Source organism: Hibiscus syriacus, unplaced genomic scaffold (genome assembly GCF_006381635.1).
Source record: "Hibiscus syriacus cultivar Baekdansim isolate YM2019G1 unplaced genomic scaffold, ASM638163v2 tig00111662_pilon, whole genome shotgun sequence".
In the NCBI taxonomy this organism is placed as follows: Eukaryota; Viridiplantae; Streptophyta; class Magnoliopsida; order Malvales; family Malvaceae; genus Hibiscus; species Hibiscus syriacus.
In genome coordinates, this window is record NW_024063150.1 from 1,574,781 (window position 1) to 1,646,869 (window position 72,089).

The 72,089-nt window shown below is 32.9% G+C and overlaps 5 protein-coding genes across 5 annotated transcripts; 2 read left to right on the forward strand and 3 right to left on the reverse strand.

Moving 5' to 3' along the window:
* Positions 1–30,520: 30,520 nt before the first annotated feature.
* LOC120167062 (heavy metal-associated isoprenylated plant protein 7-like) lies at positions 30,521–33,085 on the reverse strand. Its single transcript, XM_039176190.1, has 5 exons — positions 32,875–33,085; positions 32,618–32,798; positions 32,332–32,543; positions 32,161–32,242; positions 30,521–31,066 (listed from the first exon to the last, which is right to left on the reverse strand). Exons 1-5 carry the CDS (start codon positions 32,881–32,883, stop codon positions 30,636–30,638), a joined length of 915 nt encoding a protein of 304 aa, XP_039032121.1. The 5' UTR covers positions 32,884–33,085; the 3' UTR covers positions 30,521–30,635.
* Positions 33,086–39,571: 6,486 nt separating this feature from the next.
* LOC120167107 lies at positions 39,572–39,971 on the reverse strand. The gene has a single exon (XM_039176217.1). It carries the CDS (start codon positions 39,835–39,837, stop codon positions 39,625–39,627), a length of 213 nt encoding a protein of 70 aa, XP_039032148.1. The 5' UTR covers positions 39,838–39,971; the 3' UTR covers positions 39,572–39,624.
* A 1,352-nt stretch (positions 39,972–41,323) lies between these two features.
* LOC120167102 lies at positions 41,324–43,913 on the reverse strand. Its single transcript, XM_039176213.1, has 6 exons — positions 43,775–43,913; positions 43,379–43,660; positions 43,080–43,202; positions 42,216–42,710; positions 41,952–42,078; positions 41,324–41,855 (listed from the first exon to the last, which is right to left on the reverse strand). The coding sequence occupies exons 1-6, from the start codon at positions 43,911–43,913 to the stop codon at positions 41,324–41,326; spliced, it is 1,698 nt and encodes a 565-aa protein (XP_039032144.1).
* Positions 43,914–52,498: 8,585 nt separating this feature from the next.
* On the forward strand, positions 52,499–53,771 carry LOC120167103. Its single transcript, XM_039176214.1, has 2 exons — positions 52,499–53,020; positions 53,199–53,771. The coding sequence occupies exons 1-2, from the start codon at positions 52,499–52,501 to the stop codon at positions 53,769–53,771; spliced, it is 1,095 nt and encodes a 364-aa protein (XP_039032145.1).
* A 2,892-nt stretch (positions 53,772–56,663) lies between these two features.
* On the forward strand, positions 56,664–57,889 carry LOC120167116 (glucuronoxylan 4-O-methyltransferase 1-like). Its single transcript, XM_039176222.1, has one exon. It carries the CDS (start codon positions 56,789–56,791, stop codon positions 57,623–57,625), a length of 837 nt encoding a protein of 278 aa, XP_039032153.1. The 5' UTR covers positions 56,664–56,788; the 3' UTR covers positions 57,626–57,889.
* Positions 57,890–72,089: the final 14,200 nt, after the last annotated feature.

Genomic DNA, 72,089 nt, shown 5'->3' on the forward strand with positions numbered 1-72,089 from the left:
TAATTTAACTCGAAAGGGTTGAGTTTAATTGACTTTGAATAGATTCGATTTCCAAAGCACCTTCGATGCAATCCTTCGCTTTCGCCTTTTGTTTTGTACGGGATGCCACCCATTCTTCTCGTACCCCGGCAATCTTTGCTAATTTAACTCGAAAGGGTTGAGTTTTAATTGACTTTGAATAGATTCGATTTTCCAAAGCACCTTCGATATGTAACAAAGTTGTGTATTCTTCAATAGTATGGACCAAGTCCTCCTTATTGAGAGTGAAGCAATTGTACCCTGGATTCCAGAATTGAATTAGGGCTCTGAGTAATTCATCATCAACTTCTACATAGAGCAAATATGGGATGTCTCCGTAATCCCAACTTTCCCAAGTACTTCGCAAATCCGCATATCATTTCTTTTAGCGAAACTGGAGCATAACTGGCCAAGTCAGATACATAATCATCCTGCAGGACTGTCTCCTTCTTGTCTTTGTAAGTCTTCAGCACTGTCTTACTTCTGAGTTTAGAATTACTTGATTTGAACACTTTTTATCCATGGATGAGGCTTTCCAATGAGACAATTAACACAAGGATCAATGCCTTTTATCCTGTATGATGCTATGCAAACAGAAAAATAAAGAACACACAAAAAGAAATGAATTAGTTTACATAATATTAACATTTACCTAAATATATTTTATTTAAACATGCTTTTTCTAAATTTAAATAATTTAAATATACATGTAATTTAATTAGTAACGAAAATAAATAAACAAGAAAGTTAGAATTCATTTCTCCTGTGTGTACACTTATTTTGGACAAAATTTCGGCATGACTTTAGATCGGAAGAGTTTCTAGGTTTTTTTTATATGCAGAGTTCAGGTCTAAGAATAAAGGTACCCGAATTGTCCTGTTAGTGCCCCCTTGGGTTGCTAACCCTCAACCCTAGTCCATTACAGACTAAAGTGGATCGAGTTCAATTCGAGGGGATACATTTCTCTATGCCTGACACGGAGAATAAATTCTCACGAAGACATAGAGCATATGAACCCCGAAAGTTACTTGCTAGGTCTGCACGGAGAATAAATTCTCACGAAGACGTCGCTTTCACTCCCACTTAAAAGGGACAACCCAATTATAGAGTTTTATGTTATGCAATGCAAGTGGTGTGAGGAGAAATGTTCAAACCTTTGACAGAAAAATAATAATGAAATAAAATACTTGTAAATAAAATGAAATATTAATAATATATAAATACTATAAAAATAATATGTATATATATAAAAAATTATAAATTAAATATATGAAATTTTAATTTATAATTAATAGAGACAATTTATAATTGATTTTTAAAAGTTTGACCAGATCCCCAGCAGAGTCGCCAAACTGTCGTAACCTGTTTTCGTCCGGGCACAAATAAATGGTTTTGAAATAATTTGTGAGTCGCCATCGGCCTTTTGGGTCAGGTAGGTCGAATACCTAAAAATTATCTTTTAACAGAGTTTTTTTTTAAAGAAAACATCAATTAAAAAAAATGAACTGATCTGCGTTTATAACCAAAAATTCGTTCTTTTTAATAATAAAAAGGGATTCATTGTCGATTACGTTTAGGGAAGGATTAGCACCCCTACAACGCCCAAAATTGGTACTTTTTAATTATAAATTGTCTCTTATTATTAAAAATTAAAAAATTCAAAATATATTTAATTTATAATCCTATTATTTCAAAATATATAAAAGAAATATTTAAAAAATATCGGAAAAGGACTTCTAGGTGCCTTAAGACAGCTCTTTTCTTTGATATTTAAATTAAATAATATTTTTTATATATATTTTTTAATTTTAAAATACCAGAATAGGACATCCAGTTGTATTAAGACTGTCCTTTTCTTCGATATTGCAAAATAAATATTAAAATAATTTATTAAAAAATAAATTATTATTTATTATATATATATATTTATGAATACATCATAATAAAAATATTTAAAAATATAACAAGTAAAATTAAAACAATAAAAATATAACTAGAATGATATTTAAAAGCAGTTAAAATAAATGAAACATTTAATATAAATGACTAAATTATAGTAAAAGTAAAATTAAAAACCTAATTCATAATTAATCAAAATTATAGGGATTAAACATGCTATTCCTTTATTTTATTTATTTAGTGACTAAAATAAAATTATCTAAAATTCGGATATTAAAACATAAACTAGGGATTAAAATATTATTTATTAAAATTAAGGGATTAAATATGTTATTATCCTAAATATATTTTAATATAAAGGACTAAATAAATAAAACTAAAATTTAAAGATCAAATTAAAAGTATTATAAACTCGATTTAGTGACTAAATGTAAAGTTTACAAATCTTGATGGCTGCGGAAATGATTTAACTTTTATTTAATTCACGAATAGCCCTCCCCAAAACGACGTCGTTTGGGAAGGGCTATTTAATGCCCAAGATAGCCGGCCCTTCGGGCCATCTCTTTCATTTTCCAATTTTCATTCTCTCTCTAACTGAGAGAGAATGAACAAAGCTCTCCCTTCTCTCTAGCTTCCCTCACCGGAGGGAAGCCGGTCACCGGACGGCAACCGTCTGCCGCTGTGACCATCACCGCCGGCTACCGCATCCGGTGGCCGGAAAATTTTATTTTTACCTTAATGGGTAGATCGGACCGTCCTAAGGACGGTTCCGGTGTTATTTTCTCTTAAATATCCCCCGATCGGAGCAAATCTAAAGAAATACCTTCGGTTTTTCGAAGGTTTTGGTGAAGTTTGAAGCGGTCCGGTGGCTTCCTTGGTAAGCTTCTTTCCTTTTTGTTTCTGTTTTGATTTGGCTGTTGGTTGTGGTTTGTTTCTCTCTATTTTCTGTCTCTCTCCGTGGTTCTCTTGGTCTCTGTTTCTCTGTATTTCTCTCTGTCTTTTTCTTTCTTGCAGATGGGGTGATGGCTTTATAGCCATCACCGGTGTGGACATCGGACCGGTCCGAAGAGCGGATTTCGGTGAGTCACCGGACTCCCAGTGGTGACTCACCCCATAGCCATGGCGTGGACGGCTGACGTTGGAGCTTCTGGAGTCTTCGGTTGGGACGTGGCAGCGGTGGAGACGGCGAGAGCAGCTGCGGTGGCCGCGTGGCCCTAGGGTATCATACCCTAGGGTTTGCATCTGGAGGTTCTTGGACCGTTGGATCATGCCAGATCCAACGGTGGATGGATGATGGCAGCTAGGGTTTAGGGTTACACATTTGGGTTAAATGGTTGGGCCAGTGTAATTGGGCCGGTCTATTGGGCTTGTATATATATTTTTTTATTATTATTTATATAGCATTTAATATATTATATAATAATAATAATAATAATAATAATAATAATAATAATAATAATAATAATAATAATAATAATGATAATAAAAATAATAATAATAAATCAATATGGGTAAAAAATTAGTATCTTCACTTCTAAACCTCTATTATCTCTTTTTTATCTATATCTTCTCTTCTTCATTCATTTTTCTTCTCTAATCACACTAGGGTCATAATAAATTAGTAGCTAGAGCCACAACTCTTGGCAAAGCAATGGTTGAATCCTCTGCTCTTTTTGCGATTCAAAAATAGATTGAAGGCTTAACAAAGATGGTGAAACAAGACCAGTACTTGGAGACAAGGAATCCAATGAATAAGGGCTATTTGGAGAATATTTAAGGGACTTGAAAGGAAGAACATATGATCAAGAGCCACAAAGTCCTAAAACTGAGCAGATGTTACTTGTGGCATTATAAGGCACAAATGATGGGTATCAAGTGTTTGATAAAATGACAACAAAAGTTATTAATGCAATGTGATCCATCACTAGTACCATAAAGGTTGATTCAAGGCTGCATCAGAACACCAGTCTCGTTCAATCTATCAAACTGATCTCGGGGAAACATCAACAGTTCTGGAAACAAGTTCCTCCAAATGAACCCTACCATGTTATTCTTGGTGTGTTAGGAATAAGTTGTATCAGACACGTGAAAGGTCTCGTCAAATGATATCTCATGGTATCTCTGACATTTTTTAGGAAGAAATTTTCACCAACATTGACCAGTTTCTGGAACCTCTTGAACTATTTTATAGATCACTTACTCTTGTGGTGACTTGTCAATTACTTATGCAAGTCTTCTTGATTTCTTAAGGCAAGTTTCAACTTTTGGCCTCTCATTTTTCAGACTTGACATTTGTCAAGAGTCTGACCGCCATACAGATGTGTTGGATGCCATTACCCAACACTTGAAAATCGGTTTCTACCATGAGTGGTATGAAGAACAAAGGCAAAATGGCTACTATCTGAACTAAGTGGAAAGAGTATGTTGTTTGGTGTTGATCTTCCTAAAACAGAAGAAATTAATTATGTTTTGGATACATTCAGTGTCTTGGTAGAGCTTCCGGCAGACAACTTTGGAGCATACATCATTTCAATGGCAACTGTCCCTTCGGATATTCTTGTTGTTGAGCTCCTGTAGCATAAATGCCATTTAAAGCAACCATTAATAGTTGTTCCACTGTTTGAGAAGCCATGTTTTCCTATATAAGTTCAAATTGCTACTTTTACGCCCTCCATAGTTGATTTTTCTCTGGGTAACTCAAATAATTCCAACTATCTAGTTTCATCCGCATTTAGAGAAATTTGTTCTAAGATGTTTAGGGATGTTAACAGACATGTTAAAATCTTTGATCTTTTTTTGTTTCGACTTTTGTTGATGAGATGGAAGATTCAATTTGATAGGAGTTTGAGTGTGCCTAAAAGAGAAATTAGTTTATTCTATAGACCAACAATTGTTCTGCTCACTACAAAATTGTGGGTTATATACATAAATGAATTCCTTCATATTATACATATATGGTGGTTTATAAGTTGTTATACTACACATAGCAAGACTAGTTCTTATATGTATAACATACTAAAGCAGATTAAATACAACTCTACTCCTCTCGGTAATGAAACTCAGAGATTGGCTCAAGTCTTTGCGAATGGCCTTGAGGCATGCTTGGATGGTAGTAGAACTGTAATACAAAACTTTTATGTCTCTTAGCTTCCAAGACGACAACAATTGTTGATATGTTTAAGTCTTACAATGGATACCTTAGTGTTTTTCAATTTAAGAAGCTACTAATTATGTATGGAAACAAAATGATTTATCACATGGCTGGGAACACAAGTGCCCTTCATATTATAGATTTTAGTATCCTATATAGTTTTCAGTGGCCTATTTTTATCCAACATCTCTCAAAGAGACCCGGTGGGCCTTATAAGCTATACATAACTGAAATCGTGTTTCTCAATGTGGTTTCCGACCAAAACAAAGGATTGAGGCAATAGGTCATTGCTTAGCAAATTATTGCAAGAACTTTAATGTTCCATTTTAGTACAAGGATATAACAGCTCAAAACTAGAAAACTCTTTGTGTAGAGGACATTAAGATTGATATCAATGAATTTTTTGTTGTAAATTCTCTTTATCAATTCGAGAATCTGCTTGATAAGACTACTGAGGTAGGCTGTCTGAGGAATGTCGTGCTAGAAATAAGGGAAGTAAAAGATGAGGCTAACACCCTGGTTGGATAGTTAGTAGAGGGCCAAGTGACAATTGATTATTGTTAGACTACCAAGACACATATTGAACAAGAGTTGAGGGAAATAAAGGAAGAGGCTAGCATATAGGCTGGAAAGTTAGCAGAGGCTAGCATCCTGGCAGGCAAATTAACAGAGACCCAACCAACTATGAAATTACTTGAAGACTCATTGGCTATTGGAAAGGATGATTTGTCCCAACTTGTAGAAGAGAAAAAGGATATGAAAATTGGTAAAAAAAACAATAATACAAAAATATAGAAAGCAATTAAATAGAGAGATGTATCCCAATGCACGGTTTTTAAGTTGGAGAGTGATGTAGGTGTGTTGGTAGATTCATGCAGAGAAGCAAGATTGAAGATAGAGAAATATCAAGCCAAAGAAGACAGATGGAAAGAAAAGAATACAAAACTTTTATCATCATACAAAAGTTTGTTAATGAAAGAAAAAGAAGAAGCTTAAGACCCTTTTCTGTCAGCATCTCAAATAAGAATTCTATTGAAAAAGTTAAGTGGGATTGAAATTCCTCTTGTGGAGTTTGACAGCCTAGAACCCCATTACTCTATTGATGTTAAGAAATTGTTTTATGTTGTTGGTAGTTTCACTGATTTGCAGAATCAATTAAATTTGCTATCTTCTAAGAAGGATGAACTACATTGTATGATTTCAAGACAAAATTTTGAAATTGAGCATCTTAAAAAAGAAATTGAAACACATGTTACAAATAATCCAAACTTGGAACATGTGAAAACGGAGTTGTTTGAGGTTACATTTGGTTTGGAAAATATTATTGTCGTCTTGAGAGGTAAAGAGTTTATTGAAGGCCAAAATCCTATTGGTACCATAACTCTTTTGGTTGTTTTAGAAAAGAAAGCTAACACCCTATTTTTGGAGGCTAAGAATTCAAAATCTAAGGCAAAGGAACTTGGTACCAAGTTGGCCGGAAGCCAATAGGTTGTGAATATTATAGCATGCGAGGGCCCTTCGAAGGTGCAGAGGCCAGAGACGTACAAACAATGACTAATTAGTTGAGATGGACTTCCTTCTTATACAACTTGGAAGAATTTTGTGGTGTTGCTGTTCCAAATCCAATACTTTGATCTTGGGGACAAGGGTCATCTAAAAGGGGAGGAATTGTCACGGTTGGGGAAGAAGATGAAAAGCACGAAGCGAAGGAGATTGGGGATTCATAAAATGAATTAGGGATTGAGATAGGGATTGCAAATGGGGAATTGAGTAAGATTGGAGCACGGGTTTAGTAAAACAAAAGTTACCGAAGAATTAGAAAATGGGCTGTAGGAAAGCATCATCCCAGCAGAATAGAAGCTTCCACATTTTGTTGCAACGTTAGCTAGCTTTCATCCTGATCAGCACCTAAAAACAAATAAATTATTGTACTGTGAAAAAGACAGATTTTATGAATGAAATGATGAATGTTTTCTCCTTCTAAACCTTTATTATCTCTTCTTCATCTATATCTTCTCTTCTTCATCTATTTTTCTTCTTTAATAGCACTAGGGTCATAACATATATATGTTGATTCTCTCGTGAAACGTAACCCTTACCCCAAAGGGTTTGTCACAAACAACAAATTTTGCAGGTCCTTGCCAAGAAACACTACGTTTGATGAAGGGTAATCGGGTAGCGGTGAAGCCCGGTTGGTATTATCCGTGACGAAACGAGAATGACAGTGACTGATGCAACATAAATCACTTTGAAACACATCGTTTTGATCCCGAGTGGGTTGGCCAAGTCCGGTATCCAATGAGCAACATCGAAAATGATAGCTTGGAGATAATAGACATGACGAGGCTGGTTAATGGTGAGGTTCATGGCAGTGGAGAGAAAATGGATCGACGAAATGGGAATATCGGAAATAGTCTCGGCACTAGGAGGCAGGCCGGTGACCGATGAAATGTTATTATATATCGAAATTCAAGGGTAAAATTAGTAAAAAGTTGAACTGTACAATTCCAATTCCGAATCAAACTATCCATTTAGTATTTGATGATTAAAAGGATAACAAAAAAAAACCAACGATATTATATCTTTTTTGCTTCGATAGTCAATTATTAAGATATAACGAAAATAATGATGTGATATAATAAAGTATTTAATCATAAAAATTTATTTATTTTATCAGTTTATTATTAATTTTAAATAATTCCGAAAATTTAACATTATTTTTTTATAAATTTCTCCAATTTAATCCTCAAATATCTCCATCATCTAATTGCAACAACTTATCCCCAATCTAAACCAAAGGAAAATAATCAAAAACTAAAAACAACATCGTAAACGTTTACTTAGTAAACACCACTAAACCAAACACTCGTTACTTCAAAGCCCTCATCACATTATTGAATCCACTAAAATTAACTCGAACCGAATCTAAAATCAATTTAAAATTTGGTAAATTATATGTTTAGTACTTAAACTATTATTTTTGGCCCATTCTAATACTTTAACTTTCACATTTTTTTCAAAATATACCTAATATTTTTTTTGTTTCGTCCTTGTACCTTGTTGTTAAAAATCTAACGGAAATATTGTACATGTCATTTTTTATTGGTAAACTACATTATTCATTACTCAATTATCTTGTCACTCTTATTTTGGTTAGTGAAGTTTATTTTTTTAATTTTTCAAATTACTCTTAATTTAATCACTCTAACTTTCGAAATTTAATTTTTTTTATTTTAATTGTATATCATTGAAATAATAATAATAATAATTTCATATCAAAAAAATATTAATAAAATAAATTAGAGTGATTAAAATAGAAACAAATTGAAAGTTGAGTAGTTAATTTGAAAAATTTTAAACTTTAGTGACCAAAATATGAGTGAGAAGATAGTTGAGAAATGAATGATTAATTTACCCATAAAAATGTCACGCACAACATTTCCATTAAGTTATTAATGGCGGGTTACCAAAATAAAAAAATAAAATAATATTACGTATGATTTTAAAAAAAATAAAATTTAAATACTAAAATAGAACAAAAGTAATAGTTTAGATACTAAACATGTAATTTGCCCTTTAAAATTTTATTAAAATATAATTCTGTTTGCGTTTTGATTAAAAGGGGTGGATATGGTTTCCATGATTTAATCTGGTTTCTTTCCATTTTAACTTCTACATGTAGCATCATTAATTTTTTTAGGAATAATATAAAAAATATCTAAATTATATCTTAAGGTAATTTTACATGCTTAAAGAATTTTTCATTTAATGTAGGTGTCTAACATTTTCGAGTTATATTTTTAGGTGCCTGGTCCATCACAGTCGTTAAACTCGACCGTTATCTGACACATATCAGGTTTATAAAATTTTATTTAAATATATTTTTTTAAAAAACGAATTTTTCATAAATAAAAAAAATACACCCAAACACTCGAAAAACCCTAATTCCAAACTCCTTTACTCACGTCGGTCGTCGATGATGTTGTCCCGATCGTCGCTTTTTACCATCGAACACTTCATTTAACTGGATTCCAACGCACTACAAGAGGAATCGTCGTACATCATCGAAATCATTTAGTCCTTGTGATCGTCGATTTTTCGCTGCAATCACCTCGTGAAGCATGGGTGTTCGTCTGGTGGGGGTTCGAGCAGTTGCATGCCGGTGGGATTTCGACTGATTAACAGGGTTGGTGGCGGTCGAAAGTGGTAATGGATTAAAATTTTGAGTTTTGGGGATTTTAGGATTTTTTTATAATTTCATATAATATAGTTTTTTAAAATAACAATTTAAGTATTTTTTTACAAAAATTAAAAATTCTGTAAACACATCACATGTCCATTAACAAAGATTTTTAAGGGTTATTACGACATAGACACCTAAAAATGTAACGTTAAATACATTAAACGAAAAATTCTTTAGACACACTAAAGTTAACAAATATTATAGTTTAAGCGCTTAAGCCAATTTTCTATAATTGAATTTTGATAAGTTTTGATATTAAAATATTATTTTAATATTTGGTTTTGAGTTTAATATTATTTAAGATGATAATATTGACTTATTGAAGTGTAATGTCTTGATTATAGTAAGAAAAAGGTCAAATTTAAAGAAAGCATTAGATTTAAACGATTTCAAAATTTTAGGGGTAAAATAATAATTTTCCCAAATTAAGATCAATCCCGAGTTCATTAATGATTTAGGCCCAGAATAATTATTAGACATGATTCTCATATGTCTGGAGGTGTTAAGGATTCATAAGGAATAATTTCAAAATAAGAAAAGTTTAAAGACTAAATTATAAAGTTTCAAAAGTTTAAATTTAGATGATGGAAAAATTCAATCAATTCTAATTTAAAGAAGGCATAATTAAAAAAAACTACTCTTGATGTTTACATAAATGGTCACTTTGGCTCCATTTTTTTTTTGGAGCATTTTATCTCTAACGTTTCAATATTTGGTCAAAATAACATATGTTGAAAGGAACTGTTAGTTGACTTGGTATTTTTATATATGGTTAATTATTGATGTGATATGATACTTATAGTAATGATGTGACATGTGTCAGGTCATCCATAATAATGATATGATATATGTTACGTCACTCAAAACGATGACGCGATAAATGTCATGTTAAAATGATGACATAACATATGTCATATCACATAAAATAATGGTGTGACATGTACCATGTCATTCAAAGTGACGTGTGACATGTAGTTTTGAGATTCTTCCTAAGTGAGTTGTTTTCATGCAAGATAATGATTTTGGTTTAGAAATTCGATTTCCTTCCTTTTTCATACGTAAGAAACAAAAGAAGAAAGAAAGAGTTTTGAGATTTCATAACTTTCTATTTTGGAAGAATAAAATAAAGTTTTTGAAGAAGATTATAAACTCTTTAATTTATTTGTCTAAAAGTTAATTAAATTATGAAAGAGATAAAGACATGAGAAGGAAGAAAATAGAAATAGATTGAAAATTCATGCATACTGTAATTACTACGTATTCATATAAGATTAACAACCACGGCTTAATTATCATATATTTAATTAAGTTTTAAGTTTTGATTCTTTTGTTTATCGGTAGATATACCTCATGCATATGGAGGTAGTGTGATAAGAGACCGTGAAATGCTTTCGAATAATCCTCTGGATATGAAATTTAAGAATCAAAGGTTGGATTCCAAAATTCTATAAATATTTGGCACAATAAAAAAGGAAGTTAACAAATAAAAGAGAAGAAAAAAATGAAAAATTAAATAACTTTATCATAGTGCTCGAATTTAAGATTTCTCCATTAAAATGGGTCCATTAGAAAGGTAATTAAAATAATGAAATCATGTTTTGATCATAGGGTTAAAAGATGTATGGATTGATAAAACTAGGAAGGCTAAAAGTGGGTTTCTCAGCCCAAATAGGCCGGTGTTGAGTACTCACGAGGAGCCCCAAACAAAACCTACACTCTATTTTAACACCCATAGCCAAAACAACCATTTGAAAACGTTCAACTTTAATTTTATATCGGCCAATCATCACATTCATCGTCGTCATTCGCGAGATGATTAACACAAAAATGTTTATGCTTTACTCCCTTTCTCCTCGGTTTAAATTAATTCTCTATAACGACGATGGTGCTTGAGGATTAAATTGATAGAATTTATAAACATAGAATGTTAAAATTGTTAAATTATTTTATATTATAACTAAACTAATATAACTTATAAATTTTAAAGAATAAAAGTGTTATTATACATGAACACATGATCATTTCTATTATCTTTTCAACGGTCAACGACCAAAACATAATTCAAACATAATTAAAATTTTAATTAATAAATAGACGGCTGAATGGATCATTTTTCTTTTCTTGGTAGAATATACATATTCAAACATCTATAACTTTGATCCAAGATGTCAAATTAATCAACATCCCCTAACTTGAGGTCTTCAATTAAAGGTACAAGAAAAGAAGGGAAAATGTTTGATAAATAAAGAGTAGCTTTAGACCTACATACTTGTATGAAGCACCCTCAACCATTGCTTTTGTCTTCTTTGAGACAACTTTAGGTGGCCTAAAAGAAGAGAATAAAAAGACCCAAACTTTCCTCCAAAAGCCATTGATGTGCAATCACAATTCCTTAATTTCAACTAAAAATGAGAATTCCAAGGATCCTTCACCACATAATATCCCTTCAATGAAAGCATATTTTAAATCATTTTATTTGTATTCGCCATTTAAATAATTGAACCTACAATCATAGCTGAAAAGGAATCTTCTCGTCTTCACCGGCAAACTTCCAATCAACCATATAGTATGAGTAGACATGTGACCTAAAATGATTGAGAATTAGACAATCAGTCCCTAATAATTAATTTTATTCATTTTAATGATTAAAACTAATATTCTTTTATTTCAAAAATAAGTTAGTGAGATTAGAAATGGTATATTACTTGAATTCGACTCGTTCTGATTTGATTTTACTTTATAAGGTCGTTTTTCTAAATTGAATTTTGGATTTGGGTTAGATTTTTCTGAAGGGTTAGGCTGATTCGAGTGATGTTCGAGTTTAAGGTGAGAAATCATCCACTCGACTTAAGATGATAGTATAATTTTCCTTTATATATTTAGGGATATAATATTAATCTCTTTATTTTGTATCAAGTTGAATCTCCGAGTCATGTGGTCATAATTATGTCGGGTTGATTTTTTTTATACAAAAAATCATGTCATATTTTGTATCAAGTTGAATCTCATTAGATATGAGTAAAGTTTGGTCGAAAATCCAACCTAACCCGATAGATGGTCACCTCTAGGTGGAATTAACTATTAGTTAATCTAATGAGATGATATATTAAATCACTTGAATAAGGTTAGGGTTTAAATTTTGACAATATAAAAAAAGTTGGAAGAGTCATTCCTATTTTTCTATAATTCAATCTAAATTAATTGGTCTATAGACCAAATATCAATAATTATATTTTAGAAAAAAAAACTTTTGAACACGATAAGGAACATTTGTTTATCAGTTCATATTAATTTATATAATTGGACATACATACTACCACCAAAAAGAACCTCGAGGAATATCTACTTTCCCCACATTCTCAACTAGTTATTAATTCCACTTGTCCAAAAATAGATCCAACCCTTTCCTATTTTAATAATCATAGAAAAAGATTGCTATATATCCTTAAGACACTTTAAGCTACCATATTAATATTTGTATACACCTTTTATATATATTAATTTGAAAATTTTAATTAAAGTACTTTACCGATGAGTATTGATTCAAATGATAATCAACTTGATATCGCTTAAGTAAAATCTCAGGTTTAAATCATTGTGTGTATATAAAAAATCTCCGCTAACAGAAAAATTAAATTAAATTTTACTCGCTCGATAAATATCATAATAAATAAACGAAGGGTTTGATATATTAAGCTAAACCTACCTTTCCTACACATCATTATCATCCTCGTGGACAAATTTATGACAAGCTGAGTTTGCACCAATTATGTAGCAAATTGGAAGGGGTATCAATGGCATACCTTTTTTAACATTGTCGTGGTCCATGTTTTCTTTTTCCATCTATTTTCCTATTTCCCTTTTTTTCCCCTCCTTTTGGATTCATGTAAAACTAAAACTTACCCTTTTTCTTTTCTTTTCTTTTTAGTAAAAAACTTACCCTTTTTCTTTTTTACCCTTTTTAGTAAAAAAACTTACCCTTTTCATAAAAGAACAGATTGGATTAAATTATCGGCATTGATCAACTTGAAAATTGGAGATAACATTATTAATTTATAATATAATATCGATATTAGGAACGCTTATTTTATATTATATAAGAGTTTATTTTACCAACGAAGTGACGCAATTAATTCTACTTTTCTTCATTAATACCCTCATTTGAGATTCTATATGATAATCATATACGTCCATAGTGGAATACAACTATATGAATAATGATCAAGATTAAATGGCAAAATGGGGACCACAATGGGAGTAGGACAGGCTGGCTAAGCTGACAAGACAAAGAACCAATTAAATGGTACCATGTGATGAACATAACACAATTCCTTCACTGTCGTCTCAAACAACATTGATTCGGTTCAGTACAAAGCACCAAACATTTAAAGACGCTGATTCAGTTCACTGCACGTAAATTACTCATTCTGTAGTACTATTATAAATTTGGGTAATTTTAAAATATAGAATTTAACTATTAATTTTTAAGAGGACCAAAAACATAAATTTTCCATTTTGTGACATTTTATCTCGTTACCCTTTTTTATTTAAAAGTATTGGTCCATACACAAATTTTTGTTTAATTTGGAATGGTATTTATTTATTTTTGCACCATCATTTTCTTCATCAATAATTAGGGTTTTTTTTAGCCATCATCTTTCATCTATCTTTATGGCCGTCTTAGACACTAATGAATTCCTCTTATCTCGAAATTAAACGTCAAAAGGTAATCACTTTTTAGCATTAATGGACTTTCTTGGACTTGAAAATTTTGAGATGCTCAAGAAAAATTGAACGTTAAGAATCATCTTCCAAAAAGACAAATAATATATCTCTAAATTAATCTTATCGAATGATTGTCGGAAGAGATTAAAGCACTAAAATGAAAAAGCTTTAGATGGATTTTTTTTTTTCATTTTGAATGAATTTTATGAAAAATTAATAAATAAAAAAAATCAAAATGTGAATATTTTAAAACCTGTTAAAAGATAATTGATTGGAATCAACAAACGAGAATCATAGAAGTTTAGGTTTTTTTAAAAAAAATATGGGAGATAACTACCTTGTCATCACATTGTTAATAATTTAATGATCATTTTATAAAACAAAACAAATTAAAAAAAACTTAATGCCTTAATTAAATTGTCTATAATAGGCAAAAATGTATTTGAGGATTTTGTACTTTTTAGGAAATGGTTTAATTATAAAATAAGTGCCTAAACTATTTTTTTTGAATGATTTAGGTGTCTACGCTTCAAATGTTACCACTTTGGGTGGCCAAGTCATAACTTCCATTAATTTTATCTGTTAATTACACGTGTCACATTTTGGTAATTTTGAAATGTATTTAATTTAAAAAAAATTAAAGAGATTATTATATTTATAAAAAAAATATAATTTTTCTTAGATTATAAAAAAAACTTAAATCCCTAAAAAATTCTAAATCCTAATCTTAACACATCACTGCCACCCTTTTCAGCTATGATCGCCAAGGGGAGGTGAAGTCAAGTGTAGCTTCGTTGACGGCAAAGGCCGATGGCCAGTGTGGGTTTAGGGGTTGAAATGAAAGTTTCCAAAGTTTTGGGGCTATTTCAAAAAAAATTATAAAAAATATAATTTTAGTTTTTAAATTTTAAATAAAATTGTTAAATTACTATAGTGTGACATGTGTCACTTGACGGAAGAAATTAATGGCATTTATGGCCTGGACACCTAAAGTGGTAACCTTGTAACGTTAGACACCATAATCTTTCAAAAAATAATTTAGACATATATTCATGAAAAACATTCTAGTTCGAGCACTTATTTCATAATTAAGCCTTATGATAAAAAACCAATCTGACTCTAGAATTAATTTTGTACCAAATGTGGTCCTCCAACTCATAGAACAAACATAATGTGACTTTTTAACCAAAGTTTTCAGTTGTTGACCATTATAGTGCTGACATGACAATTTATGGTGTTGACAATAGTGATTCACAGTGGTTGATGATGTGGTGGATGACATGAAAGGTGAGTAAAATTGTTTGTTATAGTCGTGTTTGAGGGCTTATTTAATTTTTTTTTTAAAATAAAAATTATTTTAAAATTTTAAGTTTAAATATAAAAATATTTAACTATGCAAACTAAAAATAAAAATTAAATTACTCAAGAAATAAATAGACATTAAAAATATTATTAAAAATTTAAAAATGAATATATATCACAAACTATAAAATAATAAACTATAATATTATAAATATCACACACACACACGCATGCGCGCGCACGTAATATATAGTTCTATCTTCAACACTTATACAAAGTACTCTGATTGGAGACAGACAAACACACACTTATACAAAGTTACTCTGATTGGAGACTTACTAATTTTATATCTAAATGTAGCTACAAAATATTATAAGTTACCCTCATTAGTATGATTAGATGTGTGTATCAATACAAAAAGCTTACTATATTTTCTAATTATATTTAAATATAAAATTTGTAAGCCTTGAATACTAGCTTATTATTTGATGTGAAAATATGAATAATCCTTAAAATTGTTTAAAATATGAATAGATGTGTGTATTGATACAAAAAAAAAACTTACTATATTTTCTAATTATATTTGAATATAAAGTTTGTAAGTCTTGACTAATACAATAAGAATACTTTGTATAACAATATAATTGTTGATTATATAATTGTATTTTATATGTATATATTATGCATAATATATTTTTAAAATATTTTTAATTTTTTAATAATTTAGAAATTATAAGTTACCATTTTATAGCTTGTGATGTATATTTATTTTTTAATTTTAATAGCATTTTTAGTATTTTTAATATATATATATATAATTTTTTAGTAATTTAATTTTATTGTTAGTATTTTATATTTGAATATCTTTATATTTCAAATTTTAAACTTAAAATTATTTTATTTTATAAATAAATTATATAAGCCCCTGATTTTTTTTAAAAAAAAAATCTGACCATCGAATAAGACTAAAAAAACTAATTTAACCCATTTGTCATGTTATTCACCACATTATCAGCCACCGTAGACCTTCATGCTAGCACCATAAATCGGCGTATCAACATCGTAAATTATTACGCCAATAACGTAATAATCAACTATAAAATATGTTGGTCAAAAGAACACAATAAATTAATTTTTTGAGTTAGAAAAATTAAGTACAAAAATTCAAAAGTTACATAGATTTCTTTAAAAAAAACATAAGAATCTTATATACCTTCCTGCTTTTATAATACAACGATATAGAAGAAATAACTCCTAAAATTTAATGAATAACAATATAATTGAGGGTAAACTACATAAATGACTACATAACCAAAGGCTAGGTCGTGAAATGATCACCATTTTCAAATTTACTTCAATATGACTATTGAACTATTTAAATATTTTCAATAATGCCACCTTTTGTTAACATTTAACGGTACCGTTTACGTGAAAGTTAATAAAATTGGTATAATTAGGGCACATATCCTTGTAAAGTTACTTATTCGCAGTGTTGGCACCCTACTTTGTTTTCTTCCATTTTGGTCACTACTTGTATATGATTTGTTTCCTTGGATTTTCATTTAATGCAATTTATCCTAATTCTGTTTTTAATTTGTCTAATGTCCTAATTAAGCATTAACTTTAAAATCTTTATTTTAGCCATGTATTAAATTTATTGATTAAATTCCCTAGATTTTAGAATTAATTTCCGAGTCAATTCTCACACTTGTTATCAAGATGATACATATATTGTATAATTTGTTCAAGTTTAGGTAGAAAATAAAACTAAAATAACTTAATTACATTTGAACCCAAGATTAGTTAGTAATCAAGCAAAGCCTTAACCAATAAGCTAAATCTAATATTTAGGAATCAATTAAAATATTTTTTATATATTATATATTATAGTTAATGATAGAAATAAAAATAGACAAGTGAGGAAAATAAAGACAAATTGAGAATATGATAACACTTAAATTGCTAAAAAAATATAATATATTATTTATAATTAATTAAAATTTTAATATTTTTTTAAATTAAATTTATTTTATATTTATTTATTTATTAATTATTATATATATTAAATTATATTTAAAATTAAATTAAAATTTATTTAGCATACCCGAGATCACGAGCATAATTTAAAATCAAAAGATAAATTTATGATATGAATTTTAAATTTTATTTATGATTATAATTTAAATATTAAATTATTCTTTAACTATTTTGTATATATAATCATTAAAAAATAAATATGAAAACAATAAATTTAGTTTAAAAATATTATTATCTTAAATAAATTATAAATAAACTATTATATTTATTTTAGTGATTTAAGTGTTGTCATATTCTCAATTGGCCTAGATGTAAGTTCTCACTTGTAAGTTTTCACTTGTAAGTTTTTATTTTTTTATCATTAACTAATATATATATATATATATATATATATATATATATATTATAATTGATTCCCAAATATTAGATTTAGCAATTTAAGTGTTATCATATTCTCAATTGGCCTAGATTTAAGTCCTCACTTGTCTATTTTTTATCATTAACTATAATACATAATATATAAAAATATTTTATTTGATTCCTAAATATTAGATTTAGCCTATTGGTTAAGGCTTTCCTTAGTTACTAATTGATCTTTGTTGAAAACATTTTGATGTTTCGATATAACAAATTAAGTTAAATGAATTTTAAGATTTTACAAAAGATTTTCAAGTATATTCGATGTAATTATTCGAATATCAAAATATTAATCAAAGCCTTTCAAAGTTCATTTTAATCCTTACTAAAGTGTAAAATTGTGTTTTATACTTAAACTATTTTAAAACAATTTTACAAAGTATTTCGAGCCTTAAATCGAGCCAAAATATTTTCTTTTCAAAGGGTTTCAAGAAAAATCAGATTGCCCAGGGGGTACAGATTCCCCCCCAGGGGTACAGATTCCCCCCAGGGGAACAGATTCCCCCCAGGGGGTATTCATTCCCCCTGTCTAACGGTCAAAAACAGATTGCACTTAGGGAACCGATTCCCCATGAGAGGGTACTGATTCCCCCCACGCTCCAAGCTGTTTTATTAATTGTTTCTCATCTCCAAACGGCTCCAAAACATCCCCAACAACTATATACGACTTCAAACACATTCCAAGATATAAATACAAGCTAAGGAAACTTGAAGAAGTAAGAGAACAACTATCCAAGCAATCAAACACAAGAGAAGAGTTTTTCAATCTTATTTCATCTTTCACTTGTAAATATTTTGTTCTTGTGAGCTCAATCTTGTAAACACCTACCTTAGAGAGGTTTTCTTGTTTACATCTTTTATCCTTTTGTAAAGGGGAAAGGTTCTAGATAATCCCGTGTAAAAGCTAGAGAAATGTTCTAGTTTAGCCCGGAAAAACAAGGGAGTTTGTAAGGTTACTCTTTATCCTCAAAATAAAGAACAAATTAGTGAATTTGTTGGAAAATCCTTGGTGAGGAGCTAAGGTAGTGGACGTTGAATTTGGTTGAGAAAGTCGAACCACTATAAATCGCTGTACAATTATCTATCTTTCAATTTCCTTACTCCCTAAACACAAAACCGTTCCGACCCCTCTTTGCAAACCGTTCCGATCGTCGATTTGAGTTTCTAAAATTTCCAACAATTGGTATCAGAGCCTAACTCGTTAAGAATATTTAACCACCTTGAGACGATCCTAGAAGAAGCTCTACCAATTCCCGACAAAACCGAGAAGATGACGTCCACCTCTGGCTCGTTCCACATGGAAGACTCTCTATCAATCGACAAACCTCCATACTTCAATGGAGTCAACTATCATCATTGGAAGAAATTAATGAAGGTATTCATCTAATCCAATGATCTTGATGCATGAGAGATAATCGAGAACGACTACTCTTCTCCAAATAAGAATGAGAAGAAGATGAGTGACAAAGAACGGAAGAAAGCTCAACTTAATACCAAGGCCATGCACATGTTGTTTTGTGCATTTGGTCATGAAATCTATGAAGAGGTTTCTTCATGTTCAAGTGCCAAGGAGCTTTGGAATAAGCTTGAGGAAATCCATGGAACAAGAAAGAAGAACCAACAAAGGTGGTGTCTCTAATGGCTCGTGAAGAGCCTGAGGTATCTTCTAACTCAAATGAATTTAATTCATATACGTTTGATGAGTTACAAGATGATTTTAATAGGTTATATTCGGAGTTTGAGACCATGAAATCCAAATATAAGAAAATGATTTCAAAATTTAAAACCAAAAACGATTTTCTTTTGAAAACAAAAATAGATTTTGAAAGCCAAAATGAAATTTTGAAAAAGGATTTAGAGCTTTCAAAATAAAACTGAAAGTTTTGAAAAAGAAAATCTTAATTTAAAAGTTAAGCTTGAATGCTTAACAAAAGAAAAAGAAATCATTTTAAATAATTCATTTAGTTCAATAATGACAATATGCTCACATTGTCATTATCATGGTCATAAAGAACATACTTGTCCTTTAAAGAAAGGAAAACTTTTTAAAATTAGACAAGTATGGGTTCCGAAAGGAACAAGGGGAATTGAAACTAACGTCTAAAGATCCAAAGCATTTTGGATACCAAAATCTACTTAAATGGCACTTGTAGGTGTGTGGGAGCAATGGTGATGAAAGTGATGATATTCAAGATGCTCTAGCCACACATGAAAAAGGAATGGTAACCTCTAAGCTTAATGCTTTTAATTTTGGTTATTTGGTTGCTCATTTGATTTTAAGCATGCATGAGTTTTGGTTTTAAATGATTATGCATCATTGTTTTAATCTCATGTATGTTGAAAAGATGATTATGATGAACATTTTAAAGTTATATTAATTTTTAAGAATTTTTAGTTCATCATAATAAAATTTTGGTCAAAATTGGTTTTAATGCAATTGATATCTCTCTAACAATTGATATCAATTTTTCAAATACTTTGATTTTTCAAATTTTAAAATTTTTGACCTAAATTTGAATGTTTATGCATGTGGTTTAAATGAAAATGACATCTCTCTAACAATTGATATCAAAATTTTCAAATGCATTGGAAAACTTTATGCATATGCACTTAATTTTAACAATTGGTATTGATATCAAATTTCAACAATTGGTATTGCATAAAGTATTTTAGTCTTGGATATATTGAATTTCATGTGGTACTAACATGTTTTTTATTCTTTGTTGAAATTCAATTTTGTTTAAGTGTCTTGTTCTTAAAGCTAAATTTTATTTGGAATGCATTTATTGAGGGGGAGCTTTGATTTTTCAAATGATTTTTTTAAATGTAAAATTTACTACTTACTCTCCAAAGTTATTTTGAACTTCAAAGAATATAGTCTTTTTGATTTAACAAAAAGGAGGAGAAATGTTAAAATGTTTTAAAGGGGAGAAGTGTTAAAGTAAGGGGGAGTAATTTTTCAAACTTGATTTCAAAATCTTAAAATTACTCAAATGCTTTGTTATATCAAAAAGGGGGAGATTGTTGAAAATATTTTGATGTTTCGATATAACAAATTAAGTTAAATGAATTTTAAGATTTTACAAAAGATTTTCTAAGTATATTCGATGTAATTATTTGAATATCAAAATATTACTCCAAGCCTTTCAAAGTTCATTTTAATCCTTACTAAAGTGTAAAATTGTGTTTTATACTTAAACTATTTTAAAACAATTTTACAAAGTATTTCGAGCCTTAAATCGAGCCAAAATATTTTCTTTTCAAAGGGTTTCAAGAAAAATTAGATTGCTCAGGGGGTACAGATTCCCCCCAGGGGGAATAGATTCCCCCCAGGGGGTACCGATTCCCCTGTCTAACGGTCAAAAACATATTGCACTTAGGAAACCGATTCCCCATGAGGGGGAACCGATTCCCCCCACGCTCCAAGTTGTTTTATTAATTGTTTCTCATCTCCAAACGGCTCCAAAACATCCCCAACAGCTATATACGACTTCAAACACATTCCAAGCTATAAATACAAGCTAAGGACACTTGAAGAAGTAAGAGAACAACTATCCAAGCAATCAAACACAAGAGAAGAGTTTTTTAATTTTATTTCATCTTTCTCTTGTAAATATTTTGTTATTGTGAGCTCAATCTTGTAAACACCTACCTTAGAGAGGTTTTCTTGTTTACATCTTTTATCTTTTTGTAAAGGGGAAAGTGTTAAGATTTTTGGAAGCTCAAATCGACAACCGGAACGGTTTGCAAAGAGGGGTCGGAACGATTTTGTGTTTAGGGAGTAAGGAGATTGAAAGATAGAGAATTGCACAACGATTTATAGTGGTTCGACTTTCTCAACCAAAGTATACGTCCACTACCTTAGCTCCTCACCAAGGATTTTCCAACAAATTCACTAATTTGTTCTTTCTTTTGAGGAAAAAGAGTAACCTTACAAACTCCCTAGTTTTTCTGGGCTAAACTAGAACCTTTCCCTAGCATTTACACGGGCTAAGCTAGAACATTTTCCCTTTACAAAAGGATAAAAGATGTAAACAAGAAAACCTCTCTAAGGTAGGTGTTTACAAGATTGAGCTCACAAGAACAAAATATTTACAAGAGAAAGATGAAATAAGATTGAAAAACTCTTCTCTTGTGTTTGATTGCTTGGATAGTTGTTCTCTTACTTCTTCAAGTGTCCTTAGCTTGTATTTATAGCTTGGAATGTGTTTGAAGTCGTATATAGCCGTTGGGGATGTTTTTGAGCCATTTGGAGATGAGAAACATTTAATAAAATAGCTTGGAGCATGGGGGGAATCGGTACCCCTCATGGGGAATCGGTTCCCTAAGTGCAATATGTTTTTTACCGTTAGACAGGGGGAATCTGTACCCCTTGGGGGGGGGAATCTGTTCCCCTTAGGGGGGAATCTATACCCCTGGGGGGAATCTGTACCCCCTGGACAATCTGATTTTTCTTGAAACCCTTTAAAAAGAAAATATTTTTGGCTCGATTAAGGCTCGAAATACTTTGTAAAATTGTTTTAAAATAGTTTAAGTATAAAACACAATTTTACACTTTAGTAAGGATTAAAATGAACTTTGAAAGACTTGGAGTAATATTTTGATATTCGAATAATTACATCGAATATACTTAGAAAATCTTTTGTAAAATCTTAAAATTCATTTAACTTAATTTGTTATATCGAAACATCAAAATGTTTTCAACAATCTCCCTCTTTTTGATATAACAAAACATTTGAGTAATTTTAAAATTTTGAAATCAAGTTTGAAATTACTCCCCTTTACTTTAACACTTCTCCCCTTTAACACCTTAACACTTCTCCCCCTTTTTGTTAAATAAAAAAGACTCTAATCTTTGAAGTTCAAAATAACTTTGGAGAGTAAGTAGTAAATTTGACATTTTAAAAATCATTTGAAAAAAATCAAAGCTCCCCCTCAATAAATGCATTCCAAATAAAATTATGCTTTTAGGCCCTTGACACTTAAACAAAATTGAATTTCAACAAAGAATAACAAACATGTTAGTAGCACATGAAATTCAATACATCCAAGACTAAAATACTTTATGCAATACCAATTGTTGAAATTTGATATCAATACCAATTGTTAAAATTAAGTGCATATGCATAAAGTTTTCTAAAAATGTTATGCATTTGAAAATTTTGATATCAATTGTTAGAGAGATATCATTTTCATTTAAACCACATGCATAAACATTCTAATTTAGGTCAAAAATTTTAAAATTTGTAAAATCAAAGTATTTGAAAAATTGATATCAATTGTTAGAGATATATCAATTGCATTAAAACCAATTTTGACCAAAATTTTATTATGATGAACTAAAAATTCTTAAAAATTAATATAACTTTAAAATGTTCATCATAATCATCTTTTCAACATACATGAGATTAAAACAATGATGCATAATCATTTAAAAACAAAACTAATGCATGCTTAAAATCAAATGAGCAACCAAATAACCAAAATTAAAAGCATTAAGCTTAGAGGTTACCCATTCCTTTTTCATGTGTGGCTAGAACATCACTCTCATCACCATTGCTCCCACACACCTACAAGAGACATTTAAGTAGATTTTGGTATCCAAATTGCTTTGGATCCTTGGACGTTAGTTTCAATGCCCCTTGTTCCTTTCGGAACCCATACTTGCCTAATTTTAAAATGTTTTCCTTTCTTCAAAGGACAAGTATGTTCCAAATGACCATGATAATGACAATGTGAGCATATTGTCATTATTGAACTAAATGAATTATTTAAAATGATTTCTTTTTCTTTTGTTAAGCATTCAAGCTTAAATTTTAAATCAAAATTTTGTTTTTCAAAACTATCAATTTTTATTTTTGAAAGCTCTAAATCCTTTTTCAAAATTTCATTTTGACTTTCAAAATCTATTTTGTTTTTAAAAGAAAATCGTTTTCAATTTTAAATTTTGAAATCATTTTCTTATATTTGGAGTTCATGGTCTCAAACTCCGAATATAACCTATTAAAAGCATCTTGTAACTCATCAAACGTATATGAATTAAATTCATTTGAGTTAGAAGATACCTAGGGCTCTTCATAAGCCATTAGAGACACCACCTTTGTTGGTTCTTCTTTCTTGTTTTCATGGATTTCCTCGAGCTTATTCCAAATCTCCTTGGCACTTGAACATGAAAAAACCCCTTCATAGATTTCAAGACCAAATGCACAAAACAACATGTGCATGGCCTTGGCATTAAGTTGAGCTTTCTTCCGTTCTTTGTCACTCCGCTTCTTCTCATTCTTCTTTGGAGAAGAGTAGCCATTCTCGATTATCTCCCATACAGCAAGATCATTGGATTGGATGAATACCTTTATTAATTTCTTCCAATGATGATAGTTGACTCCATTGAAGTATGGATGTTTATCGGTTGGTAGGGAGTCTTCCATGTGGAACGAGCCGGAGGTGGAAGCCATCTTCTCGATTGTGTAGGGAATTGGTAGAGCTTCTTCTAAGATCGTCTCAAGGTGGTTAAACCTTCTTAACGAGTTAGGCTCTGATACCAATTGTTAGGATTTTCAGAAGCTCGAATCGACAACCAGAACGGTTTGCAAAGAGGGGTCGGAACGATTTTGTGTTTAGGGAGTAAGGAGATTGAAAGATAGAGAATTGCACAGCGATTTATAGTGGTTCGACTTTCTCAACCAAAGTCTACGTCCACTACCTTAGCTCCTCACCAAAGATTTTCCAACAAATTCACTAATTTGTTCTTTCTTTTGAGGAAAAAAGAGTAACCTTACAAACTCCCTAGTTTTTCCGGGCTAAACTAGAACCTTTCCCCTTTACAAAAGGATAAAAGATATAAACAAGAAAACCTCTCTAAGGTAGGTGTTTACAAGATTGAGCTCACAAGAACAAAATATTTACAAGAGAAAGATGAAAAAAGATTGAAAAACTCTTCTCTTGTGTTTGATTGCTTGGATAGTTGTTCTCTTACTTCTTCAAGTGTCCTTAGCTTGTATTTATAGCTTGGAATGTGTTTGAAGTCGTATATAGCCGTTGGGGATGTTTTGGAGCCGTTTGGAGATGAGAAACATTTAATAAAATAGCTTGGAGCGTGGGGGGAATCGGTACCCCTCATGGGGAATCGGTTCCCTAAGTGCAATCTGTTTTTGACCGTTAGACAGGGGGAATCGGTACCCCCTGGGGGGAATCTGTACTCCCTGGACAATCTGATTTTTCTTGAAACCCTTTAAAAAGAAAATATTTTTGGCTCGATTAAGGCTCAAAATACTTTGTAAAATTGTTTTAAAATAGTTTAAGTATAAAACACAATTTTACACTTTAGTAAGGATTAAAATGAACTTTGAAAGACTTGGAGTAATATTTTGATATTCGAATAATTACATCGAATATACTTAGAAAATCTTTTGTAAAATCTTAAAATTCATTTAACGTAATTTGTTATATCGAAATATCAAAATGTTTTCAACAGAAAGGTTCTAGCTAATCTCGTGTAAAAGCTAGGGAAATGTTTTAGTTTAGCCCGGAAAAATTAGGGAGTTTGTAAGGTTACTCTTTATCCTCAAAAGAAAGAACAAATTAGTGAATTTTTTGGAAAATCCTTGGTGAGGAGCTAAGGTAGTGGACGTAGACTTTGGTTGAGAAAGTCGAAACACTATAAATCGCTGTGCAATTATCTATCTTTCAATCTCCTTACTCCCTAAACACAAAACCGTTCCGACCCCTCTTTGCAAACCGTTCCGGTTGTCGATTTGAGCTTCCGAAAATCCCAACAATCTTGGGTTCAAATGCAATTAAGTTATTTTAGTTTTATTTTTGTCTAAACCTGAACAAGTTATATAACATATGTATTATTTTGATAACAAGTGTGAGAATTGGCTCATCGATTAATCCTAAAATCTAGGAGATTTAATCTATAAATTTAATACATGACTAAAATAAATGATTTAAAAGTTAATGCTCAAGTTAAGGCATTAGACAAATTAAAAACAAAATTAGCATCAAATTGCATTAAATGAAAATCCAAGCAAACAAATCTTATACAAGTAGTGACCAAAATGGAAGAAAATAAAATAGGATTCCAACATTGAAAATGCGTAACTTTACAAGGATATGCGCCCTAATTATATCAATTTTATAAAATACCACATAAACACTCCCATTAAATGTTAACCACAGGTGACTATATTGAAACTATTTAAATAGTTTAGTAGTCATATTAACGCAAATTTAAAAATAGTAGTAATTTTGCGATCCATCCTTAGTTATGTTGTCATTTATGTAGTTTATGATTTAATCGATAATCAACAAACCTAACACATAATTATTGAACGCTACAATACAATCTTCATTTTAAAATTTTGGATAAATTATATTTTTCTTTTTAAAAATAAAAGTAGCCAATATATGAAAAATATCAATTTTATCTTGAAAGTCCAAAATTAATAAAACAATATAATTTTATAAATTTCTGATTTTGTATTATTTTTATTAAAATTATATGATTAAGCTGTCGAATCAATTAATTGAATAGATCAATTCAATTTAATTTTTAAACCCATTACCAAAGATCAAATATGTTTGATTTTTAATTCGTGATTATTCAATTAATATTATATTAAATATATTAATTAGATTTACATATTAGTTTAATGGAATTACTTTTATTAAATGACTTTTTCTCGAATATACTATCGAATCTCATTACTTAAAAAAGGATGAATTCTAAATAAAATAAGGGATATATTCGGATTGTGTTGAAGGATCGGTAAAGAAAAACGAAAGAATACGATAATTTTTAACGAGGTTCAGGAATGTACTTACGTCCTCGATGTCTAGGCGGCGCTAGAAGTTTTATTCAATGTCTCATAGGTTTAGGTTACATCTTTATTTATAATAAATAAACCCTTGTACATATTTACAAATATAACCCTGTATCGTACCGCAGGGAGCTGTCATCTTTGTCGGTATATTTCTGAATCATACCTAACAGATTGAATAATCCGATATCCGGTCCAAAAATTAGGATATCCGAAAATTCGGGTATCCCGTTTTTTCATATCAGATTCGGATCTCCATTTTAGCTATCCGAAATTTAAGAAATTCGGATCCAATATCCGAATTTGTACACCTCTAAAAGCAATATAATGCAAATTAATCATATTTATATTATTTTAGAGTTAATTGCATCATATATTTCCAAAATATGAGCCTCGTTTTAAATTGATCCTTAAACTTTTAAACATTTCAATTTCATCCCTAAACTATGACTCATTTCAAATTAGTCCTTAATCTTTTGAACATTCCAATTTCATCCTCAAACTATGAATCTCATTCTAAATTGGTACATAAACTTTTAGATCTTCTAATTTCATCCTCAAATTCATCCAAATATGTAATCCATTTCAACCATAGTTTAACCTAAAAATTATTTTTTTCAATAATATAATAATATAACTTGGCCTAATGATTTTATTAACAAGGGATGTGATTAGTATATACATGTAATTAGGATAAAATTGAAATATTAAAAAAAATTAGGGGACTGACTTAGAATGAATATCATAGTTTGGGGATGAAAATGATATGTTCAAAAGTTTGAGAACTAATCTCGAATGATAGTCATAGTTTAAGGATAAAGCTAAAATGTTTAAAAGTTTATGGACCAATTTGAAATAAGGGTCATGAATTGGGGTGCATGATGCAATTAACTCATTATTTTAATATATTTTAAAATATTATTGTATTTATGTATTGGCTTAATTATAAAATAAGTGCACAAACTATATCGCTTTTCACAAATAGGTGCCTAAACTATTTTTTGAATGATCCAACTGCCTAACGTTACAAACATTACCACTTTAGGTGCCCGAACCGTAAGTACAGTTAGTTTTCTCCATTAAGTAGCACGTTCACATTCTGGTAATTTTAAAATTTATTTATTTTAAAAAAAATAAAAATAGTATTATATTTATAGAAAACCTTATTTTTCTCTTAAATTATAAAAAACCCTAAATCTCTAAAAACCCTAGTCATACGTTGTTGTAGTTGTTTCTGTTAGCCGTTGGAATTGCACGGGATCGTGATTTTCAACTAGGTTTGCAGGGTGCAAAAATATTGATTAGCCGTCGATCGATTGCGATTTCATTGGGGTATTGATCGTCGGGAGGGAAGTGAGGTTGGGTGGAGCTTCGTCGAATGGTAAAAGTCGGCGACAGACTTGGATTTAGGGATTGAAATGAAGGTTTTCAAAGTTTTAGGTTGATTTTCAAAAGATTTGTGTTTTTAAATATAATTTTTAAAATTATTAGAATGTGACGCGTGTCACTTAATGAAAAAAATTAAAGTTATTCATGACTTAAATACTTAAAGTAATAACGTTTATAATGTTAAATATCAATATTATATAAAAAAATAATTTAGACAACCATTTGTAAAAAAGATTAAGTAGTTATTTTAGAATTGAGCTTTGTGTATTTAATATTGTCCGAATGGTTAGGGACAACAAGGAGTGCTGAAACGTTAAAGTGGGGAGGAATATGGTCACGTAGACTCAGCTACGGACCCCATCACGTGGGACCCACCACAGAACCCAACTTGTTCGTCATTTGGACAATAATAGCAATAGAAAAAATAGGATACATACCACGCGATTGGGTGGTGCGTGGAGTTAACTCATGCATGAGATTGCGTTTTGCATATGGAAAAATTAAGGGTAAACTACTTATTTGGTCACCCATCTATTTCTTATTTTCTGTTTTGATCATTTAACTATTATTTTTTTTAAAATATACCTAAAGTTACATTTTTATTATATTTTAATCATTCACTGTTTAAAGATTAACAATAATATTAATATGATATTTTTCAAATTATTTTTAATATCGACATAATATTATCTTATAATGACACATGAAAAATAATGCACATGAGTATAATATGATGAGGCATCCAACATGTTGATGAGGCATCCAACATGTTGCTGTGGCATGGGTGGATGCACTAAGCCCCAGTAAGGGTCAAGTGCATCCCATTATTTTGGGAAAATGATTAAGGGGTTGTTTGTTTACTTCAGAATAATTAAGCGCTGAATGATTCAAATGCTAAATGATTCAGAGGCTCTGAATGGTTTGGCTCTGAATGTGACATGCTGTTTGATAACTGACTCTGAATGATTCAGAATGTACTTCTGTGCTGAATCATTCAGCACTGTTTTGCTGAATCAGTCAACACTGAATCATTCAGAAATGCGAAACAAACGCGCTGAATGCTGAACGGTTCAGCATTCAACGCTGAATGATTCCATTAAGAGGCAAACAAACAACCCCTAAATTTAATTTAACATGTTAAGGAAAAAGAATTTTTTTACATAACCATTATTCTTAAGAAAAGAAAATTAAAATTTTGGACATCTATTCTTAAATTTTTGGATCTGACACTATGTGATATAGAATCGTGTCAATTACATAGAGTATATGATAGAGTTCAACGAGCCAGGCGTATTCACATTTTAGTTAGGGTGAATAAGTAGTCATTCTAAAATTTAAATTTTTATATTATTTAAATTTTTTTCATTAATTATGTTATGTCTATATAAAAATTATGTGATTAATATACGCGTTCATCTTTAAAATATTTTTTAATTCACCACAACAACAAACCCATTAATAACCTTAAAAGAAAATCACTCTACATCATTATTTTTTTAGTATTCTATTATGATATTATTTGTCTTATTTTAATTTAACTAAATTCACACATATTTTACAAATAATTTTTTGAATAATATTAGGTGATTACGTGATAATATACATTTGTTTAAACACATATCCTAGCAACACACGTCATAAAAACACAATTGTTTAAACTTAAATCCTCTAAAAATAATAATTTTTACCACTGAAGTTACTCAATAAATTTTATAAATAAATAATCTAAAAATACATCCTTCTTGTCATTAAAACTACTCAAATTTGTAAACTATCAAATTTTATCACTCTATGTCTCCACCTATAGTTATTAATTGATATAATGTTTAAAATATATATTACCTATGTATTTAATTATTTAAAATCTTTTAAAAAACAGTTAAACTATCTTATTTTATTGTGTTAAAAAACTAGTTGTGCATATTATTAGAGACGGATGCAAAAAATTTATGTCAGAGGATACAAACTTAAGAAATTATATTAAAACTTTTACGAAGTGTGAAATTAGATAAATAATAAAAAATATAAAGAAAGATATAAATATAAGAAAAAATTTTAAAAAAAATCTAGTTATCAATCCATCTCTACATATCACATATCTTATATTTGTTATTTATAGAAACCATATTTTTAAAAAAAATGGATCCTTTATATGCATACATGCGTGTCTCGAATACTGGTTAAATATTAAAGATCTCGATGCTTCAGAGAATGCTTATGAGATATTAGGCAAAAATTAAAGATTTACATCTTGAAGAAAATTGAATTAATAAAATTATATTCATAATTAACTTTAAAGAGATTCAATTTGAATTAATTAATTAATAAATCAAATAGTTTTAGTACTAAAAAAACCCTCATTTGAAATAAAAAGTAAAAAGGAAAATACATATAATTTAAAAATTATCATAGTTAGTATAATTTTTATTATTGTATCATCACGATGGTTATACATAAAGACTTAAAAATTTTAGTGATTCTTTTTAAGAATTCAATGATCAAAATGATACAAAAATGATAGTTTAGAGTCGAAATTCTACGACTTCTCTTCATATTATTCTTTATCTTATAGCCATTAGACAGCAGAATGAGGAGCACATGAAGGAAGAGCAGAGGACTCAACATTTCCTTTTTACATTGCAGAGCAAGCATTAGGGTTTTCATCACTGAACATCTGCGGAGGATAAGCGTAAAACTCGGTGGCGTACCTTGGACCGTAATAATACAATTCATTCTTCTTCAGGTCCACCGTCACTTTGGTCTCTTCTCCTCCTCCTCCTCCTCCTGCGGTGGCTGCATTGGCTTCTCCGCCGTCACCACCACCTTTCTTGTCCTTATCGTTGCCGCCTTCGGAATCTTTCTTGTCCTTTTCACCATTCTTCTTGTCGTCCTCGTGGCCATCTTTGGGTTTTTCTTCTTCTTTCTTGGTATCGGGCTCTTGTTTCAGTATCAGCGCGTGCTTCCCTGTTCTTTTGTAAACGTAGTCTACTAGTTTTGGTGGACTGAACACTCCCTTTATTGTCACCTCTGAGCTCTTAAGATCTGGCTCTACTGATTCCACTCCTGCAAAAGAAATATATTCATGAATAAACAAATGAAATAGGCTACAATTCAAAGTTAGAGGAGATAAAAATTATGTCGGACTAAAGATTTTAGGTTTGGGATGTAGATTTAGGAAATTATATAATAAATTTATGAAGTGCGGAATTATAAAATTTTATGTGTGTAAAGTTAAAGTTTAATCAATAGTAGAAAATATAAAGTGTAATAATAAAAAATATCTCTAATGTTCGACTGAATATTAACTAAATATTTACTTTTGACTCTTATTTTTTAAAGCAATTTTGTCTCATAATGTTACATTTTGAGGTAAAAAAACCCCTACGAAATAAATTGTTAGTCAACAAACGGTTAATGTTTCAAAAATAGGGGTACTTTTACCATAAAATAAAATATTGAGATAAAAATGGCTCCATATAATGTAAAAAAATGTATCTAATGTTTGATTAAATAATCACTTTGACTTTTATTCTTTTTTGAATCATTTTAACCCTCAACGTTTCATTTTTTAACAAAAAAGACCTTATATGAATGCAAAATCGTTTGTTAATAAACGATTAACACTCTAAAATAGATGGTTTTTTATCTTAAAATAAAATATTTAGGACTAAAATACGCCAAAAAAGAATAAAGACCAAAGTAATTATTTAAACAAACATTAAGATATTTTTGTCTTAAACTAAATAGTTGGGGGTCAAAATTTAAAAAAGAAGAAGAAGAAGTCAAAATGACTTTTTAATAAATATTAGGTGCTAAATTTTTATATTATACAAAAATACTTTAAAAAAACTTAAATATTGAGAAAGAGGAAGAAATCCCCTTTTGTTGGGATAGAAAAGAGAAATAATCATTTTAACACTTTCATAGGATGACAATCATATAATGATTATTGACAGTCAAATGTTAAAAATATTTGTCTTAAAATGACATGCTGAGACTAATTTATTTTAAAAAGTATAAATTAAAATTATTTAATAAAATAATTTTTTATATGGTACGAAAATAAAGAAAGATATAGAAGTTATGTAAAGATTTAAATTTTGTAAGATGCAATCCCATTGGAACACCACAGTTAATATGGTTTAGTGAAATGAAACCTTTCATTCTTTGGATACGTTTCTTGATCTCTTGAGCACAAGCTTCACAGTGCATGTGAACCTTCAACACCACCACCTGAGGCTGAAACAAAAAAGCCCAAACTTTATGAGTCTGCCGGAGAAACTAAAACTATATATGGGTTTAGTTGAGCAAGGGAAAGAATCAAAGACCTCTTCTTTAATTTCCTCAGGCTGAGGCTTTTCTTTTTCCTCTGGTTTCTTATCCTCCTCCGCCACAGACGGTGGTTTTGGGATGGGTGAGAGAAGCTCAACTTTTCTATGGCTTTTCCTTTGAACTCTCTCGAGAACTTTTAAAGGGTCAGCTTTCTCACCTTTCACCACCACCTTGTTACTCTTGCAATCCGTCATTACATCTTCGACACCTACAAGAAAACAAAAACTACAATCAAATCGAATGAAAAACCAGAATCAAAACATGTTTCGGTCTTGTTGGGACCTTGAAAGCCCTTGAGACAACAACGGACTTTGCGGGCGCAGCCTTCACAATGCATGTAAACTTTCAAGATAATCTCTTGAGGTTGTTGAGCAGGTTCTCCTTTAGATTCATCTCCTTTCTTTGCATCTTCTTCTACCTTTTTCTCCTCCATTTTCTTCTCCTCAGCTGGTCTCTTCTCTTCCTGTGAAACGAAACATGCTATTATAAAAGGGAATGTAAAGGGAAGGGAGTGAAGAATAGATATTTAAGATGAACACCTCCCCCATTAGTTTACAGAATCTGGGTTTCGATTCAAAGTTCAAAGTACAGAGGCTTTGATGTTGATGATGATGATGCAAAGGGAACTTTGCTATCTTTTGCTAGTCTCGAGAGGTTTTGCTTTTTGTTCGTTTATTTTCTCTCTGTAAAGTCAAAAGTTTACCTAACCATGAAATCTTAAACTATATGATTTCCCCAACACCATCCCATCTAGAGAACGCGAGGCCATTTTAATCCCATTTTATACTTCCTATATTGTACCTTAAAATATATGTAGAGTTTACACTAAGAATTCATTCGTGTTGGTGATGAAAAAAGTGTTGTTTTTTTTAATTTTAGAATCGAGCAACAAAATTTATAGAGTATGAGTATGGTCAATCATAAATAGATAATATGAGTGTATATTATATTATAATCACCTCAAACTATTAATTTCTTTTAGAGTAATAGAAGTTAAAATTACAATTAAACGATTTAGACAAATGATATATGTAAATAAATACTATTATCAATGGTGAATAATAATGTCACCAACACTAATATAAAAATGCATATAATAATTATGGCTCAAACTGATTAATGGCTGATGCATGCTTAAATTAGATGGACAAATATTTATTTTGAAATTCAAATTTTCTTCAATTAGTGACATTTTATTGAATGTATCCACCTTGAAATTTTATTTGTGTCCATCAAATTAAAAAGTTTTGTGTGATTAATATATATATGTCCACCCTTAAAAATATTCATAGATCTATCATTACTATGACTCATTGACAAACCAACATTACTACGACTCATTCGTGATATATCTTTGGTGATTATAAACATCTATCAATAAATCGTGAGAGCCTAAAGCAAGAATAAATCATTCTGATAACCAAATGAATACCATTTAAATATGGGAATAATTTTTTAATTCAATTCTGAAAATTAAGCAAATAAATAAGTGGCAGAATCACGTGGAGGTGGAGGGGGGACATAGCCCACCCAGTTTTTATGGTTTAATTGTAATTTAAGTTCTTAAAATTTTTGAAACTGTTAAAATTATGTCCTCACCTCTCTCAAATTTTTATTGTTCAATTATTTTTAAGACAATGTCAGTTTTAAAGTTAACCTTTGTAAGTTAACCTGGGTAATTCAACATTATCAAAAAAAAAAAAAAAATCAAGTCTTGTCCCTAACTTTTCTAATTTAATTACTTTTTAGGACATGACGAATTTGAAATTAATGAAATTAAGCCGACTCTCTATTTTTGTGATTTAATTATCTTTTAGAAAATTGTTAGTTTTAAAAATAAGCGACTTGATTCCTTTCATAATTTCATCATAGTTCTGTCTTTACGAACAAAGAACATATTATAAGAACATATAAAATCATACGCCACTTTCATACGAGAATGAAATGACTAATTAAACAAAAAATGATTAAAATTAAATTGTTTACTAATGAGATAAATTGAAATTAAATTGGATGTCTATATTTGAAACTAGAACGAACCAAACTTAAATAAGATGAACCCAACCCACTTATATCTCTTCTAATAAATCAACAAAGGTTTCAACTTTTGTATATACGATCTGTTAAATCATCAAATGGTGATGATTGGACAAATTTTCTTTTTTACAATGAAATTGGGATCATCTAAGCCACAAGTAGAAACCCATTAACCTAAAAAAATCATGTATAGGTAACTTTAATCTCTGCTTTAAGGTCATAAAGAAGATTTAGATAGGGGAAGTGGGCAAAATAAGAAGTTGATTTAATGCCATTAAAATGGATGGACAAAAGCCATTTGAGCATCCGAAAGGAAGGTGGGGTTTGGACCTTAGTGGCAAACATCAATGGTCAAAATCAAACAATCCCTTTAGTCTAAGAACGCAGCAATTCAATTTGTGGCAATTGGTTACAAGTTTTGAACTTCCCTTGTAGTTTGTGTTTATAATTCGAAGATAATCAAATGCCAAAATAGATTAGAGGACGGATGCACCGAGGGGTATTGAGAGACAATCATATTATATGAAAATCTTAAATTTTCATATAATTTTATTTTTTTTATATTTCATATAATTTAATTTCGAAGTCCTAAAATTCTCATATAGTTTAAGTTAGAACTCTCAACATAAAATCTATAGCACATCCTTGATAGGGACGAGCATTTAACTCAAACTCGATCCAACCCGATCTAGTTGATTTTTTCTTCAAAGTTCAAGTTCGGGTCGAGTTTTTTTTTGAAAGGTTTGAGGTTGGATTGGATCTGTGTGTGTTCAGCTCAAGGTTCAAATCAAATTTTGGGTCTATGAGATCTCTTAAACCAGGATCGAATTGAGTGCGAATAGAAGGATTTAATTTTTTAATCGAATTCGAGTGAAGTAAAAACTCAATATATGACCATCCATAATCCTTGAGTTAGATAAATCACACATTTGAAAATGATAAAATAGGTTAACATAGGATGAAGATAACTTCCAAACGTTATAAATGGTATGGAATGAAAGATGTAGCACATGAATCTTTGAAGAGCAGAAGGAGAATTGCCAAAGTGGCTCAAGTGTCATTCGTTGTATGTGAAAAGTCTTGAACATATAAAGGTAAAGATAGTTGGATTACTCATGCACGTGATGATTTAGGTCCCACTTTCAACATGGGGTAGAATCTTATTTCTTGCGTTTTTGCACAGTAAAATTCTCACCAATGAGATATCCGGAATGTGGGTTTGAAATATGATATTCTCACTCGTACAATGTTTCATTATGGACCCAATTTGTCCTACTTAACTGGCACTCAAGTATAAGAATTTATCATTTATTGAGCTGTTGTAGTAAAAAAAGAAAGTTATTTTTTCAAAGATTGTAAATTTATATAGTCGTGTTTATAAGACGTGTATGTATTGTTAATGATTAAAAAAGATTCTTAATAAATTTTAATTTACAATTACTTTGATTTATTTAAAAAAAAGAGAATCTATTGGAGAATCCAAATACGATGAATTCCAGTCTTACATTGGGTTATAGTACAGTACATAGCACACGTTAAAAGCCTTGGAAGCCATGTGTTAATGGGCTTCCTAAACTCCTCTTGGTAGGGATCAATATTGGGTGGATTTAATTGGTTCGGTTTATATATATAAATTAAATAAAGCATTTTAAAATTATTTTATTATATAAGAAAAAGATAAACATAAGTAATTTTTTGTTTTCATATAATTTTGAATTCATTTAATGGATTGAAAATATTTCTTAAAAATATATATATATGAAGAAATGAGACGGGTGTTCATCTTAAATGATGTGATCCTATTCAAACATCTACTATTGTTAATCATTCTTTCATCTTTATACTTAAGGATGAAAGTGGAGGGAGCTTTTACTTACCTTACAAATCTTTATATACTCTATGTTATACATGCTTATACATGCTTATATTACTTATTTCATTCATGTCATACTTTATCTGGATTGTTATGTCTTGCATATCATGTCTTACCGTGTAATTATCATACTTTACAATATGCATTTGATTGAACTTATGTTCTTATACCTTAGTCCTTATATTATGCATATTAAATGAATTATTATATGTTCCACATCTTTATATTATGCTTATACTTAGTTATGATTCATGTTTCACATCATTTACATATATAGGCTTGCATTGCTTTTTCATACTTATCTAGGCCTACATTATGTTATGTTAGCTAACTTATTGTTTTTCCATGCTTTACATAGGTGAATAGCTAAGAAAAGGATGTTATGGCAGATAATTGCCGTCAACTAGCTAGCTACCTAGTCACCTTCTTTGGCGCCAAAACCAAGTCATGTGCAAGGCACACCCTTGGTCGAACCATCACAAGACTATTCGGCCCCCTCCAACGATCATGTGCATTCCAAGGGTCATGTGCATTCATTTAGGCGCCTAAGGATGAGAAGACACCAGCATTTGGCCAAGAAGCATGCACCTTCATCAAGCCTCTTCCAAACCGAACCAAAATGAATCTATTCGGCCATACGCATTCATCTAAAGGACATGTGCATTCAAGGAAGGGCTAGTCGAATCATCACCATGCCTTTTCGGCCACATACATGCACCAAGAGTCATGAACATTCATCCATTAATTATGTACATTCATAGGGGTTTTTTAGGCTTGCCGAATCACTTTGTAACTATTCGGCCATGCCCTTTGATTTCTTATAAATAGCCAATGTATTGGCTTGACTTTGTAAGGCATCTCATTTTGATCAATATACTTTTATCTCGTGAGAATTTTCTCTCTTCAAGTTCTTTAAGAACTATATCGACTTGTCAAGTACATTGTGTTTGTGACATCACCCCTTTATATTCCATTGATACTTGTGGTGCTTGGTTCTTTATAACCAACTGGTCCAATTCCTTTGTTATCACTCGGACTTTGAATAAATAAGGTGTGGGGTTAAGCTTTCATATAGCTTAGGTTCTACCTTGTTTCATTTTTCATACTATCTTCCTTTGCCTTCATCATCTTCCATTCTTTCTTCATCCATCACCACTTCCATACTTCATAAAAACAACCCTCTAAACTTCATTTCCTTTCTTCTATCTTCTTTGAATTCTAGCCCACCTTAACACCATTACATCAACCTAAATCTTCTTGTTTGAGCCTATTTTATTGCAAGTATACTTGTTGCCATCCTAGATTCTAACAATCAAAGGGAGTCGTCTGCACCAACATCCAAGGCGTGTACCGTCTCCCTACATCATTAAAGTCTCAATTTTATAAAATATTTTTTGAACCACAAGAAATTTGACAAAATAATTGTTGGACTAGGCCGATTTAACGTATAATCCCTTGAATTTAAACTATGAACGCGGATTTAAATAACCACAAAAGATGGTTAATTCCATTTCATTGCAACTCATAACAAATATATCGGTAACCTATCTAGACTTATAAATTGAGAATAAAAGTTTATACTATACGAGCAACATATCTAGATCGTTTATGGTTTAAGAAATTAGCTCACAACACCAAGATTTCTATTTTCTTTTTTTTCACATATCACATCATTTTTTGGATATATGCTAGGCGTAAAGATAAAATCAACATTTATATGAATGGTCATTTTATCTCCTATTTTTTTTCTCAAATATTTTATTTCATAATGTTTCAAGTTCTTTTCTTTTTGGTTGCATTTTAGTCCATAATATTTCGATTTTTAGTAAAAATAAACTCTTTAATTTGGAAAGAAGTGATATTCCCACATGTGTAAACTTGTTGACATGGCACATTTCACATAATTACTTTGGGTGATGTGGCACATGTCTAGTTATAACTTTGATAACATGGCACATGTTATATGTTATATAAGCAATTGAACACATGTGAAAATAACACATCAACAATATGATTTCACCGTTAGTCAATTAACGGTTTTCATTCAAAAGAGTCCGTTTTAACTAAAAATTAAAAAAGAGAATGAGGTTGGAATACTTTAAAAAAAGTAACGGACAAAATAATCATTTATACAAACACAGAGATTATCTTTACGCATATATTATGACAGTAAGTTTGGATCGAGTCACGAGCCAAGAGATTAAAAGTTGCGTGTTTAATAGCAGAGCTTTTCCCTTGTGCTTCTTTGCATGGCCTATTCTGTTAGGACTGGCTAGAGAAACACCAACATCTCTTTAGAGCTTGGCAAAATTCAGCTTGCCTTTGTTTCGTTCCTCCTCTTTTTAAATAGAGTAGTTTATTAAAACAATTAAGCAAAGCCATATCAAACCAAAAAAAAAAAAAAAAAAGTCCTAGCAAAAACTTCTATTCTAAACTCCAATAAAAATGCATTCACAACTGAATCCCAAGCCATAATCAGAGACAGATCAAAAGAGGTGGATGAAAGTAGTCATCCCTTGAAATTTTTAAATTTATTTATATTTTTCATATATTATTATTGATAATTTGTTTTCATTCACCTCTAAAATTTTATAAATTTACCCCTTAATATAAAATTTTACGTTCATCCTTGACCACAACTGCAAAACGTGAACTTATATATGCATAATGAAGAGCACGAAAAAGAGTTTTTTTGCTCATGTTCATAGCTTGCCTATGTTCATAGCTTACGCCCTGACAGTGTTTTTGCTCAATATGACAAACCGTTTAATTAATTATCCCAATTCCTTATATAAAAGTTTATTTAGGGATCTACGATATTTTTTACAATAACTTGGCACGTTTCTACTAAATTTTTTTTTATTCAAACTTTTTATTCTGATATGATTAAATTTAATAAAATAATTATATATTATTAGAAATCATCAACTTGACGTGACGAGTTTTATGAACACTTAAAAAATACGGTAGATCTCAAAATAGACTTTTATTTATCTTATTTTCCAAATAATTTATCCGTTTACCTTATTGGGACAAAATAACCTACGCCTGACAATAGTTATTTCAGCCCATTTCCTTGTTAGTCTAGAATAAACTATACCTTTCCTCCATCGGGCCTCACATCCTTAACAACTATGAGAGCTACATTAAAGGCATACATTTTTGTTACCCTTTATCGTATTATTGTACTCTACTTCCTTTCAATTATTAACTAAAACTTTTATTGAGCGAAAAAAAATCATTACAAAATATATAATTATATTGTACATATAAATTTGTTAATTTTACATAAAAGGATAACATCAACAACAATAACAAGTGGAGAAAACGAAAGGAAGTAAACAATACATAGTAAAAGATGAGGACGACACTAATTTTATTAATTATCAATGTATATGTGAACTCCAATGGCGATGACGAAGATGGTAATGAGACCTAGGTAGATGATGGAGTGGACGAAGATGGAAGCTCCACTGGTTTGCATGTTCCCGAACACGACGACCTTGCCCTTGCCTGGTATCTGAAACAACAAGCCGGGGCTCAGCAAGACGAACAGCACCGTCGCTACTATTACCGGACCCCAATCCGCCATCGGTTCGATTGTGTTTTGCTATTCTGGTTCTTGATAGAATGATTAGAAGCGCAAGGATAATAACGAGAGAATTCTTGGAGGAAAAGAGATGAGAAGAACGTGTGGTGAGAGAGTAAAGGAGATAGGAGGGAAGACGACGATCAAATAATCAACTTTTTTTTGTAGGTCCGTTGGCATTTAACTTTTGTTGGTAAATATACTATTGATTCATTGAAATTAGTGTAGTATGATATAAGAAACCGATAAAACAACTTATAATAAGTTGATCGAGGAGACATTAGATTTTTTAAATAAGGTCAGGGGTTCAAATCATAGCGTTTGCGAATGAAGCAAATTGGGTTGGGAGGGTTGCCGCCATTGCCTCTCCAGTATCCGATTTGGATTAGTCGGTCAGTAGATCAAACATATATTATTTTGTAATCACCTTAGCTTAATTAAATGATTGAGAGTATTTAAAACGTATACTATTTTGTAATCACCTCAATTTAATCAAAAAATAATCCATAAAGATTTGAATAGTCTCTGATATCAATCTAACTATTATAATAACTTGATTTGAAACTTAAAAGATAAAATAAAATTTAATAGAAAATATTTTTGATAATATGCATGTTATATGTTGAAGATACATGACATGTACCAGTAACCAGAAAAGAAAATATAGGAATAGAAAATGAGAATAGGCGGTAGATTAAGAAGTTTGTAAAATATTTCAGGATTACAAATGCCTTTTCACGGTTCACATGCTCTCTTATTTATATTTTTAATCCTTAAATTCCTTAGAACTGGACAAAATCGGTTAAGGCTTGAGCCGTCCTTTTTTCTCTCAAGCTTCTGCGCAATATTCGGTTGTCCTTGGTGGTCGTTTCTTGGTTGCCAACTCCCTATGTGGTAATGCTCTCATTCCCTGCATCGACTAACTCCACCCTTTCATTGACATTACCCCATCCTAAAAGAAGGACCTTGTCCTCAAGGTTCGCAGTAGGTGTGGATGAGAGAAACTCATCCATCATCAACGGCAAAGGTGTAATTTGTTGAAGAGGATGACCCTTGCTTGGCTTGAGTTGAGACACATGAAAAACTGGATCGATGTATGTGGAATCTGATAATTCTAACTTATAAGCCACTCGACCTATACGTTGTAGAATGCGATAAGGGCCAAAGAAACGTGGTCCAAGCTTCTGATGTCTCCTTAGACGTAGTGATAGTTGTCGGTAAGGTTGTAAACACAAAAAAGCTCAACTACCCTCCTCGAGTTCTACTTTGTGTCAATGTTTGTCGGCCTAGTTTTTCATACGGACCTGGGCTTGCACTAAATTGCTTTTTAATACTCGCAACAATGCGTCACGTTCCTGCAAATCATGATCTACTTGAGCATTGTAAGAGCTACCCTCTAAATAGTTGAGAATGGTAGGTGAATCACGCCATACAAATATCGGAAAGGGGTCATTCATGCTTATGTCTGATATGCTCTATTATACCAATATTATGCCCAAGCTAAGTATTGCTCCCACTTGCTCGGATCATCTGCTTCCATACAACGAAGATACATCTCGAGACATCGATTCAAAGCTTCAGTTTGCCCATCAGTCTGTGGATGGTAGGCTGAACTGAAACATAATTCAGTCCCTTGTAGTTGGGTTATCTCAGTCCACAGTTCACTAACAAAAATCCCTTGGACCATAATCTTGGCTATATATTTATTATCAAAATGCTTCGAAAGTGCAAAAAAATTACTGTACTTTGTGAGTCGATCGACCACAACCAATAATGTCTCTTTCCCATTAGATTTCAGTAAGCCTCTAATAAAATCTAACGAGATGTCTTCACATACCCTATCAGGAATCAGAAGTGGTTGAAGAAGTCTTGCTGGGGCCAAGCTAACACTTTTCATTCGTTGGCAAACCTTGCATTCAATGACAAATTGTCGAACCTCTTTTCGCATACCTTTCCAATAAAAATTCGCAGCTGATCGTTGAAAAGTGCGTGTAATACCAACATGTCCTCCCATCAACAAGCTATAAAATTCTCATAACAATAGTGATTTTAGTGCAGCTTCTTAAGGTACCACAATTTTCCCTCGCCTTAACAGTAACCCATCTTGCTCTTTATACCCAACATAATTAATTTGTCCTTCATGAATACTTGCTCGAATATGTTGAATCATAACATCCATTCTACTTGCTGCCCGAATATCATCAAAAATACCAAACATTGGTCGAGAAAAAGCCATGAGAGTAACTGCATATTCTCTGGATAGCACATTAGCAACATTGTTGAGTTTCCAGGTTGATAATAGATGTCGAAATCATACCAAATAAATTTTGATAACAATCGTTGTTGTTCCGAGGTTTGAATAGTTTGTTGATTTAATTCACGTAGTGAGCGCTGATCAGTGACAATGACAAATTTACGACCCACCAAATATTGATGCCACTTCCCCATTGCTCGAGTAATGGCGAACATTTCTCGATTGTAAGTAGAAGCACTTTGCATATGTGGACTAAGCTTTTGACTAAAATAGGCTAACGGCTTTCCCTCATGAGTTAGAACTGCTCCTATACCTGTCCCTGAAGCATCAATTTCGACCTGGAATTCTTTGTCAAAATGCGAAAGCCCAAGGATTAGAGCAGAACAAAGGCATGGTTTCAAATGGTTCATAGCGCTTTGAGCCACCTCAGTCCATTCAAATGATTGGCCTTTACGAAGTAAATCCGAGATGGGGGCCATTATAGTAGCAAATCCCTTAATAAACTTGTGATAGTAAGATGCAATACCGAGAAATCCCTGCACTTCCTTGACCATGGTAGGTACCGACCAAGCTCGTATTGCCTCAACCTTAGCGGAATCCACTGCCAATCCTTCCCTTAAAACTATATGTCCAAAATATTCAACAGTGGTCTGTCCGAATGTACACTTACTACATTTTGTGACAAAACCATTTTCTTGCAACCTTTGTAGCACCTATCAACATGGTTCAAATGTTCCTGCCAATTTTGACTGTACACAAGAATGTCATCAAAAAAAAAAAATTAAAATAAATTTACATAGAAATGGTCGGAAGAGATCAATCATTGTTGCCTGAAAAGTGGATGTCGCGTTGGTTAAACCAAACGGCATGACGAGAAACTTATAATGTCCTTCATGAGTTCGAAGAGCTGTTTTTTGAACATCTTCTGCTTTAACTCAAATTTGATGATAGCCAGAAAGTAAATCCAGTTTTGAAAAGAATTGTAAATCACCCAACTCATCAAAGAGTTCATTGGTAGTGGGAATTGGGAATTTATCTTTAATGGTGACTGCTTTTAAAGCACGGTAGTCAACGCAGAACCGCCACATACCATCTTTCTTCTTTACCAACAACACTGGAGAAGAAAATGGGCTATTGCTCTTACGAATCAACTAGTGTTCAAGCATGTGTCAGACTTGTTGTTCGACTTCATCTTTCTAAAAATAGGAATATCGGTAGGTCGCACATTCACTGGTTTTCTCATAGGTTATAAATTAATTGCATGGTCATTTTCTCGAATAGGAGGTAGACCGTGAGGAGCCATAAAAACCATATCAAATTCAGCCAATAGTTTTGTCATGTCCTCTGGTTTAACTTTGATTTTCGTCTTTAGTCCTATATCCATTTGCAAACAATAATAGGCAACCACGACCTTAGTGTCCTTCAAATGACGTAAGGATTGTAATTGGATCAGTTGGGGAGCCAACCCCGTTTCCCCTTGCCAATAATGCTCTTTGTCCCCTTGGTGGAATTGAAACCGAAGTGTAGAAAAATCCATAGTCACCGGTCCGAGAATAGCCATCCAGGCAACTCCTAACACCATTTTAATAAATTCTAACGGTAACACATAGAAATCAGTAATCAATTCAGTACCTTGAACTCACAATTTAAGATCGTGCACACAACCCTTGTTTTGTAATTTTTCACCATTTCCCACAAGGACCCTGAAGTTTGGTGCTGCTGTCACCTTCAAACCCAAATGCTTTACAACACAGGACTGGATAAAGTTGTGTGTACTGCCACCATCAATCAAAATCCGAATCAGTCGGACTCTAATCTCCCCCATCACACGTATGGTATTAGGAGTGAAATAACATGCAAGAGGGTTAAAGGAAACCAAAGATTGTTCACGTATAATATTGTCAGAGTCCGCTAATTCATCGTTGTTATTTGCTCATGTACCTATTGTTGTTTCTTGGTGTTCATACTCATGTTCATCATCCAGCAAGAATAACTGAGGGTCTTTGCATTTATGACCCGTAACAAATTTAACATCACAGTAATAACACAACCCTTTTTCGCGTCAAGCTTGAGCTTCAGCTGCCGAAATTCCGTGAGATTGCATAAGATTATGAGAGGTCATGCGATTTCCTGATTGAGGTAATCGATCAAGATGTGCTTTAGACCTAGAAGGAAACGAGGTGTGTGTCGGTAGTAAGGGCGACAATTTTGGACCAGGTACCCGACCTAATGATTTCCGTGTCTCAAGAAATTTGGCTTCATGAAATTGGGCCAGCGCAATTACTTCACTCATAGAAGTGGATCGATAACCCAACACCTCATGCTTAATATCTGAACGAAGCACATGCACAAAGCATTGTGTCATAAATTCATCAGAAAGGTTATTTGTACGGAAGATAAGGTCTTCACATCGGGTTTGATATTCGTCCACAGTCGTTGTTTGGAAAAGCTTAGAAAGTTGTCCTTCTGGTGATTCGATTTCCATCACCATGAACCGTCGTCGAATTACTCTAACCAAATGTTTCCAACCTTCCAGTTGTCACTGTCATTGCATCCAACGAAACCAATTCTTGGCTATGTCTTCCATTTTGAAAGATGCCATGATTACGCGATGGTGGTCCTCAGTGCCATAAAACTCGAAGAAATCATTCGCCGATGCAAGCCACTCCTCTAGGTCCTTACCATTAAATATAGGTAACTCCACCTGAACTGGTTTGGGTGAGAAAGGAAATACGTCATCAGATTCCACTTTCATTTTTGCATTGCCTCTAGTAACCACGATTTCTCCTGAACCATCACCATAGCAAGAAGTGGTTGTCGGAGCTCCCAACTGTGCAGAAAGTACTATTAATTGGCGAACCAAATCTTGGAGGGTTCGTTGTGTGGTCGCATTCCATTTCTTCTAATCCTCCACCTTAGATTAGAGAGAAACCAAAAGTTGGTCGTGGCGAGCACTCGCTTCCTGCAAAGCTTTGATAGATTCCGTGTTACTCACCATATTGTTTAAGCTCAATGAAAGCACCAAAATGTCATATACCAGTAACCAGAAAACAAAATATAGGAATAGAAAAATGAGAATCAGAAGTAGATTAAGAAGTTTGTAAAATATTTTAGGATTACATATGCCTTTTCACGGTTCACATGCTCTCTTATTTATATTTTTAATCCTTAGATTCCTTAGAACCGGAGAAAATGACTTAAGGCTTGGGGCATCATTTTTTCTCTCAAGCTTCTGCGCAATATTCGATTGTCCTTGGTGGTCATTTCTTGGTTGCCAACTCTTTCTGTGGTAATGCTCTCATTCCCTTCATCATCTAACTCCACCCTTTCCTTGACAGTACATGTTAGCACAAATATAAATATAAATTAATAGATGACACCAAACACATATATGTATTTTATCTACAATCATTAAATGAGAATGAGTTTAAAAGACTATATATAAACACTTTGAAAGGTTTATATGAAATTAATATGTGACATACCTTCTTTACATTACCAATATTTTTCACTAATGTAAAAAATTAAAATATTTTGAGAAAAGAACAACAACTAAATTAACATTAAATATTAATATTTGTTAGATTTGAATTAATATGATTACTCTTTTAACAAATAAATGAATTCTGAACTTATTAAAATATGACTTAACTCAATTTTTAGTGAATATATTCTCATTTTCTACTGTTAATCTCAGCCTTTAATTTATCTCTAGTGGTCCTAAAAGGTGTAAAACCAAAAGAGTTTACACAATGTAATTGGATCCTACCCTTTTATAAAATTATATCATTAAATAAATAATATTAATCTTAGTTATAATTTAATATATATATATAATAATTTTGTTAAAAGCATAAGATGCTCTTAAATTTGTTTGGTGGTTGGATGTTTGGTTTTCCACTTTTCCTTCCTCAAGGTCTTTGTTTGAACATCTTATAGAGTATTTAATTTTTTTTCTACAAATTTCTGTAATAAAATAACGTTGGTTTGATCACGTGGATATAAATTAAAACTTGATGTTGTAAATAAAATGAACTAAATTGAGATTATGGTTATGATGAGCTTTGTAGTATGAAATACGAATAGGAGGAAATTGGACGAATTTCAGTTGAAAGGATCCCCACGTGGAACAATCTCGTTTCTTTCCCTTCCCTCCCTTTCTCATTTTTAACGAGTTTTTCATCCATTTCTTCATTTCTCTCTCTTTTTTTTCGATCGGTGCAGTTTCAGGGAAAACTCGAAAACCTTCCCCGCGCTTTTTTTTTTTTTGAATCCGTGACTCCTCAGTTTCTCCATTTTCTATTTGTTTCATGAATCGCTTGTTTATGGCGCTTCAACTCTTCTCAACTCGTTTAATCAATGAATCTGAGCTGAAATTATTGGCGGTTTGATTGGAATTGAAATCAAATAAGTCTATAATTCTGGTTAGTTGTTGATTAATTTATTAGCATCTTTTTTTATTCGTTTTTACAATTCGTTTGAGAAAATTGGAAACTTCAATGCGTGTAGCAGCTATTGCAGATGGAGGCGGAATTTTCCAAAGTCAAGCGTGTCATCACCTAGGAGAAAAGCTTTGGAGAATGGAGGTTCCAACTCTATTCGGAAACTCTTACCATCTTCTCGTCCTGCTCCCATGTAAGTTTTTCATTTCAAGTCTTACCTTTCTTTTATTCAGCGTTACAATATATATATATATATATTTGTTTAGAGAAAATAACCTACCGAAAATGCCTTGTAATATATTCGGCCACTGAGGTTATTTTCTCATTTGTTTATCTTGTAATCTATAATGTGTAAAAGGCAAAATTTAGTTTGGTGGAGTTCCGTTCAGAAAATGAATAATTGGATTTGGATTTGAATGGGTTGATCAAGGCAGTTGGTAATAATTTGTGAAAATTCATGTTCTACATGCGTACATCTGTGAAATTAATAATTTCTCTGATGAGAATATCTCAAACACCAATGGTTGGAACGCTGCTACTTATTCCAAGCCTGTTCCTCGCAAGTTAGAAATGACACCTTTTGGACAACCTGCAATTCCTGTAAGATGCATTTCGAGTACTCTAGGGTTTACATCAACGTAAATCTTCCTTGTATCAACTGCCACACACACTTTTTCGCTGTTGAGACACCAGCCCCTGCTATAAATGCCAATAGTAAGTATACTCCATTTCCCAACTTCATGCAGCAACAAAAGTTTCGCCAGGCTCGTAATGCAGACAATATTTTCTGGTATATCTACAAAAATTTCTCAAAAAGACGGGTTCCCTAGATCGGGAAGTAACATAAATGGGTCTTCTGTTGGGAAATAAACGAGTAACAAGTAATTTTCCTATAGCCAGATTAGTGAGAATACGAAATAAAAGCGGAAAAATAATACCCGAAAAATTGATAACGGAGTTCAGCCAATTGTACTTACGTCTCCGGACTGCTGCAGATCTTTTACTAAAGAGAAAAAAATTACAGGTGTTTACAAAACACACTTGAGAGAGAACTGAAATATTTTGGGATGATTTTGAAGCTAAATGGGCTAGGGTATTTATAGTTGAAACTTAGGGACTAATCTTGTAATTAACCTAAAATACAATGGCTAAATGTATGATTTAACCATTTCCAAATATCAACATTTTCTGCACCCAATTTTGACAATTGCACCGAATGGATCTTCTTACAAATTGCCCACCGAAAGAATGCATTTAATCATCAACAATTTCAACAATTGTTGGCTGAATTTATTTGTGCATTAGGCGGTACCCCCTTGACTTTACAATCTCCCACTTGAAGACTGATTTTAATATGTCTTCACACCTCGATCAATGCAGCAGTATTTCTGGTCTTGTTACTCTAGCATGCCAACTGAAGCTGAACACAACTTCAGTTTGTCCGTGGTCACCGTCTTTGTCAACGTGTATGCTGGATTTTGAGCTCCACTAATCTTTTCAAGCTTTAAAATCCCATCTTCCAGAAGAGACTGGATAAAATGATATCTCAATTGTATGTGCTTCGTCATGGAATGAAAAGACAGATTCTTTGCTAGATGAATAGCACTTTGACTGTCGCAATACAATATATTTGTTTTCTTGTTTCTTGCCTAACTCTTCCAAAAAACTTTGGAGCCAAACCATCTCCTTGCTGGCTTCCGTAACAATGACATATTCTGCTTCAGTTGTAGAGAGAGCAACTATCTTCTGTAGTTGAGAAACCCAACTCACTGCGGTTCCTCCTAGAGTATAGACATACCCTGTAGTACTCCTTCTGATGTCAATATTTTCGGCTAAGTCAGCATCTACATAGCCTGTCAGTATCGTATCTCCACCTTTGAAACAAAGTGCTTTGTTTGTAGTACCCCGCAGATATCTGAGGATCCATTTGACTGCTTCCCAGTGTACCTTGCCCGAATTATTCATGTATCTGCTAACAACTCCCACTGTATGAGAAATATCTGGTCTAGTACAAACCATGGCATACATCAGACTTCCAATTGCTGAGGCATACGGCACCTTCACCATGTGTGCACGTTCTTCCTCCGTCTTTGGTGACTGTTCTTTGGAGAGTCTGAAATGAACACCTAAAGGTGTACTTACTGGTTTAGCATCTTGCATGTTGAACCTGGAGAGTACTTTGTTGATGTACTCAGCCTGTGATAACATCAAAGTCCCCGACTTTGTGTCTCTTTTGATCCTCATCCCAAGAATCTGCTTTGCAGCGCCCAGATCCTTTATAGCAAACTGCTTTGACAATTTTTGATTCAAGTTTATGATCTCTTGCATGTTTGAGCCTGCAACGAGCATGTCATCAACGTACAACAATAAAATAATGAAGCTGTTGTCGAACCTCTTGATGTAGCAACAATGATCTGCTTGGCATATGGTAAAACCACTGCTACCCATAAAACTATCAAACTTTTTGTACCACTGTCTAGGAGCTTGTTTTAGACCATACAAGCTCTTCTTCAACCTGCATACCAGGTTTTTCTTGCATGCCTTTATGAAGCCTTCTGGCTGCCTCATATAGATTTCTTCCTCCAAATCACCATGAAGGAAAGCTGTCTTTACATCTAACTGCTCAAGATGTAAATTCTCCGCAGCTATAATTTTCAACACCAGTCTGATTGTAGACAATTTTACGATTGGAGAGAAAATTTCATTGTAGTCAATACCTTCTTTTTGCTGAAAACCTTTGACTACCAATCTTGCTTTGTAGCGTTTGCTCCCATCGTGCTCTTTTTTGATCCTGTAAATCCACTTGTTATGGAGCGCTTTCTTGCCTGGTGGTAATTCAGATAATTCCCACGTATGATTTGACATAAGTGAGTCCATCTCATCTTTCATGGAGGACTCCCACTTGACTAAATCCTCCACCTGCATTGCTTCATCATAGCACTCTGGTTCACCATTGTCAGTCAGCAACAAGTAGTGCAAAGAAGGCGAATACCGTTGGGTTGGTTTAGGAATTATGGAGGAGCGTCTCAGTTCTGGTGTGCCTGGTTCTTCCTCTTGAACTGCTTCAGGACTGATCTGAACATCATTTCCAGAAATCTCCTCGAACTCAGCAAATTCCTTTGTTTCAGCTTCGGTATTACTTGATTCTGCGGTTGGCCTATCTTTGTACATCACATTTTCATTGAAAATGACGTCTCTGCTTCTAATGATCTTCCGATTTTCGTAGTCCCAAAACCTGTAACCAAACTCATCACCACCGTAACCAACAAATACGCATTTGTTGGACTTGGCATCAAGTTTACTTCTTTCAGCAGAGTTTATGTGTACATAAGAAATACAACCAAACACTCTTAAGTGTGAAAGGTTTATTTCTTTCTTGCTCCAAGCTTTCTCTGGTATTCCGCCATCCAAAGGAACTGAGGGCCCACGGTTGATCAGGTAAGCTGTAGTGTTGATAGCTTCAGCCCATAGAAATTTGGGCAATCCGGCATGTATCCTCATGCTTCTGGCACGTTCATTCAGAGTTCTGTTCATGCGCTCTGCTACGCCATTCTGCTGCGGTGTTATGGGAACTGTTGTCTCCATCTTGATCTCATTGTTTGCGTATAAATCTCTGAATCTACTGTCTATGTACTCTCCTCCATTGTCAGACCTCAACCGCTTAACTTTCAAACCAGTCTCATTTTCCACCATGGCCTTCCATTTTCTGAAGGTATCGAAGACTTCTGATTTCTTCTTCAGAAAATAAACCCACACCTTCTTTGTTGAATCATCGATGAAGGTGACATAATATAGTGAGCCTACAAGAGATGAAACTGGGGATGGTCCCCATACATCAGTATGAACCAATTCTAACCTTTCTGCCTTGGGTGTCTTGCCAATCTTTGCAAAACTGACTTTCTTTTGTTTGCCAAAGATGTAATCCTCGCATAGTCCGACATCTACATTCTTTAGATCCGGCAGCTTCCCTTTTGACAGAAGTATCTTCATTCCTTTCTCGCTCATATGGCCAAGCCTTTGGTGCCATAGGTTTGATTTTCCATTAGCATCTGCTACTGCAATGATATTCTCTAAATTTGAGGTTACATAGAGAGTACCGATCTTCTTACCACGAGCAATGATGAGTGCTCTTTTGGTAATCTTCCATTCACAACCTGAAAAGGTTGTACTGTATCCTTCTCCATCAAGTTGTCCTACAAAAATCAAATTTCTTTTGAGACCAAGAATATGTCTCACTCCTGTCAGCTTCCAGGTGGTCTGGTTTGGCAACTTTAGTCGGATGTCTCATTTTCCGACGATCTTCAAGGTTTCATCATCAGCAAGATGAACCTTCCCAAAATCACCACTGACATAGTTCTCCATGATTTCTTGGCATGGCGTAGAGTGGAAAGATGCCCCTGAATCCAAAATCCATTATTAAATCGGACTGTTGACGCTTAAAATCATGGCATCACCTGTCTCCTCCGTCATGTTGGCAGATTCCTGTGCGCCGGTATTTTTCTTCGGTGCTCGATAATCTCTTTTGAAGTGGCCCTTCTTACCGCAATTATAACAGATAAAATCTTTATTTCCTGTTCTTGATTTTCCCCTTCTGGATTTCGATCTGCCACGATTTGAATTTCTTTCTGAAGTTCTCCCTCTGGACTCGTGTGCAAGGCTGAGGAGGTTGATGCTTCACCCGATTCTCTCCGTCGAATTTCTTCGCTCAGTACCAGATCCCGAAAATCGTCGAATTTTAATTTGTTGTTTCCCAACGAACTGCTGACTGCTGTAACAGTAGCATTCCAACTGTCTGGTAAAGATGATAAGAGAATTAAAGCTCGAACTTCATCATCAAATTCAATTTCCACTGAACTCAACTGGGTTGTGATTGTGTTGAGTTCATTTAGGTGTTGTGCCACCGATGCCCCTTCCGTCATCCGCAAATTGAATAATCGCCTCATCAAATGAACTTTGTTTGAGGCCGATGGCTTCTCATACATACTGGAGAGAGCCGTTATAAGACCCGCCGTGGTCTTTTCCTTTGCTATGTTGAAAGCAACATTGCGGGATAACGTCAGTCGGATAACTCCGAGGGCTTGTCTGTCGAGAAGAGCTCAGTCTTCATTCTTCATGCCCTCTGGTTGTTTTCCTGAGAGGGGTTGATATAGATTTTTCTGGTATAGAAAATCTTCAATTTGCATCTTTCAAAATCCAAAGTCCGCACCATCGAACTTTTCAATTTTCACATTCCCTTCGTCTGCAGCCATCGCTCCCACTCGAATATGGCTTCGTTTGGATCGTTTCTGACAATTTTTGCGAACCGCCGTGTATTAGAACACCTCCGTCGACAAACTCGTATCGCCGATCGAATTTCACTATTCACGAAATTCACTATTCACGTGAATAGTAACCCGAATAGTAACCTCGCAAAAAATTGATAAAATTCACAACCAAAAGCTCTGATACCAGTTGTTGGGAAATAAACGAGTAATAAGTAATTTTCCTATAGCCAGATTAGTGAGAATACGAAATAAAAACGGAAAAATAATATCTGAAAAATTGATAACGGAGTTCAGCCAATTGTGCTTACGTCTCCGGACTGCTGCAGATCTTTTACTAAAGAGAAAAAATTATAGGTGTTTACAAAACAAACTTGAGAGAGAACTGAAAGATTTTGGGATGATTTTGAATCTAAATTGACTAGGGTATTTATAATTGAAACTTAGGGACTAATCTTGTAATTACCCTAAAATACAATGGTTAAATATATGATTTAACCATTTCCAAAAATCAACATTTTCTGCACCCAATTTTGACAATTGCACCGAATGAATCTTCTTACAAATTGCCCACCGAAAGAATGCATTTAATCATCAACAATTTCAACAATTGTTGGCTGAATTTGTTTGTGCATTAGGCGGTGCCCCCTTGACTTTACATCTTCACCAGCTTCTTTCACCAATGAAGCTACCGAGATGAAACCGAGATGGTAGATCACTTGGCCATGGGAAATGAAGGGGTTACCGTTTCTGGTTTTCAAAAGAGTGGTTTCAAAAATACTGCAGGAATGTCAAGAACTAATAGCATAAAGCAGCCTTCACAGCTGGGAATACGGAATATTCTGATGGAATTGGCTAAGAAAGAAATCAAAAAGAAACTAAATTCACGGAAACCGGCTTCTCTATCAGCTGGTTCAGATAAACCAAAGGCTTTTGACGAGGGGATAAATGATAAGGATGAAGGAAACGGAAAATATGCCCTAAATATGAAACGTGATGCACGCGAATCCATGAAGTGTGTCGGTATCAAGTCTAGTATTGAGCCTAAAAGGTCTTATACTGATTATTCTCATGTCAATCTTGCTACAAAGGAACTTGATCCAATGACCATGAATGTTCCAGATCCAGATTTTCACGATTTTGATCAGGATCGTACTGAAAAGTCATTCGGTGAGAACCAGGTTTGGGCTGCTTATGATGATGATGACCGGATGCCTCGTTATTATGCGGTGATTCATGGTGTGATATCATTAAAACCCTTAAAAATACGGACGAGTTGGCTTAATTCTGAAAGCAACACGGAACTGGCACCGCTAAACTGGATTGATTCAGACTTTTACAAAACTAGTGAGGATTTCTGAATAGGCAAATATGAAGTTAATACTCTCTCAATTTGTTCTCGCACAGGTGAAGTGGTCAAAAGGATGGAAAGGAGCAATTCAAATATATCCGAGGAAGGGAGATGTTTGGTCTCTCTATAGCAAATGGCCCCCTGATTGGAATGAGCTTACACCTGATGAAGTGATACGCAGCTATGACATGGTTGAAGTGCTCGAAGATTACAATGAGCAAAACGGTGTTGCTGTTGCTCCGCTTGTTAAGATCCCCGGGTTCAAGACCGTGTTTCGACAGCATTGTGAACAGAGTAAAACGTGGATGATTCCAAGAGAAGAGTTGTTTCCCTTTTCTTACCAGGTCCCTTCTTGTTTGCTCACAGGTCAAGAAGGTCTGAATGCTCCTAAGGTTTGCTTGGAGCTTGATCCCGCAGCTATACCATTGGACCTTCTTCAGGTATTAACAGAAGCTCAAGCGAAAGAAATGGAGGTGATCACCGAAACAGTTCAGGAAATGAAACCAAATATTCGGGTAGAATCTGCCGAACAAGCTGTTATCAAAGAAGAGGCTAAGGAAGAAAATGAAAATAAGAAACCCCCGATGCATGTTTACGGTGGACGGCAACAAAGAAAACGAGAAACATAGGAAAAAGATTTGATGAATAGAAGGATTTACAATTTTTTTTCTCCAGTAGGAAAGAATCCTTACATTTGGACGACAACGAAGAAACAAACCGGCTAATAAGGATTTTTTTAAAGTGGAATTGAATGGTGTTGCAGTTTCCTACAGTGAAAGACCAAGAATTCACAATGTTCATAGTTGTTTCTATATTCTGTCATCCGTTGAAACTAGGAAATTCAAGAATCTGCAGATGGCTGGAGACTAGAGATCTCACTTCGAAAACCGAGTTCGAGTCAGGTATATATGTGAACCTGAACAATGTCTAAAGATCAGAACAACTGTTCTTTCCTCATCTTCTTTTATTCATATTTTTAAAAACTTTTTGGGGTAAAATGTACCCTTTGAAAGGGCTTATTGACTTATTGTTTTCAGCACCCAAGGAGCTGCCTCTCATTGTTAGAACCATAATTTTCCTTCAAATTGCGCGTTAACAACTTGGAAAATGTATAAAACTTCGCCTGATTCTGTCATGTTGTTTTTGTTACAATGCCTTTGCCTTTCATTGTCCATTAAAAATAATACCTTTGACCAACAACCAGCTGATCTAGTGGGATGAGACATTAAATTCCTTAAACAAAATTAGGGGTTCAAATTTTGGTGATTGCGAATGGAGCAAACTAGGTTGGAAGGACCACCATTGCCTCTGCAGTACCTGATCCGGATTAGTCGATCAATAGATCGGATACCGGTGATTATAAAAAAAATAATTCCCTTTCCTTTTAAATAGTTTCTAGTAATTTCATGGTTGGAAACAAGCATTCATTTAGGTTGGATCTTGGATATGGATATTTTTTTTATCTGTTAAAGCTTTCGAGTCAGGATCAATCGGATCAAATGGGTTCGGTAAGAATAAAATTCAAGTCATGGTCCAATTCAACTCGAATAGGTATATGACGAATTTATAATAAAAAAAATTAGTACGTATACATATATCATTTTGTTTGAATGAGGAATCTTAAAATTTTAAAGATCATTCTTGATATATTGAAAATTTAGTCCTTCTATTTGTATTTTCACAAAATCAATCCTTTTACTTTTTTGGAAAAACATGAACATATTTATAGCAGACAAATATTTGTATTCTGAAATTGGAATAACAGACTTATCTTTTATTTTCATATGGTTTTGTATGGGATTTTCTTTTCGGCATGCATTTGAAAAATCAATTTGTCATTAGTTAATGTATTATGTAAAAGTTATGAATTTAACTTTTGTACATTCTAATTTGATCAATTTTTATCCATATAATTTTTTGAATTTTAATATTATTTAAATAATATAAAAGCAATATAATTAAATTATAATGATTTAATATGATTTTTTAGAGAATACGATCTAAATTTACAACTTACATGTAATATAAAATGGATAAAGTACACAAATGGTCCCCGGTTACAAGATATAACTTTGTTTATTCTCTTAACTATTCAAAGTTACAAAATAGTCCCCTCGCTATAAGGCATACTTTATTGAGTCCTTTAACCATTAAAAATTACAAAATGGTCACCCTACTATTCATATATTTCAAACTCTTCCTTTTCGTTAAAAAATTAACGACCGTTTGCATTGAATGTTAACATTCATTCAACATTTCAACTGAAATATGATAAAATTTGATCCAAAACAGTTTGAGTTGTACAAATATTTGAAATTATGAGATCATATTTTATCATATCTCGGTCAACCTCAAACAATCGTCAATTTTTTAACAGAAATGGACGAGTTCGAAACATATAAATAATCATGTGATCATTTTGTAACTTTTAACAGTCAAAAGACTCAACAAAATAATATCATGTAATTAGGGGACCATTTTGAAACTTTTAATAATCAGAAGACTCAGTAAATTGACCTACAGTCGAGGGACCATTTGTGTACTTTACCCTATAAAAAGTTATGTCCGACACATATCAGAACATGGATTTGCACATGACTCAAAATTTAAAACATTGGAGGATATTTCGTTTAAATATACGGACTCGGATAAAAAAAAAAAAAGTGAACATATTCATAGCAATATCGAAATATTTATGATTCCACTTTAGGACGTTACAGATAGCATGTTTGCTCCGGCGAACCAAGGTCGCCAGGTCTTCGGGGCCTTGAGAGACTGACTCTCGATACAACCCCCAATCATGACCGGACCTTCCGTAACAAGGCTCACGATATACCGGAAACCTAACAATTTTGCATACAATATGCAACTGTACCAGATAAGTAAAATAACAAGGATTGAAAGTGATTAAGTAACAAACAAGAAGGACCTCCACCAAACAAGCTGAAGACAAATAAAATACAGAGATGACCAACCAACTAAACAATGCACTAAATGAGCCTATGGTGGAATCAATTGATATATAGGGATGGTAGTCTTAAATATTGGGATAAAGTATGCCAGAGGTCCCCAGACTATGCTCAAATGATCGTTTGGGTCACTAAACTTTCAAAAGTTACAAAGCTATCATTAAATTTTTGGATAGTTACAAAATAATCATTAAATTTCTTGAACTATTACAAAACAATCATTAAATTTTATCGAAATGTTACAGATTGTTATAACGACAAAGTGACCATTACAAAACAATCATTAAATTTTATCGAAATGTTACAAATTATTATAACGACAGAGTGGCCATTTTGTAACAATTCAATAAATTTAAAGACCATTTTGTAAGTTTAAAAACGATCATTTGAACATGATATGGGAATAAGACAACTGATAATAAAGGAAAAGTTAACCCTTGAAACAAAAGCAAAGACCATTTCTTCTTCTTCACTCAAAATGATATGAAGATTGATAACATGATAACAACCCGATGCAATCAAAAACATATAATTACCTTGGGAGGAGGAGGAGGATATGATGGTAGTTGCTTGGAAAGGAACCACAGTCTCGTGCCCTTCCAATCATTTCGTCAGTTTAGTTTTCTTGTACTGCAGCCTCAAGCACCAGCCTGAAATTAGACGGAGCTGCTAGAAAGATGAAGTTTCCGGTAAAGAAACTACTCCCGGTGCTTGTTTTCATCTTTTCTATTCTCAGACTTCTTAAAATTGCAATTACTACAACTTCACATTCTTTATCTCGACCTGCTACTTTGCCATTGTCTGGTCAACAGGAGTGCTCATCACCTTCTGAATGCAAGGCACGATCAAATGCGCCAGTGGTAGAGTCTGGTCCACGCGGAACCACCACCAATGCAACCCTTCTCACCCCGAATGAATTCACGTTTCTTTCAAATCTCATTTCCAAAAGAGCACCTTGTAACCTCCATGTCTTCGGTCTTCAATTGCAGTACCTCAACCTATCTTCTATAAATGCAGGAGGCATTACTCTTTTTCTAGAGGATGACCCTTACAAGTTAAGACAATACAAAGCGGATTCTAACAGGACTCGAATTTATAAGGTTGAGTACCAGGTGTCAGCTAAGAATGCATACAAGATGCTTAAGCATGCCAAGGAAAATCCTATTTGTGCACCTCGTACAAGTCTGCTCCAGCAATCGACTTGCAAATTGGCATTGAGAAATTTACCACAAGAAGTATATCAGCTTAAACGGGATGTTGTGGTGGTGGACGGACCAAGTGGAGAAGCGCCAGGAAGAATGACAACCATCTACACTGCTAGCATGTTAGCAAGAGCCGGTGAGACGTCAGATGTTGTGGTACACATTCATAGCACGATTGAAAAATGGTTCTCTTGGGAATTCCTCTGCGAAGAAAACCTGGTTTCTGCTAAAACAAAATTCTGGAACTTTAGGATCTCTGATCAATCAGTTTCTACTAAGTTTTGCTCTTCTGAAAAGGTTCAGATAGAGTAACAACCTTCTTTTTCTGCAGCAACAGAACAATCAGCGGCGGCATTACTACAGGCCGGTTAGTCATAAAATTTGTGAATAAAGATATCATTACAGTTGGCATTATAAAAGACCAAAATCAGGGTGCCACATCCAGGATATATATTAGGTGGGGAGTCATATATAAAACAAAATTACCCCACACACAGTTAAACAATACAATTCAGGCTCAAGCAGGAATGATTTATGTAAGTTCCAGAATTGGAAAGTGTGAGTACCTGGAACTAAAGTGTGCGTCTGCCTTGCTGTATATTTTGTTCATATATGTAAATTTACAGAACATATGCGCGCGCACACACACACACATATATATATATATATATATATCACTTGGTTGGTACTAACAGTTTTCATCATAACCTTGCATGAGTTGAATCTCATGATGTACCAACGGAAACAAGCCCTTGGTAAGGTTTGCCAATTATATGTATAATCTGGGCACCACAACTCGGAAATCCATTGTCCCAATCCAGAATAACAATTCTGATTGCTTCAGAAATAACAGAGACTGTTAAAAACAATGAAATTCTGTGTAAAACTCATGTATTTCTAATTTAGGGATTGCAACTACTAAGGAATTTTTATAGAATCCTATCTTAATTACTCATAATATTCCTAATTTAGGAATCTATTTTCTGACATTCCCCCTCAAGCTGGAGAGTGGATGTCTTCCATCTTCAGCTTGCCTGCTAAATTCTGAAAAAGCTTACCAGGTAGTCCCTTGGTAAGTATATCTGCAACTTGATCTCCAGTGTATACATAGGGAGTACAAATTAGCCCACTGTCGAGTTTCTGCTTTATAAAATGTCTATCCACTTCAACATGTTTTGTTTTGTCATGTTGAACTGGATTATGAGCAATATTAATTGATAATTCATTGTCACAATACAACTTCATTGGACCTTCCACTTAATCTTTAAATCTTCTAAAATAATCTTTAGCCACAACAATTTGCAGATTCCAAGTGCCATTGCTCTAAACTTAGCCACTGCACTGGATCTAGCCACAACATTATGCTTTTTGCTTCTCCCTGTCACTAAATTTCCTCCCAAAAAAGTACATTACCCTGAGGTTTATCTTCTATGAACCACTGATCATGTATAGTAAGCATCAATATAAGCTTCTAATGTCATTTTTTCTCCTCTTTTAAACAAAATTCCCCTGGCAGGTGTACCATTCAAATACTGCAGAATTTGATTCACAACCCTTAGGTGTTTTTTCTTTAGAATTGTGCATAAATTGGCTCACAACTCCAACAACATAGGCAATATCTAGTCTAGTTGTGATAGATAAATTAGTCTCCCCACAAGCCTTTCGAATGAGTTTCTGTCAACTGTTGCATCCTCTATTATATCCCAAGCTTGTGGTTCACTTCTATTGGCGTTTCTGCTAGTTTGCACTTCCAGTCTCTTATAACAAGTCTAGGGTGTATTTATGTTGAGATATGAAGATCCCTTGCTGTGAATGTGCCACTTGAATACATAGGAAGTATTTCAATCTCCCTATATCTTTGACTTCAAACTCTTTCACCAAACACTTTTTTAGATCATTAACCTCTTTCAAATCAACCTTTGTGATTATAATGTCATCTACATATACCAATAAGGCATTAACTCCCCCTGTAGCAGAATGTTTCACAAACAAAGTGTGATCACCCTGACTTTGTTTGTATCCCAACTTCAACATCACATCACTTTAGTAAACCTTCTAAACCAGACCCTTGGAGACTGCTTTAATCCATATAAAGCCTTTTTTAACATACACACTTTCTGCCCAACACTTGGACTAAATACAGGTGGGATGTCCATATAAACTTCTTCCTCAAGATCTCAATGTAAGAAGACATTTTTAATATCATACTACCGAAGCGGCGTAGCAAACGACTAGTTGAGAGGGAAGAAAAATTTAAAAGAATAAGTATAGAAATTGAGAAGAAGAAGACAAAGGAAGATCAAATTATAGAGAGATCTAAAAATAAAATGAAAAATGCACAAATATTGATTTTTATGGTTTTAGTTTATGTAAACTTTAATGAAGTTTTAAATTTAAATTTTAAATTGTCAATTACAAATTTGTCTTCTCCATTTTCAATTAAAAACATTACTGATATTGTTCATGTGGTACCGATACCAAAGGTAAGATAAGTATTGATACTCACTTGGTAGTATCGATACTACCGGTATTTTCCAAACGGGTCAAATTCCATAATGCAAAATAAGTACCAATACTCATGTGGGTACCGATACTCATTGAATAACTAGGGGTTTTCCAATGGTTACTCTTTATCCTTGAAAATCAAAGAACAAATTTTACTAATAGTTTGGAACTAGGGGTTGTACAATACATAATATTTTGTAATGCCTATTTTAGTGTCCAGCCCGATATTTTGGAAGATGTGGATAATTTTTTCTATTATGACCTTCACCTCTGCAGTGGCCATAAAGTTTGGGTTGACCTGACTCTCTTTGAGAATCATCCATATCGATATGAATTCGGCTAGATTCAGGTAGACCCCGTAACTTCCTACGCAATTGAGGATTTGGCAACCATTCCTTAGAAATTGTGCATGTAGGCCAGTAAACTCTATTTGGGAGGTATTTGAAGTCATAACTATAAATGTTGAGCATAGTGTGCAAGCTATAATAGTCATCAGCATATAAGTATGGGTCAACATTGATGTGCATACATGCAGCAACAATGTGAGCGCATGGGAACCTAAAATCTTGAAATCGACCACAATCGCACCATTTTCTATTCAGATTACCGGTGTATGTTGTAGAATTACCTCCCTCATGTGGTCGAACTAGTGCTTCGACAACGAAATCAGAATCAAGTCTGGAAAAATTGTGGACAAACATTGATGTCGCATGTGTTTGATTCTTTTGCATTGCCTTCTCTAAATCTGGAGCCTAATTTCTTCCATCGCTGATCATGGCATCAATTTTTGCACTTTTGTCTACCCATACTTTACCCAACCTAAAGTAAGTATCCCTAACAATAATTGCTATTGGGAGATGTTAAGCCCCTTTCAGCACTGAGTTGAGACATTCAACAAGGTTGGTAGTCATATGGACGTAACGGCGACCCTCGACATCATATTTTTATGACCATCTCTCCCTAGGGATTTCAGCTGCGAACTCATACACATCATCTCCGTATTTCTCAAAATTTCAAGTCGTGCACGGAAGTTTGGTTGGAGTAAAACATACCCTAAAAAGCAGTAAATTAAATGTTATTGAAAAAAAACATTAATGAAGCATAAATAATTATTAACAAATGCTAAGGTACTTACCCATGTTGATAATCTTCTTTTTGATCTTTTTCTGCTTAAACCTCTTCATTGCATTCGAAGCGATATGACGTATACAATATGCAGAATATGCGTGAGGAGGCGTCCATCTATTTTCGGGTCTAGAAATTGTGCCAGACTATTGATCTGAGATCATACAAACCCCATCTTGAGTGACAATATAGGAACGCAAGTTGGAGAGAAAGAAATTCGAAGTTTCCTCCGATTCATTTTAACAATGGTGAAGGCAATGGGGAAAATAGTTTTGTCTACTCTTATGCAACAACTATCATCAAGACGTGTCTGTAGAGCCCATTGAGAAAAGTGTCATCGACTTGAATCATTTGTTTGCAAAATCTAAATCCTTTGATAGTTGGCTTAAATGCCAGACAAGCCACCAAAAATTCTCTTCCCGGGGATAACGTCTCCCTCAAGCATGATTGCAGGATGAGTATAGTATCTAATAATGGTTCCAGGGATGAAAAATTCTATTGTTTGCAGCAAACGTGGTAGCTCATTATATGACTGATCCCAATCACCATACAAAAAGGTCATTGCTTTCTGTTTAGCCATCCATGCCTTGTAATAAGTCGGCATATAACCAAATGTATTTCGAATGGATACCACTAACACAGAAACGGGCACTCTTGGATTTGTTTCCACCAACAGCTTCACATAAGAGCATATGACATCCGAATCTAAATGTTTGTGGTCTTGTGTCAAGGAGGTCATTGTACATTCGTGTTCTGCATTGAACCTTGTGACTTCCCACAACATCTTCCGTTGTAGGTATGATACTCGTATCCTCTATTTACAACCAACATCATGGTGTATACACCTTACGAAATAAGTCTTTTGATCCAACTCTACGACATAGAATTGAAGATGAGCTTTGATGTAATACTCCTTGATTGCTAGTTGTGCTTCTTTTTTGTTTCAAACTGAGACCCAATAGCCAACTCAGATGACCGCATATCTGAATAACCCCAGTGGGCAACACATAACTCTGGCATATCAAATATTTCAGGATTCCGTATAACATCGTAGTTAATGTCATGAATTACAATTGCATGATGGTACCAATGTAAATCATGGTGAGGTATTTCAAGTTGAGGGTCTATCATTGCCCAAACATTTGGAGCATTCTGCAATCATTGACATTGTGAAACAGCTGCCTCCCATACATCAGCCTCAACATCCAAACCTTGTCCCTCTAAAGCAGCCTAAAAAAATCGGACTCATCAACTAATGGTGTGTCGTCATCCTCAACCAACAGAACAATATCTTCATCATCCTCGCTAAATTCAACAAGGCTTTCACCGAACCGTCCAACAAGGTTATCATCACCATAACTTGCATATGCTTCAGAGGGTCATGCTTCTTCTGTTCTTCGAGATGGTACTGATGACGTCGAAATATTAGTTGCATTCATGGTTTCGACGTACATCTCCACCATATTATTATTTTGATGATTGACGAAGTTTAACCATAACAACAGCATCGTCATCATCATCAAGCTGAACTTTTCCATATGTCATTGGATTTGAGGAGATTAGGTGTCGATAACTTAAACATGAAACAAAAGCTCCAAGTTTTCTCTCAATTTTTTGCTTCATTTGGCGATGAGATACATCTACAGGGAACATCACATTGATGGGCACGTGTGACTTAAACACAACACCAACATCAATTTATAGAATTTCTCCATTATAATGGACAAATGTGAAGAATTTGTTGCTCATTACTTGAAATGTTTTTGGTTAGATGAAAGAAGTTTGTTGTGTTAGAGAATGAATATAAAAGGAGTGTGTTTGTGTAACAGATGAAAGGAGTGTGTTATGTAAGAGATTGAAGATGATGTGCACAACTTAAAGGGAAGACAATTTGTTTTTCCGTTGAAACTCGTCACACCGGCGTGACGAGTTCCATGAGTATTAAAATATTATTTTTTTCATTTGTTTTAAAAACTTTTAAAACAAATATATTAAAATTATTCAGGCTGTGAAACCCACCTGACACTGCCCATTAAAAAATTATATCTCATAAAACTCGTCATGTTGATATGACAAGTTCCCTAGGCAATGTTACATTTATTGTAGATATAAAATTAAAAGTCCGAGTAGCCTATTGGGCCAAATAATCCACCCGCATGGATTATTTGGCCAATTCCGCCTCAATGAGGGCCCTGCGTCATAATGGCTCGTTGTTATGGTATGAGTTTGTATATTACATTTACGTTACCAATGTTTTATATATATAGGTTGCGTTTACAAAATATGTTTTGATGTTTTAGTAATCATATTTTCTTTTAAAATATTTGATTGTTCAATTAATTTAGAGAAGACTTCTAAACATTTGGGTATCCTTTCGAGTGTTATTCGATTAAATTGGTTTTAATATTATTTTGTTATTTACTTATACTTTATGATTTATTATAGAATGAATGTACTGTATTTTAATTTAAATAAATGTGTTATTTATATGTATTTTCGTACTTTTTATAATGAAGTTAATTTTATAAATAAATATTCATTGTGCGCTTTATTTATTTTAGTATCTTGTTATTTTGGTTTATTTATTTATTTGTTACATAATATTTCATCTATTTTATATGTATAATTTATTATTGTTGTATTCGTGAAACATACATTGCCTTCTCGTTTTTTCAAAATATTCAAAGGTAATGTTGTCTCGCGTCGCGAGTTAACGAAATTGCGTTCAAAATGAATGAATTCCAATTTCTGTTAATTCACGTAGTAAGGGGACACATTTTTTAAATAAAATCGAGTGAATTAAATCTTCTTTTATCGAGTCAGACATTTTAAAAATAAATTCACTCAATTTAAAATTAATCGAAATAAAAGGATCGTAATTTAAGTTTCGATTTCAAATTCGTAAAATTCCACCATTTTAGATAGTATATAATCGAAGGTACCGATTATGGGTGTTGTGAGGATACTTATCATTCCCCAGGCGTAACCGATTCCCGAAACCTTAAAAATAAATTTATTGTAATACACAGACCAATTTTCCTCTTTAAAATATTTTTTCTTAAAATTATTTTAAAATACATTTTTAGATATTCCGTCTACCAAACTTAACCTAAAAATCGATGGCGATCCCAAATTTCAAATTAAACAAAATTAAATAAAAAACCAATTTTCTAAAAATAAAATCATAATTGTTTTTATATCTAATTAATCCAAAAAAATGGTGATGACAATACGACAAAACGATGCTAAACAATATTATTTATTTAATATCCGGTTCGAAACAAGGGAACCAGGCATCGGAGTTCGATTCGTATATGGGCTGACGGCGACGGAACGACACTGGCAGAAACCAAATAGCCGATGATGATGCACGAATGGCCTCTCCTGGCCTTATACAGTCGACATTAACTTAACAAAGGGCCGCCTATGAGCGACAGAGAGCTTCCATGGTAAAACCAGTGCTGCCAAATTGCGACAGCACCATCCTGACGAAGAAATCACGCTGGAAACGCTTCCACCCGAAGCCACTGTCAAACGATCACCAGCTCGGAGTGTGGCGGTGCCGCAACTCACGATTTTATAACTGAGAAAAAGTGAGCGATGAACGAACGACCAAGCAAGGGGAAATTCATGACGAGGGAACAACGGAGCGATGGATGGCTTCACCGCAGATACACCACGCCCTGAATGGCGGTGCACAGAGAAGATGAGAACAGTGAACGATGGTAGCAGGAATGGTAGAAGGAAAACAGAGAAAGAATAATGATAATAAATAATAATAAAATAATAAAAAAGAGAGCAGCGCCGCTCGTGTTAAATGAAAAGGAGGATTGGGTTTGTGTTTAAAACAAGAAAGAGTTATTCACAAGCTCAGTCCCTAAATCCATTACGAATTTGGAATGAACATCAGGTTTTATCATTTTGCATAAAGGTCATTAAAATTATTGAAAATTCCAAATTAACCCTGTATTCTAATTTAGGGATTTGAACAATTTCCCCCAAATTTTAAGGTTTCTAATTTGGGGGGAAATCGGGGTGTTACATCATTCAAGTTAAACAAACTCGTATCGGAATGCACACCCGCATGCAAAGAAGAGTCAGCCTCATGAAAATTTGAGCCAATGTTTGCAACTTCAGGGAATCTTGAATTAGATATCTGATGCTCATTTGAATTGTATTGTAAAGGCAAAACAACATTTGAATAACTTGGTTTTAGACTGGTAAGAGTATTTTGTCCATGATTATTATTATTTTTTTAAAGTTGACATTATTGTGGATATCATTTGAAGCTCCACCACAAGATCCTTCAATAGGAGCAGCCATCAAAGACTCACGCTTCTTCTCCCGCTACAATAACCAAAACCAAAACCAAAATCCCATCACATGATTAACCTTCCTGGCTCCCTTTAGAACAATCTACATGGGCGTACCTTTGTCACATCAGTTTCTGCTATCCTATATTTGTCCAGTTGCTCCATCTTACCACCGCATTTTCACCGTTAAAGAACCAAAAACACTTGAGATGTGCTTTCATACAACACCACTACAGTTAAATCACCGAAAAACCAAATAAAAAGTAAAGGTATCTGTGTTGAATCTCCTAAATTTGGTCAAAATATGTTGCCACTCCACGAGCTTAAATGAAGTTTGAGATTTACTCCTATTCTTAAAAAATATATCCCCAAAAGACTAAGACTTGAGAATCCCTAATCTAACTATTGATATTGTTTGTATTTTCACCAAAATCATTATCAATTACGATTGGACTAAAAAATTTGAATAAACGAAGCAGCGGAAATTAATTTTAAACATTTTAAGCAGAGCATTTAATCTTAAATTAAACGAAGTACAAGAACTAGCATCATTTTTTTAACTAAACTTTCATTCATCAAATCCAAACTTTTAATTACAATTTCCCTTATCTGCTCTAAGTAACTTGATTAAACTAAGTTGAGCCGAGCTTCAAAAATACTTTTATTTGAAAACTTCAAGAATGCAAAAGTTTAAACTAAGTTGAAAGTTCGAGTAAATTCCAAATTACTTAAACTTTCATTCATCAATATATATATATATATATATATATATATATATATATATATATATATATATATGTCTGTGTGTGTACTTTTAGTAAGTAACCATGTATTTGTCTAACACTTGTTTGAATGGTGGTTATTGATTAAAAGTATTTAAGAAGTTTATATCGATGAAAAATTTGAAATGTTTACAATTTGAGCGAATGTAGATGGTTTAAGGGAGATGACAATAAAAAAGTTGGTTCGGTATGTAAATTGAAATGAGAAGGTTAACGTAAAAGATGATGACAATTACAAAGGAGTATTACAAACATTATTGATAAAGAAAAGTTGATTGCAGGTGAGAAAAGAAGCGTATGTGAAATGGAATTTGTGACAGAAGAGAAGAAAAAACCTTATGTAAAATTGTCAAATAAATAGAAATAAGTATATATTGCATGAAGGAATTCACAAGAAAAGAAGATACTCCTTATACTTTCACGATTAAATAACTAGTTAAACTTGTAACTTTTTTTTATAACGGTTATATAGAACATAACATTACATTTGTTTTTTGTTTTTTAATAAATGTAGGAAGTCTCGACAAGATGTAGCTTGATAAGACTGCGTGATTTGATGAGAGAGTTGAAAGGAATGGAAAAACAAAATGTTGTAAAAGAAATAGGATTTGAGACTTTGGTTGGAATAATGACACAACCAATTCGTATGGAGTTATGTCAGGAGTTGATACAAAATTTTGATATAGAAAACAGTAGAATTAGGTTCAATGGATGTTCAGTTCCTCTGGGGGTTTAGGAAGTTGTAATGGTGTTAAGGCTAAAAAAATAAAGGGATTGGTGTCGAACAAGTAATTGAGAGGTGGGATTGAAAAAAAAACATAGCACGATGTATAATATAAAGACTAAGGTTACATTAGTTGATCTCGATGGAGAGATAAGAAGCGATGATTATGATGGAGATCAACTGAAGTCGAGAGTGTTATTTTACATTGTTGTAATATTTCTTTGTCCGACAGGTGATTCATACCAGAGCAAGGACAAGTTGAAGTTGTCGTATGACAAAAAGATAAAAGGTCAACTAATTAGGCGAAATTTGTCATTGATAGATGGAATAGTTAGCTTTCGGAAGCCCAAAAACCACACATATCCTAAAAGGTTGCATTGCAATATTAAAGGAAAATGAGTATTAAAGATGTCTTTATTTATAATACTTATTTAAACTGAATTGTAGAGATAAATTAATTAAGTTATTTTCTAATGCAGGTTGTATTGTTTGATTTCTGGTCGAATTATGTAAGTGTGCCTACAAAAAAATCGAGTTGCCACACAATCTTACATGAGGAAAGGAAGATGTGGTTCGAATTATGGAAAAATTGAAAGTTGAAAGACCCAAAAATAAAGAAAATGTAATAAAAGTAAGCTATCATTATTAAGCATTGAACAACTTTGTTTAATATTGTATTTTAGTTTTGAAGATTCTTCCCATGGAGGAAGAGAATATTAAAAAGAAAGATTTGGATAAGGGGAATTGTATGAATGAAATGGTGATGATAAAGAAACTTGAATTATTTATGTTTGAGTTGGTGCATATTAGATGAATTATTTCTGAGGTTTTTTATAGACAAATTAGAATTGAATATGCGATTGAGACCCTTAAGTTTGATGGAAATGAGTATGAGGAAAATATTAATGCAAAATTGGATTGACGGTTGGATGAAGTTGCTAAAATGAGGGGTGAAATAAAGTAGATGAAGTATTGTGTTGGTGAAATTGAAGAAAAAAAAATTTGTTCATTGAGTTGATAAAACCAATAAATGATTGTTCGATGGAGTAAAGGTGAAAGAGAAGGTAGAGAATTTAGGGTAGAAATGAATGAGATTAAGAGTTACATTAGATCAGTTGAAAAATATTGATGATATCGAAAAAACCAATAAACGATTGTTCGATGGAGTAAAGGTGAAAGAGAAGGTAGATGACCATCGAAAGGCGATCAAATTGGGGATGTGTCTGATTTTGAATTTAGGACACCTAATATATTCATTGATGATGAAGTTGGTTCTGATTGTCCTGCACCGCTGAAAAAGAAGAAGGTAAGATAAATAATAGATATCGAAATTGATATTGTTTTTTATAGTGCTGTGACTAGTATTCCATTGATGTTGAAGTTGGTTCTTATTGCATTTCTCTGCACAATACATGTGAATCAAACAATAAATATTCCATTTCATACACAATAAAGATTATTTTGAGGAACACAGTAAATATTCTATTTTTTATGAATTAAGCTTTCTTTCTTTCCCGTGGACTCAAGCCAGTGTTAAATTTGTAATGCATGTGACTCTTTCTTTCCTCTGCTAAAGCCTATTAAGTAATCTTTAATTGCATAGAAACTAAAATTTACCAAAATTTTCAAACTAAATTATCGAAACTTATACCACAAGTATCGATATTTAAAATTTTGAACTGGTCTCATCAATAATTTTTAACCAAAAGTATCAACCCTCATGATGAAATGTTTCGGTACTATATATATCGAAAATATTTTTAAATCCAAAGTATCGAACTTATCATATATGTATCGATATTTTAAATTTCGATCTTATTTTAAACTTTTACATTATTTAAAAGTATCGATCATCGTGCATTAAGTATCAATATTTAAAAGATTGAATGTTTTCTTGTATTATTATAAACTATTCAAAATTCAATTGCATGAGTAACGTTACTGGTTGCGCCTTATTGGTTTTTATTGGTTAAGTTATAGGCTAAAACCATGTATATTTTGAAAAAGTAATACAAACCTGGTTTCCTGGATAATATTATAGGTTGCGACTTTTTGTTATTTTAACCGGTTAAGTTATAACGCTAGGTTTACTGGGTAACCTTAGTCTATAAATAGTAAGATCATCCCTCTTGAGATAACATGAATTAAAATTTAATTTCTATTAAATTAAGATTTTGATATAACAATAAATTGTAAAATTAATTTTGGAGTGAATTGAATTTGTCAAAACAATTTATAAAAAATAATTCAAAATCCAAATTAACTTGAAATGTAACACCCTAATTCAATTCGACCTGAAGATCCTTGGATTACAATGTTACACAGGACTACCAAAATAGTAACCCAAAATTTTCTTTCAAAATTATTTATAATCACTAAAATTAAACCTTACATAATAATAAAAATAAAACAGGATAATCTGGGTTTACAAAACGATTGGGAGCTCCCAAATTATATCTCAAAATAATACAATACCAAATACAAATTAGAATTACAACTGAATACACATAAGGGTTAATATATAGTACATTCCCTCTAAAGATGACTCAAGACGTACTCTGAAGGTGTCTGAAAATATAGTCTGCTACATTGAAATATCTGGTGATGATAACTCCCCACGAATTGCCCCTAAGAATCTGTGCATGGAAACACATTCTGAACGCCGAGCTTACGAGCTCAATGCCTCACTAGAAATTGTATTATACTATATACATTAACTAAATGAAATGGAAAGTGGCACATGTCTGAGCTTACAACTACTAAACTACTAATATGTGGCTGGCATCATGGTGCGGCTAAGGGATGTTGCATCTCGAAGCTCACGCACTCCCCTAGCACTACCGATGTACCCTCGAGCACACTTAGGTTGAGATCAAAAATTATGCATCAGAAACATACACCCGACAACTTAATCCGTCGAGTCTTGGGGAATCTGCGCACATGGCATTGACTTCAATCCACTGACTATCGTATTCTTCCAGAAAGAACTCGAGTGTCCTTGTTGTTTCTCGAGCATCAAACAAGTCTAGTTTTATGTCAACCTATCTGTTATTGTTTCTACTGTTCTAATATTATTTGTTGTTATCGTTTGAAGTCTTATTTTCTATTATTCAAGTGTGTTTGGGGGTACATTGGGTCTAATCTAATATCCCTTGAATTATTTATCTAAAATTGTCCATCAGTACTGATATTGGACCCTTAGTATCGATATTGAACCATTGGTATCGATACCCGCCTATTGGTATCGATACTCTGCTGACTTATTAGGTTCTTTGAATAAGATGATATAGATACTCTTGGAGGAATATCAATAATCTGGCTCTGGTTATTGATATTGGACTGAGTACCGATACCAAATTTAGATTCAATGTTTCTGAAAAATAATCTCGGTATTGATACTCCTATTGGGGTATCGATACCCCTATCTTAGTATCGTATAGATACTCCCCTTTTAAAATTGCCAAATTTTAAGCTTGACTGAAGAACAATATCGATACTATTGATACAATATCAACACCGTTACTACAGAAAGATCTATTTTAGCTCGAAAGATCATATATTTCTACCCCAAAACCTCTAGTGAGGTCCCCAACTAATGTTTAAGTGTTTTATATAATATTAGGGGGGGTCATAAATAGGTCTGAAAAATGTTGAAACACCCAAATCATGTATCTACCATGGAAATGCTTTAAGCTCATGCAACCTACTACATTTTATCTAAGTGACTTACACCTGGTAAAGTTGAGTTAGAATTGGGTTACCTGAGTGTCTAAACTGCTGGAAAGGGACAATGGTTTAACTTAAGGTAAGTTTTTCCTTCCCCTAGCTTTAGAGCTTTCTCCAACCTCTTTCTCTAAGCAAAAACAAATGCATGGGTTACCATCTTATTCTAGGGGTTTAGAAAGGTTTAAAAACACTTATAAAGGTCTAAGCTTCTTGAAAAATGAATTGGAACTAAAGGGTTCTCTAAACCCTCCTAAAACCATTTCCAAAACCATAACCAAACCTTTTCTTTGGGAGCTTAAAAAAATGAAGCTATGAATATGTAGATGTTGATTCTTACCTTATCTTGATCTTGAAACACTTAGAAATCTATAAAGTTTATATCTTTTGGAATTACTGTGAAGAAGAAGATGAATAGGAAATAATAGAAGAAAACAAGAGTTGGTGAACAAATGGGGATGGGGGTTATAGACATGATATCACATTCTTTTATTGATTTTTAGCTTTAATTTTAAACCATGGTCTAATTACACTTTTGTTCCTAATGATTTTGGTTGGGGAGTTAAAATGCCATTTTCCCCATTGTTAGGCTTAACTCAAGCCTAATTCTATTTTAATTTGGGTCAAGGCTTCTTTCAAGCTAAGAATTAATCCAAGGTTCATCTCGGGTTAGCCTAAAACTCCTAACCCAAAATCTGAGGCATTACAACTATCCCCTTCTAATAAAAATTTCATCCTCAAAATTTACCTGGATAGAAAAGGTAAATGTACTGAAGCCGCATGTCCTCCTCTGATTCCCAAGTTACCTCCTCGACGCCATGGTTCCTCCAAAGCACATTTACCAAAGGAATCCTCTTGTTCCTTAACTCTTTCACTTTACTTGCCAAGATTCTGATTATTTCCTCCGAATAGGTCATATCTAAACTGACCTCTATCTGCTATAAGGGTATGTCGTGTGAAAGTCAGAGTGATATTTTTTAGCATAGATACGTGGAATACATTGTCGATGCTCTCTAACTCTGGTGGTAAGGCTAACTTGTAAGCCACTGGTCTGACACTATCAAGTACCTCATAAGGTCCTATAGAGCACGAGGTTAACTTTCCCTTGAGCCCAAAGCGGAGCACTCTCTTTCAATGGGAAACCTTGAGGAACACCTTATCCTTAACTACGAACTCAATGTGTTTATGTTTCAGGTCTGCGTAAGACCTCTGCCTATCTGAAGCTTCTCTTAACTGGTTATGGATTAATCAAACTTTCTCATTTGTCTCTTTGATCAAATATGGGCCAACTATCTTACCCTCACTGAGCTCTTTCCATCATAGAGGAGTTCCACACTTGCGCCCATACAAGGCCTCATATGAAGCCATCTAGATGCTCGACTGACAGTTGTTGTGTAGATAAACTCCATTAATGTTAAGTAGTCCTCCCAACTAACTTCTAAATCAATGATAGTACACCTGAGCAAGTTCTCATAGATCTGGATAACTCACTCTTATTGACCATATGTCTGAGGATGGAATGTTGTGCTAAAGTGTAGTTTGGTGCCTAAGGATTTATAGAGGGTTTCTCAGAAGAGATAAATGAATTGAGGATCTCTATCCCA

Excerpts from the sequence above, each read along its gene's own strand:
- LOC120167062 (XM_039176190.1), bottom strand. Across the intron at positions 32,243-32,331 it reads CTGAGGAAATTAAAGAAGAG|CCTCAGGTGGTGGTGTTGAA; the intron begins GTCTTTGATTCT and ends TTTTTGTTTCAG. Across the intron at positions 31,067-32,160 it reads ACGTATCCAAAGAATGAAAG|GAGTGGAATCAGTAGAGCCA; the intron begins GTTTCATTTCAC and ends TTTCTTTTGCAG.
- LOC120167107 (XM_039176217.1), bottom strand. The coding sequence starts at position 39,837 with ATGGCGGATTGGGGTCCGGTAATAGTAGCGACGGTGCTGTTCGTCTTG.
- LOC120167102 (XM_039176213.1), bottom strand. The coding sequence starts at position 43,913 with ATGGGGGAGATTAGAGTCCGACTGATTCGGATTTTGATTGATGGTGGC. Across the intron at positions 43,203-43,378 it reads GGTTTTTATGGCTCCTCACG|TGTTGTTGGTAAAGAAGAAA; the intron begins GTCTACCTCCTA and ends TTTCTTCTCCAG. Across the intron at positions 41,856-41,951 it reads GGACAAATTAATTATGTTGG|CTTGTTGATGGGAGGACATG; the intron begins GTATAAAGAGCA and ends AGAATTTTATAG.
- LOC120167103 (XM_039176214.1), top strand. The coding sequence starts at position 52,499 with ATGGTAGATCACTTGGCCATGGGAAATGAAGGGGTTACCGTTTCTGGT. Across the intron at positions 53,021-53,198 it reads GGATGCCTCGTTATTATGCG|GTGAAGTGGTCAAAAGGATG; the intron begins GTGATTCATGGT and ends GTTCTCGCACAG.
- LOC120167116 (XM_039176222.1), top strand. The coding sequence starts at position 56,789 with ATGAAGTTTCCGGTAAAGAAACTACTCCCGGTGCTTGTTTTCATCTTT.